The sequence below is a fragment of the Eumetopias jubatus genome, unplaced genomic scaffold (assembly GCF_037043125.1).
Source record: "Eumetopias jubatus isolate StellerSeaLion01/CBP00866 unplaced genomic scaffold, mEumJub1_p1.0 scaffold_16, whole genome shotgun sequence".
NCBI lineage: Eukaryota > Metazoa > Chordata > Mammalia > Carnivora > Otariidae > Eumetopias > Eumetopias jubatus.
The window spans coordinates 64,677,046-64,746,457 of NW_028274822.1; the positions used below are offsets into that span (position 1 = coordinate 64,677,046).

At 56.9% G+C, this 69,412-nt stretch overlaps 2 protein-coding genes and 1 pseudogene across 3 annotated transcripts; 1 reads left to right on the plus strand and 2 right to left on the minus strand.

Annotated features, from left to right (window-relative positions):
* Positions 1-25,419: 25,419 nt before the first annotated feature.
* GP1BB (glycoprotein Ib platelet subunit beta) lies at positions 25,420-26,818 on the minus strand. The gene is made up of 2 exons (XM_028094801.2): positions 26,632-26,818; positions 25,420-26,349 (listed from the first exon to the last, which is right to left on the minus strand). Exons 1-2 carry the CDS (start codon positions 26,639-26,641, stop codon positions 25,733-25,735), a joined length of 627 nt encoding a protein of 208 aa, XP_027950602.1. The 5' UTR covers positions 26,642-26,818; the 3' UTR covers positions 25,420-25,732.
* Positions 26,819-26,902: 84 nt separating this feature from the next.
* Positions 26,903-35,660, minus strand: SEPTIN5 (septin 5). 2 transcript variants are annotated; one of them, XM_028094800.2, is made up of 12 exons: positions 35,605-35,660; positions 35,458-35,468; positions 30,862-30,958; positions 30,667-30,753; positions 30,289-30,412; positions 30,068-30,202; positions 29,754-29,871; positions 29,514-29,615; positions 28,634-28,730; positions 28,413-28,548; positions 28,067-28,169; positions 26,903-27,962 (listed from the first exon to the last, which is right to left on the minus strand). In XM_028094800.2, exons 1-12 carry the CDS (start codon positions 35,645-35,647, stop codon positions 27,906-27,908), a joined length of 1,110 nt encoding a protein of 369 aa, XP_027950601.1. In that variant the 5' UTR covers positions 35,648-35,660; the 3' UTR covers positions 26,903-27,905. The 2 variants fall into 2 exon arrangements, with proteins under 2 accessions (XP_027950601.1, XP_027950600.1); XM_028094799.2 differs by lacking the exons at positions 35,458-35,468; positions 35,605-35,660 and adding an exon at positions 31,616-32,144.
* Positions 35,661-40,342: 4,682 nt separating this feature from the next.
* On the plus strand, positions 40,343-44,805 carry LOC114201875 (RNA-binding protein FXR2-like; annotated as a pseudogene).
* The last annotated feature ends 24,607 nt before the right edge of the window (positions 44,806-69,412 follow it).

Below are 69,412 nucleotides of genomic sequence, written 5' to 3' on the forward strand. Positions count from 1 at the left end.
GGGGCACACACATGCGTGCACTGTTCATACGCACAGACACCGAGTGCCCACACCAGTATGTGCAGAACACACACACAGGTGTGCGTGTGTGCGCAGGTGTATCCTTCACAGGTGGGCACTGTGGTGAGTCTTCAGTGTCCACGACGCTCATTTCACTAACTCAAGTGAAACTCAGACTTCCTTGACTCGGTCGAGGCCCATGGGGAGCTGCATGGGATCCGCTTGGCCAGGCTCACTTGGGCATACCCTCAGCAGGTACCACATGATGAAGGAAGAATAAAATGCGGCGGTCCACTCATGCTGGGTAATTTCCTGAAGGCGACACACTCGGATGATGCCCCAAGGGCGGGGAGGTCTAACAGCCAGGATGATGCCCTGGGGATCGGGGACAGGAAGACTCTCCCAGCAGGGTCACTCAACAGGGATCCTTCTGGGTAGAATCACCTGGGAGGTGGGTCTCCATGCTCAGGCCCCAGCCCTGAATCAGGCTTGGAGGCCAACATGAGCCCGGGGAGGCTCTGGAAAGAAAGAAACCGGGGTTGGGGCCAGAGACAATGAAGAATGGCCACTAAGCCAGTTACGTCAGCACCACTGTTAACAGGTACTAGTGAGGGCATGCTCCCTTTGCGGTCTTTGGATCTATTACGTCTCCCCTCACAGACACTTAGAACATGTAAAAGAGCTGCGTGTATCTAACTTGAAAATTTTGCTAAATGTTTGTTAGCAATTAAATTCAAGTTGTCCACATATTCGCTGTGACAACCAAGTGTGACTCCTTGGAGAAGCTCTGTGTCAAAATCTGGTCCAAGTGCAGTGGAGAATGGGCTCTGCACCTGTGCCCCTCCTCATCCACTCTGCTCCCTGGCTCAGCCCCCAGGGCTGCTGGATTGTCCCCATCAGCCCGGGACCATTGGTGCCGGACCAGGTGCCATAAGCCTGGCAGCTGGAGCCTTTGCGCCTGCTGCCCTCAGCAGGCCCACCCTGGTTCCCTCTGCCCGCTGACCTGGCACTGAAGGCAGGAAGCACGTGGACTGTCCAGCCTGGGGCAGGTGGCAACACTGTGAGGACACGGGCCTGATGGGCAAGGCTCTAGAGGGGGGGCTCCTCTACCAAGGGCCAGCACCCAACGGGTAGATGGGAGACTAAGGCCCCTGAGAGACCAGGGGAGGCAGTTGGACCTCCATGGTGGATGCCACCCCCCAGCAGATCTTCCAGCCCGGCCTGGTCTCCTGCCTTTCTGGAGAAGGCTGTGTGCGTGGGGGGGAACCTGCTAGGGAAAAAGCCAGGGATAACATATTGGAGAATTGACTCCTTTAGGGCAGGGCTCTCTGTCCTCTTGGCCCTTCAGAGCAGGCTGGAACCAGGGGTGGCTCAGTCATGAGCTGGGGCCAGGTGGTGATCCTTGCTCTGTGGTGTTCCATGTCTGGGACACACCTTGGCCTCCCCAAGCTTCAGTGTTCCTGTCTGAGAAATGGGGAGAATGCTCAAGGCCCCACAGTGTGGACGCAGGGAGCTTTGTCAGCTCTTGAACATGGCTCCTCAACTGAGATCACCATTGCAGCTCCCCTGGCCTCCCTGGGCCACCCCCAATCTCAACTAGTCCCCCAGAACTGGGTAGGGCAGCTGTTGGCTCTGTGGTTCTGTGGGGGGGGTCAGTGGCCCAGTGGGGAGTGGTCCTGGCTGTGTCCCCAGGAAGTCCAGTTACAAACACTCTGCCCAGCTTCTACACCTGGCCCAGGGGCCTAGACTCAGCCTCAGTTTCCCCATGTTCATGAGCACGGTTCCGCCCCACCCCAGCCAGACAAATCCCTTCCGTCCTCCAAGACTCCGCTGAACCAGGTTGGAATTTCTCAAAAGCAAACAAACAGGCGAGCTCAGAGTTGCGGTTTTCAGAGCTCAGATTCCGCCCATCTGTCTGAGCCAGCATCAAGCCCGGCCAGCCGCCCCCGGCAGGCTGGACGGGGCCCACAGCTGAGCCCCCCAGGTAGCCGGCTGTTGGTCCAGAGTGGGAGTTCCAGGCTCAGAGCTAACCCGAAGCACTGAGCTGCCCCACTTTCCTCCCGAGACCCCACAAACATGGCGGGAGGCCGCAGACTGCACCAGACAGAAAGGGCACCTGGCCTGCTGGGGACATGGCTGGACGTGAACAGGAATCTGCTGCGGGGACAGTGGCTGGTGACGGTACCCCGCTGAGGTCAGGCAGAGCTGTTGGAGCAGGGCTAATGAGGACTGGAAGGGTCGGGGCCTCGGAGGATCCAGGCACTGGGGGGTTGACCCTAGGCAGCCAGCAGAGCGGGTGGTGATGTGGAGGCTCAGAGGCTGGGCCATGGTGGCCGTGTGGGAATGCGGGGGTGGGGAGGCGGGCCGAGGGCGGGAAGGCACCTCAAGGGGCCGAAGGGGCTAGGAGGGAGGGCTGGGGTGAGGGGAGGGGCGGAGGGGGCTCTCGCCAGGTGGTCTTAATCTCCTCAGTGAAATAGGAGTCCTGGGGGCGGGCGGGGGAGGTGGGAGCCTGAGACAGCTGCGGGGAGGGGACAGCCTGACAGCCCTGAGGCCCCCCAGACTGGGAGCCCCTGCCTGCCAGGCCCACTCCCTGAGTCAGTCCTGGGATGGGTCCCTGGGCCGAGACTTGGAGCCGGTTCTTCTCCCTACTCCCTCCCCTTGGCCTCTTTTGCCTTCATGGCCCAGAGGGTCTGGCCTGTGTCTGTGTTGTGCGTGTAGAGGTGGCCTGGCCTTTCCTGCTGTCTGAACAGCCTTCAGTGCCTGGGCGGGGCAGGGGCTGGGTCACTTTTGCCTCTACTGAAGCCCCCCGCTTGGATCCCCACTAACCCACTAAGCTATCAATGGCCCTGAGGTAATGCCTGTGGAGGGCAGGGAGGAGGAAGTAGGGGCCCCTGGCCAGGCCTGGATCCTCAGTTTCCTCTGGCCGGCCCTCCACAGGGACCAGGACAGAAGGGAGGGACTGGGTGGGTCTTCTCTTTTCCCCACTAAGGGGCCTCCCACAGACAGGGAAACTGAGGCTGAGAGGAAGTGGGTGAAATTGGCCTTGGCCACTAAGCAGTGGGGACAGGAGGGGACGTGGGCAGCATGGAGGCGCCGACTGCCCCTTCCTGCTAAGTGGGTGCTTGGCACTAGTTGTGCTGGGCGGACAGATGGACAGATTCGAGCTTTCACTGGTGTCCCAAGCCAATCCAGCCCCTCCTTCCAGGGTGTTTGCCAGGACCTAATGCACCCAGGCCTGCTGCCGGGGGCCGGTGGGGGGGGAGTATGGGTGGCGCCAAGCTGTCTCAGGCCTCCCTGGGAATGGCCAGGCCCTGGGGCAGATGCAAGTGTCTGAGGTGCCCACTGGAGAAACCGAGGTGGCCCTCCAACAAGGGCGACGTGAAGTGGGAGCAGCTGGGTCTTCCCAGGCCTGGCTCTCCTTCCAATTCCATGGCAGGCCCCTCTCTGAATTGCCCGCCTGCCTGGGTCCTGGCTCCCGTCTGGGCCCCTGGCCATGTGTCCCCTCCTTCTTGGCTCTGTGCCATGGTTCTGCCCCTGGGTGACAATTAAACCCTTCTTAGGACTGTACCCCTTTGCACCTGCTGGGCCCTGCACTCTGTAGGGGGAGGTGCAGGGGAGCGCTCACTCCAGGGCATTGGCCAGTGGTGTCACTGTTCCCTTCCCGGCCGGAAACTGGGGGGCCAAGAGAGGAATCAGGAGACCACTCTGGCCCACATGTGGACAGCAGCAGTGAGCAGCAAGGCAGGCCCATGCTGTTTTGGCGGGTGGCCTCAAATGTTGCCGCAAGAAGGTGGCACATGAATGGGGGCTAAGCCAGCCCTGGTGAGCTGGACCAGGGCTGAGACCTGGGGAGTCAGCCTGCACTGGTGGGGGGAAGGTGGGACTGGTCCCTGAGCTTTCCTCTCCCCAGAGCCCCTTCAACGCTGCACCCAGAGAGTTCCTGACAGGGCCTCAGGGGTCGCTATTCCCCCAAGCACCTCCCATCAGTCTCCAACACCACCGTTCATCACTTTAGAGGAAATTTTTACAGATTCTTTCCTAACATCTGCTAAGCCCAGCCATAGGCTTACTTCAGGGCAGAGCACCTTTCAGTCTGGGAAGATGGAATGTGGCGATACCCTGCAGATGTCTGAAGGGCTATCCTTGGGCAGAGGAAGCAGGTCTCAGGGGAGAAAGTTCTGGAAGGAGGTTTGTTGCTCCCAGATGAAGAGCGGTGAGGTTGTGCAGAGTGTCTGGGAGGCAAGCAAAGGAGGTGGCCATTGGGAAGGGAGGAGGAGAGTTGGGGTGGCACAGGCCACAGGGGGACAGGGAACACGGAGCCACTGGACTGAATCTGAAGGACATTTTCCTGACTCCAGCTCTGGGCTTTTGGCCTTGCTTCCTGGGACACTCAGCGTGAATCTGTTCTCTGCACATCATCTGCCCTGGGAGCAAGGGCTGACATCCTGTGGCCTGGATGCTGAGGCCTTTGGAGCTCACTTTCCTTGTCCACAGGCCCAGTGGGAGCCTGGGACCCTCCTTCCCAGCCCAGGACTGGGGCAGTGAGGACTAACCACGTTATGGATCAGGGGATAAGGGCAGAGGTCTGAGGCTGAAAGACATGTCTCAGGTCAGCCCATGGGGGCCCCAGGGCCTACTGTGAGAAGCAGTCATTGATTGGTGGGTTCCTAGCATTGTGTCAGTAAATTATACCTGTTATGTGCACACTTCACGAAGTAGCAGTGGTCATGGTGTAGGTGCTGAGGACACTGCCCTAGTGTCTGGACACTGCCTTCTTGGTCTAACATGTCACCTCCTCCATTCTACATGTGCTGTCTCTCTTAATGTGGCCCCAAGCGTCCCTGGCTCTGATCTTGAGGCTGGACGTCTCCAAAGAGGTGCCCAGGCCCTTCCCGACGTCCTGGCTGCACCCCCACCCCACCCCACCAGTTGGTCTATGGCCTGGACCTAGTCCCAGAGCAGCTCATCGCAACCATCTGACAGCCAGCATCAAGCATCTTGGATTTCGGGCAAAGGGACCCCCCACCTGGTGGCAGTTGACACCTGAGCCCACCCCACCCAGTGGCAAGGGGCAGAGGTGAGTGACCTGGCTGGAGACAGCTGCTGTGGGAACAGTCAGAATATCCCAATGTCACTTGCCCTCAGTCCAGAGGGGAGACTGAGGCACAGAGCAAAGCAAGACCTCTGGCATCTGTGAGGGGCCTTGCCCAGCCAGGGGTCCTGGCACAAATCCATCCCGGCCCTGCTCTTGCTGCCCTGTATAGCTCTGCTGTCCACCCGCCCGCCCAGGCAGAAAATGGCCATTTCCTCCGGCCCCTGCCCCAGGGAGCGACACGGAGCTGGCAAAACAAACAGGCCGTTCCTCCTGCGGCCGCCGGCTGGTGATGGATGGCCAGAGGGGTTGGCCTTGCTGATGGACGACCGCCCATCATGTGGGGGCCGGAGGCGGGGGCCCAGTGAAGCCTCGGCCACAGGCACAGACATACACTCGTGAGCCGTGGTGCTGGCCTCACTCTACCTTGAGACCTTCCCGGGCCAGAGACCCAGGTGGACCAAGACCTGGGCATACCATTTCCCCTAGCCTCAGTCTCCCCATTGGTGTGTGTGTGGGGGGGTCGTAGTCTAGGCCCCCATCATGGGTAGGGGTTGAGCCAACATACCTGAGGGTGGGGTCCTCCATAGCCCCTCTGAGGCTCCCACCTGTCTCGCAAAGGGCTAGCATCCCTTCCTCGGCCTGTACTCTAGACCTGGCCAGGCTGGGGTCCTTTGAAGCCTTTATCAGCACTTTTGTGGGTATGTTTGGGCTCAAGGGGCCTCCGCAGCCTGGGCCCCCCAGTGGAGCCTGAGCGGGCTGTGCAGGGCATGGCACCTGGTTGAGGTTGGGTCCCTGAGCTCAGGGCAGGGTCAGGCAGGCACGCCAGGAGTGTCTAAGGTGTGAACGAAGGCTGGGCAGTGGGACCCCAGGTCTCGGGGGTATGACAGGGCCTGGGTCCACTGCACTGACCCAGAAGGCCCTGGGGTGCTCTGCCCCAGTTATCCCTGCTCCAGCCTTCACTGGCAACCCTTCTCTCTATCTATGGGTGAACCAAGGCTCAGGAGAATTCTGGCTGGAGGGCACATAGGCCTGGGCTGAGGTGGGCCCCACTGGGTGCTCCTGAGGTCTGCAGCACCCAGCTGATGACGACTCCCACCAGGCAGGACCGGATGTGCTAATGGTACTGACAGCCCCACAGAGGCCATGGCTGACAAGCCTATAGCCCTGGCAGGCTCCGAGAACTTCCGGCCTGACTGTCGGCCACCTGCAGGGCCCGAGGGATACCCAGCTACCCAGCCTGAAGCCGGCAGCAGCACAGTGACAGGCTGGAGAGGAAGGGGCAGCTGTGACCAAGCCTCTGACCCCCACCCCCCCAGCTGCCCAGCCCCACTGGGAGCACGTCTGGCCAAGAGGAAGCTTCTGAGACCCCCACTTCCTGAACCTCAGAGCAGGCTGGGCTGGGGCCGCCCACTTCCCTCCAGAGCCCCCAGCCCTGCCCTCAGCTCCTCCAACCCAGTCCTGTAGCTCCACGACCCCAGCTATGTGTTTTCCGGGGCGGAGGGCAGAGGGGGTGGCCAGGCGACTTGCCCTGATCTAGGGTCAGCAGGGGCAGGAAGCCCCGTTGAATGGGGTGTGAAGAACTGGTGGGTGAGGGGCCTGGGCAGAGGGGGAGGGCTGGGCTGAGGAGGGATGTCTCCTGGAGATGAGGCTGCCCACAGAGCAGAGTGATAGTCTCGGCCAGAGGACCCTTTGGGTGCAGGCTAGCCTACTGGTTCAACCCTGTGGGTGCCAGATGGGCCCGCCTCTGCCATGGCCCCGGTGATGCCCTGATTCAGCCATCAGCTTCTAGAGCTGGGCTGGGGACAGCTGAGGTCATGGTGCCTTGCTGAAATGAACTGTGAGAGCAGCAGGTGATGCTAGAGCTGGAGTGTCCGAAGGAAGGCCTTATGGGCAGGGATCTGGGGTCTCAGGGGGCGGCTCTCAGGCCCTCAGCTCTGGTGAGTTTGGATTGTGCCTGTGGGGCTGGGTCAGGCAGAGACGTCTTGGCCCCTCCGCACTGCTGGGGGCAGGAAGTCTGGGTCTGGCCTGGGCTGGCAGAATTGGGGGCAGGACCAAGGCCCAGGCAGGGCAGGAAGTGGCCCTGGACTCCAGCAGGGATGGGGTGGCCTCTGAGAGGCCGTTTCCTCCCTGGGAACATCCTGCCCAGGCAGCAGCAGGGAAGAGGGCTCCAGTCCGGGAGGGCAGGAAGGGCCTGGGGCTCAGTGTCCCCTCAGGCAGGGCCCTGGGAGGTCCCAGGAGGGAATGACCTCATGGATGTCTGAGCCTCAGGAGCTAAAAGGCCAGTCGGGCCTCCCCTCACCACTGACTTGGAGCTCCTGGGCTCCCCCCTCGGGCTGAGTTCCTGGAGTTTCCAGCAGCCAGCCTTATTCTGCTGTGGGCCAGGTGCTCAGACCCCCACCCAACCTCAGTTTCCCATACGAGCCATGGTCAGAACCCACGCCTCCCAGCCTGCATGCAGCTATGAACGGAGGGCCAGGAGCCGAGGGAAAGGCCCCACAGGCAGCAACCCGCCCCTCAGAGCTCAACCCAAGCCATCGGGCTGGGCCTGGGCAGACGGCCCAGCCCCAGCTGCCCCTGCTCCAGGCCCCGGGAGGGGGTCAGCAACTCAGCAGCCCCCCCATCCCCCCCAACCATGTCCTAAATATAACCGGAGCAGGCGCCTGGCCGGGAATAGAGACCTCTGTCAGCCCCCAGCAGGTGCCAGTGGGAGGAAAATCAGTGTGATTGGCAGGGGTGCCGGCCGGGCAGGCAGCCAGATGTGGGTCATGTGAATGTCCGGTGGCAAGACCCAAGGGTGGGGCAGCGTGTCCTCACAGGACAGCTGGGTGCCCGGCCTGCCCTGTTCAGGGTAACCCTGGACCCTGCCCTCACCCTCGCCCCACTTCTGAGGCTGCTGTCAGGCCCCCAGAAAGGGCAGGCCCTCCCAGCACTAGCCCTGTGCCTGAGCCCTTAGCACCATCCCACCCTGCCACTCTGAGCCCCCGACCTGCAGCCCCCCATGGTGACCGATCATCCATCTGGCCACGTGGGGTCACTAAGCGGATGCTCAGAATGCTGTCCGGCACTGCCCAACATCCCTCTGCCCCTCACCCCTGCAGGGTTCTTCTGTCCTCTCCATGCTTAGGACTCTTCCTACCCTGTATGCTCATCCTGGCACTACCCCCAGACCCTCTACTCCAGACTGTTTTGCGCTTACCGCCAGCCTGGCTGCTGGAGCTAGGGTCCTCCAGAGTCCCCTGCCCTGGACCTCACCTCCTGTCCCAGCATTAAGCTGCTCTTGACTGGACAGTCAGGTGAGGCCTTCTTGAGCCCCACATCACTGGGGTCAGGGCTCTGAGGAAGGCAGGTGGGGCTCAGCTGCCCTCGCATCTCCCTCAGGCAGCATCCTGGGCTCCAGGCCAGGTCCCGCCCTGGCCTGTCTCCCGAGCCCAGCGCTGCATCCCCCTCTGCTGGGCGAGTCCTGGACGCCCTTGGACGTGGCTCTCTCCAGCCAGCTTGCTCTACTGTTCACTTAAAGCAAAGCCTTCTTCCCTACTCCTTCCTGTTGAGAGGAGACTGTCCAGCTAAGAGTCTGTAAATATACTGAAAAATAGCAAGCAGCCTGGGAGATGGACCCTTGCTAGTTTTCCACCGTGGTCATTCCAGTTACTTGAATACAGATCAACAGTTTCTCCCGTGCTTGACTAAAAAGTCACGGGAGTGGCAGGTGCTGGGGTGGGGAGGCCTGTCCGAGGCACCACAGGGGTCCGGTGGTCTGGCCTGACCCTCAGAAGTGACATGGAAGGGCAGGGCTGGTCAAGACATCCAGCTGCCCCTGGACTGCACTGGGGTGTTTGTTGATTGAATAAATGAGTATTTGTCTAGCACCTACAACGTGCCTGGCACTGTGCTGGCCACATGACACGTTGCCATCCTGGAGGTCAGAATGCCGGAACCTGGGGCCCTAGGAGGGAGTCTGGGGTCCAGACACACTTGTCCGAAAAGGCCTTGGGGAAACTGGCCATACCCTCCATCCTGGGCCTACCCTCTATAGCCCCCTGGCTACGGTCTTCACGTGCCCTAGTGCTGAGAACTTCACTCCCCACAAGCAGCCCACTGCACCCAGGACAGTGAGCTTTGCAGTTCTTGCTTTGCAGGTTGTTGAGGAGAAAGCCTATCCTGGGGCAAGTGCAGGGCCAGCACCGGGGGGTGGTGCCCGGTATGGGAGGAGTTGGGTGGGGACGGGGGAGGGGGCAGACTGGGGAGGCTGGGTGCCAGCTGGAGAGTGGGGACTGCGATCTGCACCCCCTGTCCCACCACCCCTCCCGGCCTGACTCTCAGGCCCACAGAAAGGCAAGTCCCACCCCAGCTCCATGGCCCTGCTGTGCTGGACATGGTAGCGGCTGCAGTGTGGGCTTGTTTGTTCTTCATCTAGTTTTTCTGGTTTGGAGCCTGGATGCACCAGCAGGGCTAGGGGCCTGGGAATGGGTGGGGGTGGGGAGCAGGGAGAGGAGGAGGGGGCCCTGGCAGAGGTGTGGCTGAGGGAAGGGATCAAGCCTGAGTGCAAGGCCATCCCTGGACCTGCCTTGCTGTCACCTTCCTGTCCTTACCTGCCCTCACCTGCGGACAGGTGGGGGAGCTCCACCCTGAGCCATGGGGGTCACCCACAATGGGTTTCCAGGAGGAGGTCTGTCCTGAACCCATCTGCCTTCAGCCTCTGGCCTGGCTGCAGGCTAGGGAGGGTACCCGCAGTCCTGGGGTGGGAGAAGGTTCCCAGAGACCACCTAGCTTTGGTTCTTGGCCCCCTCAGCCTTCCTGGGAGAGGCCTGAGTAAGGTACTCTGTGTGTGGGGACAGAGGGGACAATGGGCAGTGGGCAGTGGCTCGAGGCCCTGGAGTGTGGTGCTCCTGGGGGAGGCACTTCCCACCCACATGGCATCCATCTGCCGTCGGTTTAAATCCAGGCTCCTCTGCTTCCGTCGAGTGGGGCCCTAGGCCTCTCTGTACCTCTGGAGGGGACTGCTGGGGGTCTTCCTCCTTCCTCCTGCCTCCTGGCTCCCCATGCCCCATGGTCCACCACATCTTCCTCTAACCGCAGCTGCCCAAAATGCCTGGGATGCCCTCTCCTCTTCCCAATTAAATTCAGCCCGCCTGCCCTTCTCCCAGATGAGTGTGGGGAAACCGAGGCCCAAGGCATGGAAGGAAGTGCTGAGATGCAGCAGTATTGAGTGGTGTGGCCAGAACTCTAATGGGGGCGATGGTGGCAGTGGTTGTCGGGTGCCGGCCAGCACCACCAGAGTCAGTGGCTTCTGGGCAGCCTGGCTTCCGGGGAGGGGCTGCTCTGCAAGCTTCAGCCCCTAGTGGGCACAGCTCGCCAGGCCCTGAGGCTGGCGGGGCCATCATGAGTCAGGTGTCTGCCTGGAGACAGCAGGGACCGGGAGAGAGGGCCCTAACCAGCTGGCCAGACGAGGGAGCTATGGGGAGCACCCGCACCCCACTGTGGCCACCACTGTCAGACACCTCCAGCAGCTGCCCTTCCTCTGGGCAGCCCACCCTGATCTCCCACAGAGCATTCGGTCAGAATACCTGGGGCTCACCACCCACTAGACACTCACCATCTCCACTTCGGAGTTGGGGAAACTGAGGTACCGGGACCTAGTGCATCTGTCCTCAGAGCATGAATCCTGGTCTAGCAATGAGGGTGGCCTGTCCAGTGAGGTGAGGCGGCACGGCCAAGACCGGGACTTCCAAAGAGGGGGACTGGTGGGCTGCCCGTGAGGCATGAGGCACAGAATTCCCCCCTGGGAGGGAGAGTTAGCAGCTGAAGATGGGGCTGGGAGTGTGTGTGCCATTCGGGGCTCATGGTTGAACCCCCCGTGGGTTTTGAGGTTGCATGGGAGTTCACCAGGGCAGAAGGGCAAGTGAGAAGCACAGCATGATGATGCCCACCAAGGCCCTGTGGGGAACTGGGACTCAGGGTGAGCAAGCAGCCCCCAGCTCCCCGAGGCAGGACACTGGGATTTACTCAGGTCTGTCCTTCTGTACACCCAGCTGGCCAGAACTCTGCCCCTCCTATGGGCAGAGATTAAAGAACTTCAGGGGCTGGGACAGACTTAGGGGAAGGAGCTTTCCCTCTGACCCTGGACGGCCTGCACCCTCTCTGGGACTCAGTTTCCCCAACTGTAAAATGGTGAACATGGCCCCTGGGGAGGCTCACAGTTCTGAATCGGCTTGCTGGCTCAGCGGTGGGGGTGTAGCCAAGCCCTACCAACTGAGACCAGATCAGGGACACAGCCATAGGAACTTTGAGGGCTGGGATCCCAGCTGGCTGGGGTTGGTACGATTGCCTCCCCTGGAAGAATCACTAGAACAATGGCTCCTGTGCTCCCCCACATTCCCAGCCAGGCCTGGGCTGGCCCAACCCCCAAACATTTCTTAGAGATTAGGCCCTAATCCTTGTCTGCCCCAGGGGGACCCCAGCCTCTGTTTGCTGTCACTCACCCACCCAGCCCCTCTACCCATGGTGCTCCAGCCCTCAAGGCCCTGGGAAGCTTCCAGAAGGAAGATGGCTCCACTGAGTCCCCAGGTGGGGCCTGGAGCCTGGCCCTCCCCCTGGCCAGCTCTACTCAGCCGGAGGCATGCTTCTGGCCTCTCTATTGTTCAGGTGGTGAGGAGTCCCTTCTGATGTCACGATGAAGAAACTCTGTCCTGCTGCTTTTTTAAGCCAGTTCCAAGGCACAAATCCCCGGCTCTCAGTCCTGCACCCCAGGCAGGCATTGCCAATCCATCCCAGATCTCCTGCTCCATGCTCTGGGAAGCTTCAGGTTTCTAGCCGCCCTGAGCTCCAGGTAGTTCTACCAGTGGGTCTAAAGTAGCACGTCAATTTGCCTGCCAGGCTGGCGGTGGTGAAAGGCAGTCTGGTAGCATTCCCGGGGCGCCCAGATCAGGGAAAGCCAGCCCTAGAGGAGTTCAGGGCTTCTTACAGGCTTCACATGGTGCTGGAAGTCCAAGGGAGAGGGACCCGCAGAGTAGGGAGCTGACACCAGGCCCCCCACCCTTGACACTGACATTGCCCCCGGCTCTGACCCCTCATGGGCATTCCCACATCATCACCAACCCCCCGCCCCCATCACCAGAAACTTTGGTCCAGGGAGGGGCAGGTTAGTTCATGGGTAGGGGTAAGGGGGCTGGCCCTGCCCCCACAAGGCCTGGGCGGGCGCCTTGACAGAGCTTGGGCTCCAGAAACATTTGCTTTAAGTCTTAAAATATCAGGTTCCTGCATCACAGGGCTTCCCTGGGGGCCACCAGGCAGGCGGGAGGGATTTCAGGAGTAAGAAGATTCCCCCACTGGCCCCCACCCCATCAGCCACTCTGCCCGCCCCTTGGCCTCAGCTGAAGCCAGTCTGAGTGTTTGGTGGCGGCCAGCTGGGCCCCTACTCTCCTGCTCTGGGGGAACCCCCAATTGGCCACATCAAAGCCCACCTCTTCAGAGCCTACAACCTCCACAGAGCCCTGGAGTGGGATGGAGGGGCAGGACCCAGCAGCCTATCTTCCCCTAGAGCTCAAATTTGCTCCGGTGGACCCATGCATGCTTTCAGCCAAGGACAGTTCAGATGGGGAAACTGAGGCCCAGGGGAAGCAAAACTTCCTTAAAGCCACAAACGAGCCTCTTACTCATGGCAGTGGATCTGTGTACCCCACCCTAGTGTCCAGCCCTGTGGCAGATGCAGGGTCACTAGAAAGAAGTCCTTTTTTTTTTTAAAGTAATTTATAAGTTTGAGCCATGGGGCTCAAACTCACAACCCTCTGATTAAGAGTTGCATGTTCTACTGGCCCCCCAGGGGAAGTCTTGAAAAGGTGATGACACCACTTGGGTGCTGGGCCCAGCATTCAAGGTGGCTTCCCAGGGGCAGAAGCAGACCCTTTGAGTGGGGTCTTGAAGGGTGAGTAGGAGTTTTATGATGGTCCTGGTAGACAGGCTCCCTGGACTCAAGGGTCAGCTTTAGCAGAAGGACCAGCCTGGAGAGTACAGGCTGGTGCCAGACCCATGGTGTCCACAGAATGAATGGCTCTGAGAGGGCGGGCCCTGAAGGGCCTTGAACGCAGGCCCAGGCATTGGTCAGCCCCGCTGCCAGGTGAGGGTGGGATGGGGACCTGGGCGAGTCTGGTGCTCAGAGGCTTTGGGACCTGTTTCTTGAGGGAACAGAAGAGCCCTCCTGGACGGCCAGTTCTGCCACTCAGCATGAAGGTGGCGCACTCCTACCTCTGCTACCCCTGGGACCAACGCCCCGAGGAAGGCACAGCCCCCAGAGCCCGCCCACTCCCTCCCAGGCAGACCACCGGCCTCGGCCCGGGGGACCAGCCTAGTGCAGAGCGGGAATTGGAGCCAGGCTGCAACAGCTGGCCCCACTCGAGCGTCCCCCGGGGGCCACCGCCTTGTTCCCAGGCCCCCATCCCAGCCCGTTCCCAGGCTGCACCCCACCCCCCAAAACACACTGCTAGGGACGGGGTTGGACGAGGCTGTGAAGGGACCACCGGCTGGGAAATCTCCTACTCCCTCGCTACCAGGATGCAGGACCTCACCATCAGGCTGTGGAGAGGCCCAGCATGGCCCCCACCCCACGGGGTCCCTGTCTCATTCCACTGCTTGTGTTCATGGGCTCAGTCTCCCTGCCGGAATACACGCACTTCAGATGGCTGGAAGACTCCAGGGGGACCTCAACAGCCACAGGGGCCCATGGGGGGAGCAGCGAGACCCCCCCACACCAGCTTTCAAAGCAGATGCACACAGATCTGTGTAGATGCAGAAAGACATCGTTTTGGTGGCTGCCGTCCTTTTTGGTAGCACACGTGGGATGAGCGTCTACTTGCTTCCCTGGGAGTTCCAGGGGGTCTTGGGGAGCTCAGACCTTGTGTTTCTGTCCTCACCTCCACACCCCCCCCCCCCCGCAGCCAGTCCCATGCACACCCTGGGGTGCCGATTTTCATCTGTGGCTGAGGCTTTGAATGCCTGTGCACCATCAGTGCCCTTCAGAAGGTTCCAGACACAGCCACACCCGGGGCGTTCCCCTCTCAGAAGGGTCACCACTGTGCCGTTCCTCGGCTACTGCTGAGTGTCTGACCACCTTGCTGCCCTAGCTGTTCCCAGGGCCTCCCACACCTTGGCTGGGGCAAGTCTTCCATTTTGCGGGTGGGGGAAACTAAGGCCCAAAAAGGCTGTGAGGCTGAGCCCATGGAGGTGGAAGTGTCCTACAGATTGTCAACCGTGGCTGCCAACTGACACGGCGAGGTGTGGGAGGGATTGGAGGCAGAGTCTTGGGGGTGGGGTGGGGGGTGGACCAGGGACAGGTCCCCGATGTCCACACTGTCCTGCTTCATGGCTGGGGCCAGAGGAAGCAGGGGACAGAGCGGCTCCCCCACAACCCTGAGGAACTGGGTGTTGTGTCCCCAAAGGGTGGAGAGTTACAGCCGGGAGGATTAGTAGGTCGTTGGCACCCCTGAAACCCAAGCTGGCTGCCGGCTCTGGGAATGGGTGTCTGACCCCTCTGCGGCCTCCGGGATCCCGGAGAAAATCCTCGAGGCCGAGTTAATACCAAGACCAATTTTTATTTCAACAAAGTTAATTCTCAACAATGTGACACTGAGGGAGAGGGATTTTCCTGCCACAGGGGAAGGGGGGCTGGGGTCCCGACATGGCGCCGCCCCTCCCCCTCCCCCCAGCTGTCCCCACCACATGGGCAGGGACTGAGCTGCCCCGAGGATGAAGTTCTGGGACAGAACAGTTCAGGCTGCTCCTTTCAGGGGGATCCCGCCACCTTCACCTCTTTTTCCTCAGGCCTACAGGCTCTCTGGGCCTGGAATGCCCTCCCCCCATCCCTCTCTGCCCTTCCAGGCCCTTGAGGTGAATGAGGGGACCTCCAAGCCCCCCACCTCCTTTATTGCCTCGAGGAGGGTGGGGTCTAACCCCTGTCTGTGACCTGGGCAGACAGGGCTCTGGAAGGTTCACTGAGCAATTCATAAGCCTCTGTCCCTGGGGTCACACAAACTTTGTGGGCCCTAACCACACCCCATCGAACTGGCCACATGTCCTCCCACTTCCAAGGGTACGACTGGCCCGGACTCAGACCTGGCCCAGGGTACAGGCTGGGAGGGTTATAGGGGAGGAGCAGGGGCTCTGGCAGCGGAGGGTGTCCCCCACCCAGCCCCCCTGCCCACCCCCAGATGCCCCGAGGGGAGAGGGTGGGAGGGGCTGGGACCGAGGGCGCTTGGACTCGACCCCACTGCCCCCCAGCCGAGCCTGGGGCTGGACCCGGAAGCTGCCCTCCGACCAGATAATCGATGGTCTGGGGGCTGCAGCGACTGAAGGAAGGTTGGAGCCCTGTCAGAAATTGCTCCTGACGATGACCACATGCGCTGCCCGAAGGGACAGGCTCAGCCAGGCCCCACGCCGTTGCCCTGCCTTCCGTCTGGAGCGGCCACTCCATCGCTCTCACCCCTGCAGCCTTCCAGGCGAGGCGGCCACAACTCCCCTTCTGTGCAGGGGAAGCGGGCCTGCTTGGGCCATGGCCTCTACACAGACCCCAGCCAGCGGAAGTGTTTGCAGGCCCCGAGTGGGCACAGCCACGGGAGGCCCGTGACGGTGAGGGGACAGTCACTGGGGTGGGGGCAGAGGGACCAGTGTGGTGCCAAGGTCAGATGTACGTCGGGGCTGCCCAGGGCTGTCCACAAGGGCCCCCAGGCTTTACTCTGAGGGTACTGCCCGAGGGCAGGACTAGGGGCCCAAGGGCACCCTACGACAGGCCAAAGTCAAACCAGATGGGCTAGGGGCCCTGTGGGGCAGGCGGGCCATTCGTCACCGTTATCTGCTCCGCCGCCGAAATCACAAACACATTTTTAAGTGAAGGACTAGCTGCCACCGGCCTGAGGGCCCTGATGCCGCCCAGCTGTGGCCGCACTGGGCCAGGGTTGGGGAGGGGGTGTGGGGGGCCAGCAATTGGCCGGCCTGAGGGAGGAGGGCCTGTAACCCCCAACATGCCCCCCGAGGCTGCTCCGGCAGCTGAGCCAGTGTCAAGCCCTCCCTGGTCTGACATCTGCTTGGACCCCTCTGGAACTGGGGTGACGGGCCCAGGGAGCGCCCTCATCTCTGCTCTGGGCATTCCTGCCTCCTGCCTTCCTCCCACAGCCTTGGCATTGCAGAGTCACTCTCCCACTCACACATTGACCTGGCTGTGCATCGGGCTTCTTGTGAGGACAGAGGGGCTCCAGGTCAGGGCCGTGCCTACTGCATGGGGCCGGCGGCTGAGGGGTCATTCCATGGGAGAGGCTAGCTTCAAGACGCAGAGAGACCAAGACAGAAACAGAGGCAAGAGATAGAGACAGAGGTGGGCGAGTGAGCCTGGCGCCTGTCACCAGAGACCCACCCCGTGTGGCACCGCAAAGCCAGCAAGTCTTGGTGGCGTGGCCCAGGCCCGCTCGTGCTGTGGCCTGGCTGTGCAGCGTGGTGGGGCACGTCCTCTAGGGTGTGCAGGCGAGGGTGGGGCTGGGCTTCTGGCCGTCACTCTGGGAGCTGAATGCAGGTCCTGCCCAGCACCCTGGACCCCCGGGCAGGCCCATGGGGTTGGGGGGCGCCGGGAGAAATGGCCTGTGACGGGGGTGGGCGTCCCGGGCGGGAAAGCAAACAGTGTCAGCGGCTAATGAGCGGGAACCGGGCCTGGGGCCGAGGGCCCAGGGAGGGGCATGGCCATCGCTCATCCTGACAGGCGGGCAGCAAGGGGGGGGGGTTGGGGACTAGAAGTGGGGGGGAGCATGAGAGCCGACAGAGGGTACCCTGGAGACCCGACCCCACACACAGACAGACAGACGGACAGAGTGGAGGCGGCCAGGCCCCGCCCATCCCCAGCTGTGGCCCCGATGGCACTTCACTTGCTCCATCATCTCTCCTGTCTGACCCGGCTGGCCGTCTCCCTCCCCCACACATAGTCTTTATGGGACAAAGGAAACCGCCCCAGGAGGGGGTGCTGAACCTGGGACCCCCACATTGCACACTGGGGAGTAAGAACTGGAGTCTTGAGGCCCTGCCCCTCCCTGGGCCTCGGTTTCCCAAGCTTTATGAGGCTGAGGAGGGAAGGCTTGCTCTGAGAGGTCCTCCCTGCCCTGACTTTGCATGGTCACTGCTCCTCCCTCCCTAGGTGCAGCCCCAGCTGTCCTCAAGGTCCCCATCCTTTCACACAGTCTTCCCCCAAACCTCGATGCCTCCAACAGGCCCCATAGCAGTGGGTGCGCTGACTCCATCCAAGGGGAGTGGCCCCTCCAGGCCTGCACATTAAAGCTGCTGTCCCATTTCATAGGTAGGAAGACTGAGGTGCAGAGTAGGAGGGCAAATAGACGGGTCAGAGGTCAGGCCCAGTGCTTGGGCCCCTGCCTCTGGCAGGTTAGAAACCCCTGCACCCCAGCCCTCACCCAGGCCGAATTGACCCAGCCTCTTAGCCTCTCATCTGCCTTGAGCGCCCTAAAATTTCAGGGTCTCTGAGAAGGCAAGACCTCGAGAGCACTCCTGAGTTCCTCCTGGCCCAGCCCTGGCCCTGGTGGCCCCATGACAGCTTGGTTGGCCGAGTGGCCTGTAGGTGCTTGCCTATGGGGGTGTCCAGGCCCCTGTCCTGCCTCAGCTGGGAGGGAGGGGCAGCCATAAATTCACACCGCCAGCCGCCCGAGGGATAAATGTGTCATCGACTGCACGATTTACGAGCACACCCCTGGCCCGCAAGGCAGAGAAAACAAGCCTCTGTGTACACATGGCGCGGCGGGCAGGGATGGGCGGCTGCCGGGGGGCATGTGGGGGCACGGCCGGCTGGCAGGACACGTGCATGCAAGAGGTGTGGGGGCACGGGCGTGGGGCTATGGGGACACAGACATGTGGACGGGTCTGCGGGGACACGAGCACACTCGTACAGGGAGGTGGGCTGTATTATCTCCCATATACCCGCAAACACTTGCACGCACACACACAGCGGTGTGATCACATGCTCACCCATCAGAAGGTGGCACAGCGTGCTCAGGGACACTCAGTGGGCATGTCACCCAGAAGCGTGCATGGTTAGCCCATGTTGAACCCACCCTGGAGGTGTGCTCTCTCCCACGCCCCTGGAGGAGTCAGACCCAAGGAAGGGAAGACAAGGAAGGCTCTCGGGACGCTTGTGTGCACATACATGTGTGTTTGTGCGTCTGTATGTGTATGTGCTTTTTATACTCTGTGTGTGTGTGTGCGTGTGTGCGCGCACGCACACGCGTGCGCAGGGTCTCTCCCATCCCCAGACAGCTCATGAAGGGGGCCATGGTGGAGGGCCACCGCACGACGATGCAAAAGCAGAGCAGGAGACCGGTGGGTCCAAGGAGGACACAGGGCAAGCACGTCGGGGGACGAGGATGCCTGGGAACAAGGGTGGGTGGTGGTGTCTCAGTCCTGGTTGGGTCCCACCTTCTTTGAGGCTTGATTGTCTCAGAGGCCCAGGGGCACCAGGCAGCCCCGGCCTGCTCCTGAGCAGACCCCAGGCAGCAGCCCTAAGGAGTGAGGCCATAACTCAGCCCTGACTCTTCGCAGTCCCACTGCCTGGCCTGCTGACCACATGCCCAGGGCCCACTTTGTCCACAAGGATCCCGTGGGGCAGTTCCAGGCTCGAGGCTCTGCTGGCGCCAACCCAGGTCACCTGCTGGGACCAGTCCCGGTGCAGCAGCAGGCTGCAGGGGTGGGAGGCAGGGACTGCGGGCGTGTTCTGGGAAGCTTCAGGGAGCCCTTGAAGGATTCTGGGAAGACTCAGTGGACCCATAACAGTGTCACTGATGTCTGGCAAGGACTTGGGAGCTTTGTGGAATTGGGGCTGTGGGTCAGCCTTAGCTGTCAACATCCTTCCACGGATGATCTGGGGACACAGTCTAGCCACTCATCCTGCTAGTCTTGCTACAAGAGAGTCAGTAATGTAGCCCCGGGAAGGATTCCTGGGACTGTGGGTCCCCAGTGCAGGGAGAAGGGGCTGACTGGTGTCTGGGAGACCACCGCGGCAGAACCACGGCACCCCAAATGAAGAGAGCATCGCTGACCTCCACACTGGGGACCCCCAGATGCAGAGCAGGCACCTGGAGAGCTGATCAGGGACCTGTAAGACCAGAGACCCACCAAACAGGGACCTCAGACCAGGGATCCACGGAGAAGAAACCTATAGAGCAGGGGCTCCATATAAAGGATCTGCAGCAGAGAGACCCATAAAATAGGGACCCCTCCCACTCGCGACCCCCCAGAGCAAGGGGGATGCAGGTGAGGCATTTTGTGCCAGGAGAGACCCAAGGCTCCCACAAACAAGTCTGCCCCCACTTTTCCCATAAAGAAAACTGATGGTCTCCCCCAAACCCTCCTTTTCATCAATGTCTCAGGATGGTGATCACGTCCATGGGTTCCGGCTCTGCTCTGAGGCTGTGTCGCTGGTGCTGTCCTGGGTGCGGTCCCCCAGGCTGCACTCCTGTAGGAGATGAGGCAACCCGAACACGGTGAGCACCTTCAGTGGGCACACAGGGGTGCGGGCGGGCATGTTTGGACAGGCTGCTGTCAGGGGCGCCTGCCCCTCCCCAGCCCTGCCCAGACAGAAGCCCTTTCCTTGGTATCTGCAAAGACTGGCTGGAATCCCTCAAGAGCATCTTTAAATAAACAAAGCACAGAGAAAAGTGAGCTCCTAAATACAAGTCACATCCACATAGGTTTCCACACAGATATACGGTGGAGCGTGGCCTTTAGGCCTCCCATGGGCACCTCCTCAAAGCCCTGTCCAAGCCTGGGAGCGCTTCAGGGGCCCAGGGGCACAATCACCCCAGTGATGCCCACGCTGCCCTGGGAACTTCAACACCCCCCCCTAGGCCCCCAGCCTCAGGCTGCAGCCTCCCTCTTGGGGATGGGCATGCCAGGCCTATCCACACACCGGGGCAAGAGAAGCGGCTACCACGGGGACCCTCTACTTCTGCTGGGGTCTGTAGCCCCACAACCAAGTGGCTCCACCAGGCATCGTTTGAAGGATCCCCCCCCACCAGCTCCTCGCACTTCTGGAGGTTCTTTTACTTCACTGGGAACACAGTGACCTTGAGGGGATGATCCCAGGGTCCTGTGTGACTGGGACAGAGGCAGAGAGAGCAGCCCTGGGAGGGTGGGGAGAACCAGGAAGGCTGGAGCCCTCCCTTCCCCCACCCCGTGCCAAGTGAGGGTCTGTCTGGGCCAGAGCCCCTCAATTTGTCTGACACATTTCATCAGGGTGAGGTAGGCCCCCCAAGGACACCGGTAGTAGAAGGGGGTGGAGAGAAGGGTGGGGGACTCTCCTGGGTGAAGGTCGGGGACCAAGGGACCTGCACCCTGAAGCTGTCCTCCACGCAGCCAGCGGCCTTCAGGCAGGGCTGCACACGGCTGGGAACAATGCTTGAGAACCCATGAAGGACTAGGCAGCAGCTCCCCCTGCACACTTGGGGGCCCTTCGGCCCTCGCCCACCCACAGGCTGAGCCTAGCGCCCCTCTGGGCCCTGCACCCCCTCGCACCCTCCCCTGACAGCGTCTTCCAGCAGCACAGTGCTGTTCCCTCAGCCTAAACATCCCCAGGAGCCTCCGCCACCAACACACACACACACACACACACACACACACACACACACACACACACACACACACACACCCCGGTCAGTGCTTTTGATATCCCAAGGCTGGGGCATTCAGGCTGGTTCTGAGGGTCAAGAGGATCGTCCACATAACGAGGCCCAGGGCTTCTCAGGCACAGAATTTCAAGAGCTCTGAAGGAAGCCCCTGTCCCTGCTCCCACTGCTCTTTGAGAGATTTCATGGTGGACATTTGTTTCCCTGTGTACAAGTGGCCTTATTTCTGCCACGTGAGCCCTGAGGGGTGGTCTGCTGGACGGACCCCTGGCGCAGGGATTGCTGATGCCAGTGGCTGGAACTGGGGGCCTGGAACACCCCACAGGTCTTGGGAGCACTCCCACAGGCTCTCTCAGGTTTTGACCACTGAATATTGACCCCACCCAGGGGGTGTTCACACCCGTGGAGGGGTCCCCACCTGGTCCATCTCTCAGCACCCTTTGTGCAGCTGGCCCTCAGGACCCTGCAGGGTGGTGGTGACAGGAAAGCAGGACAGAAGGAGGGACGGACAGTGTTTCCTCTGGGGCAGAGCAGACCCCCTGGGAGGGCTTCTCGGGGGAGGACGGCTGACTCCCAGATCCTGCAGGGCCAGCCCAGGGGCTCTCCTGATAGGACAGGATGGCATCCCCTGCGGATGGTTCCTGTCTGTGCACAGAGAAGATGGGCCCACTGAGAGTGCATCCAGTGGAGACAGCACTGGGTGTAGAGGGTTCTGGGCATGTGACTGCGCTGCGGAAATACAGAAGTGGGCCTGGGGGATTCCCCCAGGGGCTGTTTAAGGAGGGAGGGACAAAAGAGCTAAGGCCAGGCCCAGTCACCAGGACCAGTGACCCCAAAGACCCCCCTCAGCCTAGGGGGGGAGTGCTTCCCGAGAGCACCCCGCTGATTTATGGTTCTCCAGGGTGGACAGAGTTATGGCTGCTAAGGCCTTGCTCCCTCCCTCCACCTCCTCCTTGTTGGGGGTCGCCTGGGGTGGGGTGGCTCTCAGCTGGTTTCCAGATGGGACTGGTGGAAGGGGGCACCTGGGGGTGGGAGGCCAGACACCCTGAGCAAAGGGACCTGGCGGGTGTCAAATGGCCAGCCCTAGCTTCCTTTGTCTCTCTCTGTGGTTGTCTCTCTGTCTCTGTCTTAAGCTCTGTCTCTGTCACATGCAGCCCCCCTTCCCGAAGGCAGCCTGGGTGGGTGGGAGTGGGAGCTGGTGATTTATCGCCTGCTGCCTGTCTTCCATCGGAAACGCCGGGGGTGGGCGCAGACGGTGCGGTGAGCTATGGGCCCCCAGGGCCCCGCCACCCACCCCAATGTTGTTGCTCTGTCTGGGCGGCGGGTGCGGCCCCCCCACACACACAACGTGGCCAGAGCTTAGGCCCCTCCAGACCTTCCCAGGGCCTCGTCCACGCGGGCCCCACTCAAGTCTCTGCCCAGTGAGGAGCCGCCCCCCTCCCCAGGCTCCCGCTCATCTCCCTAGGCTGGAGGGGGCCCACGGAGGAGCCGCGCACACACCCCCGCCCCCAGGTTGGTTGGGAGGCGGTGGCGCAGCCTCTGTTCCACTCCCCCGGGGTGGAGGGGAGCGCGCTCTACCGCCACCCGGTATCAGCAGAAGCGGCTGAGGCCAGCTCCTCACAGTTGCCCTCCACGTCCGCCACGCAGCAGCTCCTTCCAGCCTCGCCGCGGTGCACACAGCAGGGGCTCAATAAGTGTTTGAGCAAACAGGCGGCGGGAGGGCGGATGGTGCACCTGGGCTGACACCCCCTCCGCCCGGCGGAAGAGGTCCCTTATCTTCCCCGTTGATGGGCTGTCAGCGATCAGAGGGAGGGGAGGGGACGGGTGGGGGGGTGACGGGAGGGGAGGAGAGGGGAGGGGAGGGATGCAGAAGGAGCGCGCTCACCCCTCGCCGTCTGTTAGCGGCCGCTCGTAGCACCCTTCCCTATTCCCACGGCGGTGGGGGTGCGACCTGTCCGCCGAGTCGGCGACCACCCCCACCAGCCTGGGCAAATCCTCCCACTCCTGGCCTCTGTTTCTCCGGGGACCGTGGCTGCCTGCACATGCGGCGCCCACCTCGGCCGCCCTAGCCCCACGCGGGCGGTTTCCACAGACCGCGCGCGCCCTCTGGTGGCCTGCCGGGGTCGTGGCGAGTGAGGGGACAACTGGATGCCGGTTTGGGGCCGGAGGTTCTCAGCCCAGGCGGCACCCACGCATTTCACAGACAAGGACACGAAGACTACCGGCGGGAGGTCCCGGCTGTGTCTGCCCCTGCTCAGGGGTGGGCAGTGGTGTGGTCAGAGGACCCTTGGGCTTCTGGGCAAAGGGCCCTGAATCAGCCAGCCTGGGGACTGGAGGTGTCGGGGGGATGGGTAGCGCCTTGAGTGATCACCGCCGTGTTCCCATCTGGAAGGAGTCTGAGGCCACAGCGAGGGCCAGACTGTCAGTGGGGAACAGAGCCTGGGGCAGGTATGTTGTCCATTAGATGGAGGACAACGCTGGGGGGAGGGTCCTGATAGGCCGTTGAGCCGGGGTAGAGATGTACACACTCCCCTCCCAGCACCGGGCCATTCAGGGGCGCTGAGCTGGGACCATCCTCTTCTCCACACTCCTTGGAAGCTGAGGCCCCAGGGTCAGTGCATGGAGGGTCAGCTTGGGGTCAGAAGTTGGGCTTGGGCGCTCCCAGGCCGTCTGGAAAAGGTTAGCCAGTGAGGCCAGGCCAGCACCCTCTGTGCTCAGTACCTTGGCAGAAGCCAATCTAAATCATGGAGAATTGGCAAAAGAGAGAGAATCTTGGAGAAACCATGGAATTCATCTGCCCTATCTACCAGGGAGTAAGGAAGTTCTTCCTTAGGTCTGACCACACTGTGATGCCAGCCTCTTTCCTCCATCAGAGAAGCTCCAGCAGCTTCTGCAGCTCCGGGGTCTCAGGGCTGTGTGCCCACCTGCTCAGCTGGACACTGGCCCAGAAGCCCTCAAGCTTGTGGGCAGTGGGCAGTGGACCTGGGCTCCTACTGACCCTTCCCCAGAGTTCCTGCTGGAGCCTCACCTCACAGCCCAGGGGACCGCCTTCTTTTAGCTTGGGGTCACCTAGGATGCCCAGGTCATTTTCTCCTGGGCCCTGCATTTGCCCCCGGAAGACCTCAGTAAGGAGGAAGAGAGAGGGGCCCCAGGGGCCTGGTCTTAGGTCTGCTCCCAGTGCAGCTGTGGAGGTAGTTCCAGCTTTAGCAGGAGGGCCCCTCTCTGGCATCTGGTTTCCTCCTCTGGAAAGTAAGGGGGACACTCTCTCCCTGTACCATGTTGGGACTGAGTTGGGAGGTTGCCTGTGTACCTTGCTGTGACAACGACTGTTACCTCTGACCCCTACCAGGGGCTCTGAGTGTGCTGAGCCACCCTGGGGGTGGGGAGGGGGGCAGTTCATTTGTACAAAAGGGGCCACCATCCCTGATGTGCTGATAAGGCCGGATGGACGATTGGACAGTTGGCCACAGCCCACAATGGGCCGGATGCCCCGCACCTGCCCACAAAGGAGGGGCTGCCTCCTGCCTCATGTCTGACCGGCAGCCCCGAGATAGCATCAGCCCAACCGGAGGGTCATCCATCTTGTCCCACAAAGACTGGGACAAAGGCCATGTCAGCGGCAGCCTCCCGACCTGGTCAGTGGGGGCCAGAGCCTTCCTGTGCCAGGCACCTCAGGCCCAGGCCTGAGGCTTCTTGTCAGGGTCCTGTTTGGGGTCCATAGAGAGCAGCCTTTATTGTTTACAGGGTCAGCCAGGTGGGGGCCCACCCGAGGGTGGGGGGTATGACTCCCAGAGTGAGGAAAGCATCAGGCCCTCATTTGGGCATCCCAGGCCCCTTGTTAGCAGCTTGTGCCCTGCTGGGTCATCCCGGAGGAGTCCCATGCCCTGGCTCCCAGCCTGGGGTTCAGGGACTAAGGCTGGTCTGGGCAGTCAGAGGCACCTTCCCGTAGGAAGTGGCAGCCAAGGGCAGGACATGATTCCAGATACCACGCAACCGCCTGGTACCCACTCACCCCTGCGGGGACCTGCCTCAGAGGCTGAGCTTCTAATTCAGATGCCCAGGGAGTTCCGTGGGCCCTCAGACCATCCTCGCCACCCCCAGTCCAGCCCTGACCGTCCTGAAAGCTGCTCGCATGGCACGGTCACGGCCACTCACACTTGAACAGTCCTCAGAGCCTTTTCACGGCCCCTCACTGGCCCCCAGAGACTGCTACTGCAAACATCCGTTCTCTCTCTCTTTCTCTTAACCACACTGCCCTGCAGTGCCCTCCGTGTCCCTGCGGTCTTCACTGTTCCATGTCCTCACTGTCCCCACAGTGTCCTCGCTGTCCCTGGTGTCCTCATTGTTCACACTGTCTTCATTGTCCCCACAGTGTCTTTGCTCCCTGAAGTGTCCTGACAGTGTCCTCACGTCCCCACACTGTCCTCACTCCCCGCAGTGCCCTCCCCACTCTCCAGTGTGGTCACTGTCCGAGTTCATCTGTGCTTTCCGCTTGAACTTCTGGGAGAGCGAGGGATCCGGGCGAGTTCACTCGCTGACCCCGTGTCTGGCCGGCAGTTACTCTGGGCGAACAAAGATGTGATGCGTCCCCTGGAACCGCCTCCCCGGGCCCTTCCTGCGGTTCGCGGAGGGCAATTTCCGGGTGGCGGGGCGCAGAGACCAGTCAGATAGGGAGAAGGGTTTATTCTGCGCTGGGGTTCGGCGCGGGGGTGTGTGTGGGGGGGGAACCCCCGCAGGGGCTGTGGGCTGCAGCTCCCCCCCCCCCCCGCCCTGGCTCCGCGGGCCCGGGGCTATAGCGGCGGGCACGCAGCAGTGGGGCGCGCTCGGACCCGGGGGCCTGCAGCCGGGGGTTGGGGGGGCGGTGGTGGCTTGGTCTCGGCAGTCGTGCCCAGGCGGAGGACGAGACCCGGTCCCGGTTAGCGCGAGGGCCCCCAGCGGGAGGGTTCCGTCGGGTCGGCGCGCCCGCGTCGCTCAGCGCGTCTCAGGACTCCTCTCGGGACTCGCTGGCTCCGGCCGGCTCTGCCATCAGCGGGGCGGTCAGCGACAACGGGTGTGCGGCGCGGGCGCGGGCGCGCAGGCGGCGCAGGCGGCACAGCAGCAGCGTCAGCAGCAGCGCGTGCAGCAGCCCGAGGCAGAGCAGCAGGAGCTGCGCCGCCAGCGCCCCCCAGCAGAGCGCGCCCGGCGCACAGGCGGCGCGCAGCTCGTCCTCCGCCAGGTAGGGCAGCAGGCGGCCGCGCAGAGCGGGGGGCGCGGCGCACCGCAGGTCGCGGTAGGGCGCGCGCTCCGGCCGGCCGGCCAGCCAGGCGCGCAGCGGCACCAGGTGGCAGTCGCAGCGCCAGGGGTTGGCCCCCAGGTGCGCGGTGCGCAGCACGGGCAGCGCGTCCAGCAGTCCCGGCGGCAGCGCCGTCAGATTGTTGCCCGTCAGCACCAGCTCGGTCGTGTCCGGCGGGAAGGCGGCGGGCAGCGAGGCCCACGTCAGCCCGCGGCGCCCGCAATCCACGCGCGTCCCCGCGCAGTCACACGGCGCCGGGCAGCCCGCGGCGGGGCGGCGGGGCGGTGCGAGCAGCAGGAGCAGCAGGCTCAGCGCCCCGCGCGGCCCTGGAAGGGAAGCGCCGCAGTGAGCCCGGCGGCCTGTGGGGCACCTGAGCGGGTCCCTGTGCACCCGGAACGCTGGGCCCGGCTCCAGCCGCTACCCGCCCCCCACCCCCACCCCCGAGGCCCCGAGCCCCCTATTGCCCGCAAGCCTCTCCATCTCCATCATCTCGCGCGCGCTGGCTAGAAGTTCCCTCGAAGTCCGACCCAAATCTCCCTCCGGCAGCGCCTCCCAACCCGACTCGGCTCAAGGAGCGCAGCCTGGGCCCTGCCTGACCCCAGACTCACCGGAGCCCATGGCGAGAGGATGGTGACCCGGCTTGCTCTGGAGCGCGAAGCCTTGGCTGGAGAGCCAGGCGATAAGGCCGTCCCGCCCCTGCCAGGCCCCAGTGCCCCCGCCAAACCGACCACAGCGCAGCCATCCCCCAGAAATAACCCGGAGGCGGCCGAGGGGACAGGCCCTGCGGTCCCAGATAGAGCCCTATCACCAGGGCCCGCAGGCCGCCACGGCTTCCGCCCCCACAAACTCCCAGGGGCGCACGGATCACTCTGACACCGCTGCGACTTCACCAACATTGTTCTCCTGTCACCAGGACAGGAGGCAGCATTCACAACTGAACAAAACTGGAGAATGGGGTTTGGGGGAAGGTATCATGCTGGGGGTAGGGGGTGGGAGTTGGATAGGCTAGGGAATTCAGGGCAACAGTGCTGCTGGGGAGAAGGAACCTCCAGCCACAGGCAGGGAATGGCAGTCTAGGGATAGGCGGTTGCCAGGCTGCCCACCACCCACTGCTCCTGGAGCCCTCAGGCCAGGCCACAGCCACAGGTGACGAGTATGCGCGATCACAGGCGTCCCAGCCCACCAGCCCCATGAAATCCTTGCCTGTGGCCAGCTGCCCTCCTTCGGTCTGGAGGGATCATGAGCGCTTCTGTTGCCCAACCCGCCCACTGAGCTACCCAGGAAGGGGGTGTGGAGGTAAGGAAGGACCTGGCCCACCTCGGCACAAGGTGAGGTCTCAGCATAAGCTGGGTGGCCCAAGGGAGTGGGCACATGAGGACTCCCACGTCCACTCTGCGGCACTGGGGTGGGGAAATAGGTCCGGGATGCTTGGCATCTGCTCCCCTATTCTGCCTTGTTTTACCCACCCGCCTGAGTAGGGCCTGGAGTTGGGAGTTCATGACCTTCTAGGCCAGGGGTAAATCTTAAAAGTCATGCCCCAACCTAGCTGCTGCTCTCCCAAGGGCAAAGGGGGCCAGCTGTGGGGGGGCTGCTCTCTAGGCCTCTTGGAAGCAGATACAAATGAGGGGAGGGACCGATGCTGAGAATAAATTAGGGCTGGCTGGGGGCCGTGACCCCGCGTCTCTGGGTCAGGTCAGGAAAAGTTGGGAACAGTCCTGGTCTAGGTCACTCTGGGACTGGGGTTGTGCCCAGGCCTGTTGGAGATCCAGATGATTCCAGGGTTGAGTCCAGGCCAGTTGGGGTCCAGGGATGGGAAGGGCCAGCCTGGAAACTGGCAGTCTATCCATGGCAATGTGGGGCTGGTCACAGTGACCCAGTGGGGTCACTGGTCCTGCATTTGCTGCTTCATCTTCTGCAGCATCTCCTGCATGCGCCTTAGCTGGAGGTGAGGCAAGAAGAGTGGAGGGTGGAGTGAGAAACGTGACGGCAGGGGCCTGACCCCTCCCCCCCCAGCCCCTGCTCCTCCCCTGTGGCCCTACTAACCTCCTCATCCTTCATCCTGATGAGCTTTTCTGTCTCAGCGTCAGGGGTAGGCAGGGGCAGAATGGGGATGGGGCTCTCTATGCGGCTGTCCTGGGTCAGTTTGCTGTGGGCCAGACAAGAGGAACAGAGAGTTTGTCTGACACCCACCACGACTGAGGCCCTCCCCCTCTGAGCTCCCACGCCGCTGGGTTGGCTCTGGGAAGACAAGGTGCATGGTGGGGGGGGCTTTTCTGGCGAGTTGGGGCAAAGTGCAGGTCTGGGTGGGCAGCAAGGACCAGTCCTCTGTTAGGGAGCCGCGGCTGGGGCCACGAGGCACATGATCCAGGTCTGGGTCAGGGCTGCGCACCTGGTCATCTGCTGGATGCAGTGTGCCCGATAGTTCTCATAGTGCACGTCGCATGTCACGTCCTTGAGGTCATGCATGTGTGTGCGGATGAGCATGTTGCGCAGCTTCACGAAGTCGCAATGTGCCTGGTTCTCCACTGTGGGGCAGGAGTGGGTGGTGGGTGGATGCAGGCCCAGGGGAGCCTTCCCACCCACTAGGCGATGCCCCATGTCTGAACTCACCCTCCACGATCCCCCAGGGGTACAGTCGCCCCCGGACCCGCTGCCCCTTGGCCTCCACCACTGTGTTGCTGCCGATAACTGCGAACGGCGCACTCTCCTGGGGAGGGCAGGTACAAGGGCTCATGTCCACTTAGCATGAGTATGGGGTTAGTGGCTGAACAGGGGCATGGGCACTCCACACTTGGTTGGCCCCTCCAGCATTATCAACCGCCTCTCCCCAAAGAGATCCTGGGGTTGCCCAACTCTTTTGGCCTCTCTGAAGCCACAGCTACAGCACAGCTTATACCCTAGGGGCCTTTGCTAGGCGGTGCCCACCAGGCACATCCTCCCCTTCTGACACCACCCCCATCAGGAATGGCTCCATCTAGCTACCTTCGCCATCCCTCCCCAGAGCTGAGCCTGTGCCTCCTGTTAGTGATGCTGACTTTGGCTGGGGCCAAGGGCCCCATGCTGCTCCAGGCCCAGTGGCCGCCTATCCCATGTCGGGCTTGGTTATTGCCACTCTAGATCCTGGGGCACCCAAAGCCACAGCCACCCACTGGAGCTCAGAATTCTGAGAGCCAGGCTTGTGGCCACGGGGCCCTGGGCCAGACCCTTCTGCTGGCGACCCCTTGGAAGAAGACTGAGGAGTAGGGTTAGAGTGGAGGCCTGGCCAGCAACTATGCCTTTGGGTCCTGGCGAGTGCTCTGTGACACATGAACAATATGGGGCCAAACTGCACAAGCCAGTGGGGACCTGGGGGACTGTACCCCCCCAGCCCCACGTGAAGGGGCTCTACTGGCCAGACAAAAGACTCCTGTCCCCACTGGATTGGACCTGGATGCTTGGCCCCATGTAAACTGACCTCCAGTTCCCTCCTATGCCACACCAGGCTGCTCACCTTCAGTTCCCGATCTTGCTGCTTAAAGTCCTCGTCCTCATCGGAGTCACACTCGGGGAACTGGTACACGTGGATGCCGAACTTGTCAATCTCCTCCCGGATCTGTGGCAGGGCAAGGGCTGTCAGATTTGAGGCTGGCCAGGTACCCAGGGCCGGCCGCGTTGGCACCCAGGACCCGCACGCCTGGTGGTCTCCGTCCCAGAGCCCTAGCCCACGCCCCGCCTGCCAGAGCAGGCTTACCCGCTCCTTCAGCTTCCGGATCTCGCCGGGGACGAGACAGTCAGCTTTGGCAATGAGGGGCACGATGTTCACCTTCTCGTGCAGGGCCTTCATGAAACCCACATCCACGGGCCGCAGCCTGCAGAGAGCAGCCAGGGGTGGCAAGGGGCAGACTGGGGGTGGCAGGGGCCCAGGGACAGGTGGGGACGGGCTCAGGGAGGGCATGCTTGGGGGCACACGGGCAGGGGATAGGCCGTGGCCGGTACAGCCTTGGGGATCCATGGCAGCGGGTGCCCCCACCCCCCCCCGAGCCTGTTCCCGGGCCGTTCACACACCCGTGCCCAAAAGGGGAGATGAAGTACAGGCAGCAGTGCACACGGTTGTCTTGGATGTTCTTGCGGTTGAGCCCGCTCTCATCGCGGAAATACTGCTCGAACTGCTGGTCCACATAGTCCGTGATGGGCTTCCAGCTGCAGGGGGACAGGAGGGTCCGTGAGGCCAGAGGGGAGGCTGGGCCAGCCTAGGCAGAGACCGTCCCCAGCAGGGCTTTGCTCACCACTCCGAGTTGTTGACAGCATCCCCGAAACCTGGCGTGTCTACAATGGTGAGCTTCAGCTTCACCCCCTTCTCCTCAATGTCCACCGTGTGCTTCAGGATCTCTACAGTCTGGCTGATGCGCTCTGTGGGGGTGGGGGCATTGTCTGGAGGGGGGTCTCTCCAACTCTTAGCCCCCACCCCCACTGGGCAGCCAGGACCCTTGCTTTCATTCCTTCTAGTGTCTTGGCCCTGGCCTGATTATGATCTGGGCCGCTCCTCCTGGACCCTGAACAGGAGATCCATGCTGTGGGAAGAGAGGAGCAGGGTCTGGACCTTTTGAGGAGTCACAGAGCAGGGGATGGGGAACCAGGACCAGGGCTGCCTGGGGCCCACTCACCCTCAGCACTGAGCAGCTTCCGGTCCTTGTACAGGTCGGTCAGGAAGAGGCTGTGGACCAGTGTGGACTTCCCCAGGCCCGACTCACCTGCCAGCAGGTATAGTTGGAAGAGTCAGGTTAAGTCTGAGGCCTCTGTGACAGAGCCTGGCTGGCTAATGGCCCAAGCCACCCTACCTGGGAGTCCAGCCCACTCACCGGCCACCATGAGCGTGAAATCGAAGCCCTTCTTCACAGACTTCCGGTGCACCTGATTGGGCAGTGTGGCGAAGCCCACGTACTGCTTGTCGATATCCTGGGGGCCGGGGCGGGGCAAGTCAGGGGCATGCTGGGGTTCCTGGGGCAGTCTGATTCCCTGGTCCCTCCCCGGCTCATACATGCAGGCAGCGGAGGGCGGAGTCCCCTGGGTGGGGAGTTTCAGTGGCACAAATGGGGTGAGGGCCTGTGGGCAAAGGCCTGGCGGTGGAAAGGCAGGTAAGGGGGTGGCAGGCATCCTTGCCCCAGGCTCAGTGAGGGGGCTTTGCAGAGACCTGACAATGTGTCTGTGTGTGTAGAGTTTGGGATGTCCCGCTGCAGCAGGCACAGGCTGCCCTCTCTTGGGTGATGGGAAGAGGGCGCCGGGACCAAGACCCCTCCCCAGGCAGGAGAAGCCCCCTGGGGGCTCTCAATACTCCCCCCTCCCCCCCAGTGTACCAGGGGGTGGCAGGCCCCATCTGGCCGTAATCCAGCAGCGGGGGTGGCTGGCCGCTGCTACAGAGGCGGAGCAGGGGCTATTTATAGACAGCGGCACCGAGCCTCCCCCGCCCGCGGGGCCCCACTGCCCACCCCTGCAGACCCTGGCCCTGCCGGTCCTTGGCACGTCCCAGAGCCCCTCGGGACCGAGCCCCTCGGTACCGGGCCCTGGCGGGCGCACACACACTGACCCACATTCCACTCCCCGCTGCAGACACACCTTGAGCCGCCTCTGGGCCTGGGTCCGCGGCGACAGCAGCTGCTCCACCAGGCGGTCCTGGGGCGCTGCCAGCGAGTCCATCGCTGCGTTCACACCCCTGACCCGGTCAGGCCCACAGCGGCTGGGCTTACGGGAGGAACTTACGCGCGGTACTGCCCCGAAGCCCGGTTCTCGCCCCCGTTTTACGGACGCGGGAACTGAGGCCGGGAGAAGGGACGTCGCCCACCCGGGGTGCCGCCGACCCCGGAGGCCGTGCGTGCCATGCCTCTGCCTCTGCCGACCCGCCCAGAGCCGCCCGCGGCGTCGCAGCCACAGGCAGGCCCCGCTCCCGCACCCGAACCAGAGGCGGGGCCTCTCCGGCGCTGACGGGGGTAGGGGGGGGGTTGGGACGAGACCGCCCCACCCGTGCGGTCGCTGGGAAACAGTCGCCTGGAAATTGGGCCGCGGGCGGAGCCACCGGAAAGCTGCTGCGGACGGCAGGGCCGAGCCTAGGAGCGCGTAGGCGCGGGGGCGGAGTCCCGCTGCCGGACCTGCCGCCTCTGTCCGGGCGTCGCGGCCCCCCGGGGGGCGGGGGGGGAAGCCGGGGCCCACCCAAGGGCCCTGGGGGGCGGGGTTGTCGCCGTCCTCCGTCCCGTCCCCCCCCAGGTGCGGCGCGGCTTCCGCCCGCCAGAGGGCGCCGGGGGACCGCTCCTGGCGCACCCACGCGGGTACCGGCCCCGCTCAGAATTCTCTCCTCTCAGAATTGGCCCGGAAACCTCCCGGCGGTGTCACGGCGTCCCAACTGCCCACGGCCACACCCCTCCCTGCAATGCTCCCTCCCCCTCGTGTGTGTGTGTGTGTGTGTGTGTGTGTGTGTGTGTGTGTGTGTGCGCGCGCGCGCGCGCGCATGCGGGGGATCAGGGGTGTTTTTGGCTGGCGTGGCCTCCCCAGACGCGTGGGAACTGGGAGGGAGCAGAGCCCACCTCCCCAGCCTGGACCCGCTCCCCCTTCCCGCGGGTTTGCAGAAGCTTAAAGCGGGGGAGGGGGGTTAGTTATAGCACTAGAGGCCTACCCACCCTACCTCTGGAAACTTGGAAGCTGCAGCCAGCACTGGCCACAACTGCCCCCAGACCACTCCTGCGAGCAAAGGTGGGGGGGGGGTATGTGGAGTGAACTTACCCCCTCCCCAGTATGGGGCTCCCTCTGAGCTTCCTTGCCTTCTCTGACCCACAGGACTGGGCCTAGGGGGACTGGAGAGCTCCATCCAGTGTAGTTCTCACCTTCTGTGACCACCCCAGGGACCACAGGCATCTCCTGGGCCACCAAACCCTTCCTCGTCCTTTCCTGCAGGACCCCACCAGAATCTGAACCAGCCAGTACCAGCTGGGTAGAGGGAGGCTTGAAAAGGAGCTGCAACATGAAGAGACATACTCCTTGGACTGTGCATCAGTGGGGAGAAGCCACCCCCCAGCCCTTCCCCACCCTGGTCCTCCCTTCTTGGCTCCCCTGGTTGAGGGGCCTCTGTCTATCTGTCCAGGCTCATGATGCTGCCGTGGGGCCGGGAGGCCACTGGCACCTGGGGAGGAGGGGTGGGCCCACAACTGGGAACAGGAGAGTCTTTCATCCAGAAGAGAGCGGGGGAAGCCACGGGGCACCTCCCTCAGCTCTCCCTGATGGGCCCTCAGTCCTTGACCTGAGAAAGCCTCCATACTGGCCCCAGCCCTCTGCCATGCTAACCTGGACCAAGTTCCACCCAACCTCTACCTGGAGGCCCACTGTAGACACAGCCCCTCAGCCTAGCCCCCACCCAGACAGGCTGGCATCTCAGGCTCAAGGCATCTCCAAGGTAGGCACCCCTGGGTCTGGGCCTCAGGCTGAGAAGGAGCCTCAGCACTGCACAGCCCGGTGGCTAATGGAACTTGTCGCTTCCAGATTGCCTCAATTTCCCCATTGGTAAGGCACAGCCTCTGGGGAGGCCCAAGTCAGGAGGGCAAGAGTCTCACTCCCAGCTCCCAACCCGCCAGCCCCATCACCCGAACTCACCCAGACAGGGCCTGTGGATTCCCTGGGGGAGCTCCAAGGGAGGGACCCTGCCACCCTCTCTCTCTGGCCCATGAAATACAACAAATATTCCTCAGGGCTTCCTGAGCCATAGACACAGCTGCGCCCACCTCCTCCTGGTGCCTGAGACTCTCGAGGCATTTCCATTCTTAGAATCACCAGAGTCAGCTCTGGAAGCAGCCGCCAGAGCCAATAGAGCCCCATCGCTGCCTGAGACGGGTGGGGGTCAGAGGATGGGGGCCAGGGCCACCAGAGCTCCCCCCGGTCCTCTTTCACAGCGACTAAAGCTCAGTAACACCAACAATGCTAACAGTGAAGCTGCCACATGCTTCCAGCTTCCCCCAGATCCTCGGGGAGCCTGCCCCAAACACCTGGCTCCCTGGCTTTGTTCCCAGGGCTCCCCCCCCTCCAGCTGCATGGTGCCCTCTCTCTCTCTCGTCCTAGGGGCAGAGGATGGGTGAGGCTGCCTCCTAACCGACCACAAAGGATGGGCAGACACAGGCCTGAAGGAATTCCTACCTCTGCAGGAGGGGGTCCCTGTGTGGTACTGGGCAGCTGCTGCCGGGCCCAGTGACTCCAAGTGCCTGCAGGCCCAGGAGAAGCTGTGGGGGCTGGTCTCCCGGGCCTTCTCTCTCTCTCTCTCTCTCCCTCAAACAATAGCCTGGCAGCATGTGTCCCTGCATCTCAGGCATTGTCTGACCTGCCTTGATAGGAAGGCAGCTCCTGGCTCAGGCTCCCTGAAGCAGCCCTTGCCAGCAGGGGGAGGTTGAGGGGCCCCTCCCTAAGAGCCTCACCTGTCCCAGGGTTGGGTGTGTCCCTGCCAGAAGACTGGCACCTAGGAGCCAGTGACTCCAGGCCCCCACCCCACCTGCTGGGTCGCTCCTGGGGCTGCCACCGCACCCTGGGCCAGGACTTCAGGGTTCCACCCAGCATCTACCCACTGTGTAAATTCCTATCCCTGAAAAGGGCTGCCAAGGCTACCTTGGTGCCAGAGTTGGGTCCAGAAAATCCCCCAAACGTGACTGAGCTCAAGCCAGAGAGGCCACCAGCAGGGCTGCCCCAGAGCCCCCTGTCCACCTGGTTACCCACCCCTACTCCACTCTCAGGGTCTCCCAGCTCTGTTTAACCCCAGCCTCAGCTGGGTTCCACAGTGGGTGCCCAGGTCAGCCTCCTGTCCCGTCCTGCTTTCCCGGAGGGTAGGGACCAGGCCAGCCCCTTTGGAAAGCCACAAGCCTCTTTGTACCCATTAGGCTGGAAGACCCGCACTGGGCACCGGCATGACTCAGACCCAGACCAGGCCCTGGAGGCTCCCAGTCTGGGGAAGAGGCCTGGCCACAGATCAGCCCACTCAAATCGGTGTGTGTGGAAGAAGAGGCAGAAGATGCACAAGAGTGGGGTGGGGCTGCTCAGGTTCTAGGCGCTGGCTGGTGGACACAGACCCCTCCCCAGCCTGTGGCCTGCCAGTGTCTGTGCCCCCACTCAGGACCCCCAGCAACGAGGCCCAAGGCCAGGTCAGGGAGGATATGCTGGAGCTGGATCAGTGGGAGAGGGACACCCGGCCCATCCCCCCAGCCTGGGAGGGGCGCCTGTGCTGTAAGGGTCAAGGGCCAGGCCCCCAGCGCCCTGGCGCCCATAGCTCCCCTTCGCAGCCCCAGGCGCGGCGGCACTGCCCCAGCTGACAATCGGTTATCGCGACAGGGAGGGATGACGGCCGGCGGGGGCGGGGTCGCGCCTGGGCGCCGGCAGCGTTGGTGCCACAATGGGTGACAGCAGGCCCGGGGGGAGCGGCGGCGCGCACGTACCTGCTTGTCCTCTGCAGGGTCGGGGTCGGGTCAGGGTCCGCGTCCGGGCCGGCGGGCGGGGGAGAGAGGAAAGACACGGTGAGAGGCAGGCGGGCGGGCGGCGGGGACAAAGGCGCGCGCGGGCGCGCGGGCAGGCGCCGGGCTCACCTGGGGTCGCCAGCTTGCTCTTGTACCGCAGGCCTGTGCTCATGGTGGCCGCCGGCGGGGAGGGGGGGGGTGGGGGGGCCGGGCGGCGGCGGGCGCGCGGGCGGGGCGAGGCGACGAGCGGCGGAGGCCGAGGCCAGGCTGCGGGGTGACCGGCCCCTCCGCGCCGCCGCCGCCGCCCGCCCGCCCCGCCCGCGCGCCCGCCAGCCAATCGGCGCCCGCCGCGCCCACGCGCGACCCGGCGCGGCCGGCGGGGGCGGGGACCCAGGCGCCCCCCAACGGCCCCGCGCCCTCTGCCTCCGGGCGACGCCCTCGCCTCCAGCCGCCCGCCAGCGCCCTGGGGAACCCGGCGACGCCCGCGCTGCCCCCGCCCACCGCGTGGCGGCTGCCCGTCTCCCGCCCCACCTCGCGTCTCCGTGCACGGGCCCCGACGCCGCCTGCCTCGCTCTCGAGGGACCCCGGTCCATGCCTCGGCCTCTGACCTTCCCTCCCTGTGGCCCTTCCATAATACTTGCCCTCGCCCACCCCCACCCCGGGGCCTGGCGGCCTCCTTCCAGCCCCTCCTCACCTCTCCATGGACGTGGGAGGTGCTGGCCCCGGGGAGTCCTGCTTCTGGCCACAGCAGGAAAGGTGATGGTCACCGCACGGAAGGTCGGATGCCTGGCGCAGGGCCAGCGCCAAAGCTGTCCTCCACAGCCTATTCAGGGCTGTGCACACCTGCTCTGGAAGAAGATACACCTGGGCAAGCCGCAAAGGCCAAGCCCTTGGACAATTGTCCCTCCTCTCTCTTCCTGGCTTATTTTCTGGGATCATTACTGAAGAGTAACTCAGCTGACATCTGGGACAGGACATGGCCTGACCTCAAGCGTGCCTGCCCTCCCACTCCCCTCTGCAGCCCGTCACCCTCTGCTCTGCAGATGCACAGCCAGACCTGCTACCACCCCGAGAAGGGGGCAGGGAGATCCCAGCCTTCTGTGCTAGAGGGCAGTCAGTGGCACTGAAGGCAGAATCAGGGCCAGCACCCCATTTACAGAGGAGGAAGCTGAGGCCCCAGACCTTCAATGACTTGGCAGGATTCACAAGCATGAGTGCCTCCTGTCTTCTGGTACTATCACACTCCCAAGTACCTTTGGCTTCCCTGGAATGCAGTTCCCAGGTGGCACATCTAGAGTCTTGAGTCCCACAGAAAGGGACAGGCCAGTAGGTCACCAGCTCCCTAGGCGAGGCCCCCCTTAAAAAGAGATGGCTGCTGTACCTTCCACACGCAAGAAATCCTCCTCTCTCCCAGCCCCTTGCGTGCCCCTTGGTCCCTCTGCTGGTCCGTGGGGTCCTCCGTCTCTGAATCACCAGCACCTAGCACAGTGTTGTTTGCTCAGTAAATGAAAAGCCATCATTGCTCTGCCAAATTCGGTGGCAAAAGCCCATTTCCCCTCTACTGGGAACTCCACCTGCTCCAGAAGTGTGACCAGTGTGGAGACACTCCACCGATCCAACCCCTCATCCAAAGCCTCGAGGCCAGATGTGTTTGGAATTCAGAATTTGTCACATATCTCGTACATTACGTGATACCTCATTGGAACCTGCGGCTGCACCTCATAATCAAATACATTAAGGTGTTTGTAGTGAAACGTGGCTATTCACACAAACTGGAATAAATAAAGGCCATAATACAGGGCTGCACATCAGCTCAAGGCTGGCTTTGTTACAGAGTTTTGAACACCTTTAAGTTTCAGAGCTTTGGGGGAATTTGGAGTTGTGGATAAAGGAATGGGGCAGGGAGGGGGCACTCGAAGTGATAGACAGGACTCCTGAGGCTTCATCAGTTCTGACAGGCTCGGTGGGAACCCCATCTCAGGGGCCGGGTGCTTTGCAAAAATGATTCAATTGGTGAAAACTGACACAGACATTTAGCATGAACTGACCTGTACAAGCCTGTGCTTGTGGGGACAAAGGAGGAGGCAGGAACCTGTCCTCGATAAGGCAGATATGTTCCTGCAAAGGGCCCCCTCGGGGCTCCAGACAGCCCTGGGTCAGGCCTTGAGGGGAGTGGGCTGCAGGTCAAGGGCATAGCTCAGGCTGAGGGTGGGAAGTGCACATGTACAGGAATCATAGGCTTTAAAACAATTCTGGAGACAGGAGACAACAAGAACAAGGTGTACCGCACAAACACGTCTTAAGGTAAGTGCACTCCAAAAGATTATGTACAGAAATGCTATGGGATTAGGGACCAGCGTTTTAAGTCTGGAGTGGAGGCACGGAGCAGTGTGGAGCTGATGGAAAGAAGACCAGAGCCACTCCCTGGAAGAAGGTGTCAAGGGCAGGCCTGGGTCAATGCCTTCTGTGAAATCCTAAGCGTCACCAGAGGCTGCTGGCCTCGAAGGGGGAAGGGGACTTCACTCCTTGCTCTGGGGCTGTGGTCACTCAGGACCGAGTCCAGGGGATAGACCCAAATAGTCCCACCACAGACACACCAGACCTGTCCCCTGTCTGGTTGAGAGACCCTCGGGGTGGCAGTAACCATTGACCGGCAGGCCAAATATCTGCCTGGGACATTTCAGAAATCAGGACTGGGAGGTGCTGGTGGGTTGTGCCTCCAGTTCCCCTAGATGGGACAGCATAAGACCTCCTTCCCTTGGGAGGGAGCCAGCGTGGCAGGGCCTTGCCTGGACACACTGCATTAACCTAGGTAAGGGGCTGTGGCCTCCCCGAGTGAGTCTGCTTCCCCAACAGGCGGAAAAAATGCTGGCTGTGGTTCAAAGAGAAGTAAATAAGACACTCCTGGGTGGAAAAAAAATGCTACTTTTTAATTCACAAGGAAAAGAAGTTAATGAGTGAAAAAATAAGTTACACCCAGAAAAATCTGTTCAACCAACTTGGGCTACAAATAGCTCGATGCTTTCCAGAAAAAAAAAAAATTCTTTTAGTTAAGAAATTCTCAAGATGCTGCATTCAGCCCATGCTGTGTTTCCCTCCCGCTTTCCACAAACTCGTGGACATCAGTGTGGTCACACAGGAGGGGAGATGGCCTCACAGTAAACCACGATGATGGTGACGGAAGGACAAGTGGGTGGCAAGTGAGGCAGGTGCCAGGGTTCAGAGGTTTGCTTCAGGTGACACACTCCTAAGTCACTCCCAGGAATTTGTCGCTGAGTATGGGAGCAGTGTGCAGAGCAGGCCAAGATCACGTTAAGTAAGAACCGAGGAAAGGACCTACTGCTCTGGCCAACGGATGGTGCTCCGCTCAGGGTTCTGCTCTCTCCACCTTGATGCTGCCCCTTCTCCCACCTGCTCTACCAGCTTCCACATCCAGCCCTGCCCACTCCCTTCCCTCGTGCCACACTGTCCTGGACACTTGTGTGCAGCGTCCTCCAGCTTCTGGCTTGGGGGACTGTACCCCAGTGTCCCATGTCCCCTTCCTGAGGTGCCCACTCCTCAGTATGCAATGCTGGGGCTGTGCACCGGGCTTTGGGCCAGGGTCAAGTGGTTCCTCCACTCCTGCTGATGGTCTGAGCTCCCTGGTCTCAGACGGTGGTTTGCTGGTCTGCTGGAAGGTGAGTTCATTCTCTCTACCCCCACTCTGCCCACCCTCCCCCTACCTACATGGTCGTCTCTGGGGCAGCCCCGATGCCTGCTGGGGATGGGTGTCTCGGCCCGCGCACAGACCAGAAGCAGAGGTTCACAATGTGGTGAGACCACACAGCTGGACGCAGGACCTCCTGGCCCAGGCCTCACTCCAGCAAAGAGGTGTGAGCTGCCCCCGGCCCTGCCCCCTGACCAGGCCCCAGCCAGGCAGTCCTGTCTGACCCTGAACTCCATCAGCTCAGTGACCAGACGCCCTCCTGTCCCCTGCCTCTGTCCGCTGGCTGGCATTGCTTCCACACCCGGTCCTAGTGGCGGTGTTGCTCTGGCTCAGGCAGCCCCGGGAGAAGACCGGAAACTACCCCTTGCCCCTGCGACTCCCCGTCAGAAGGGCCACCCTGCTCTCATGCGTGTATCCTGCGGCTTGGTGCCCCCGTGCGTCTGCTGCTTGGACAGCTCATCCCCACCTGCCTGAGTGGGGTGCATGGGTCCCGGGAGCTCTGGGGGCGGCTGTCTCACAGGGAAATGTGTATGCAGTGAGGAGCTGTTGGAGAAGGCCTTTCTTGATCTCCTTGTTAGAAAAACGTAAGAGGGTCACGACACACGCCTGTCTTCCTCACCGATCAGTCAGAGCAGAATCCACAGCAGCTGCCCCTGCCGTAAAAGCGGCCTGTGTGTTGCAGGGGACAGAGCAGGGTTCCAAGTGGGGCAGAGCCACGGTCCACACCGAGTCCCCCATTCACTGGGCAGCTGTCGGAGGGCTACAAAGGGCGCCTGTACTCCGAGGCGGTGAGCCCGCATGGGGACCTGGGGACCCGGAGCAGCGGGCAATGGGCTCTCTCCCTGGCAGGGGTCAGTGGGGGGCGGCATGGACCTCCAGCCACATCCGATGAGACCCAGTCCCCTGAAGTATTCTGGGAGAGGATGCAGAGAGCAGCTCAGGGCAGGAGCAGGAACGACAGGGACCCAGAGTGCAGTGTGACTCAGTACAGAAGAGATGCCTGACCATCGTCGTCCCCAGGGGCCCTCCAGAGGTATACAAGCGGGGATCAACAGGAGACAAAACCTCCTCCGAAGTGTCTTAGCACCTCTGAGGCTCGGTCCTTGCTACAGCCCCGCAATCTCGGGAGAAGCCTAAGGTAGAGACACGAAATGTGCCAACATGGAGACCCTCCCAGAGGCATCCCTTGTGAAACGCAGAGTGTGCGGCTGGATCACGGCTATGTGGAGCAATCTGCAAAGTAGGGAAGCTTCCTGCCCTCTCCCTGTGACCTGCCTCTCCTGCCAGAGAAGGCCGAGGGTTGGGATTCCGAAGGCTGGCTCCAGCTCCCCACTGCACCCCAGCTCCTGGGTCTTCCATGTGAGCATCAGGCCCAGACAGATCAGGAAATCCCCCCAGAATAAACAGGATGCAGGGAGGACTTTGGCCCCTGCCATCCAGCCAAGCAAGCCATGTCCCTCACTGGCTGGGCCCTCAGAGTGGGCGTCAGTCACCTGGTTTCCAAGGTCTCTGGTGACTGGCCACAGCTAGGCAAAGGCAAGGACTCGGGTTTTCCTCCCCATCCACTGTGCTGGCTGCGGGCTGCGGAGGATCCCTCTGCCTACGCTGGGCACACAGCTAAGGTGGGAGCCAGGGTTGGGGGTTGGTAGAGGGTTAAAGGAGCTGTCATCCCTGAGGCCTGGGTGGGCATCTGCTCCTTCCTCCAGGGGGAGGACAAGGGCTCTCCCTGCCTCCTCTCTGCTCCCAGGTGGCCAATCCCCACTGGGTGTTCTTTGCACACCGACAGCAGACTAGAGAGAGCCTTGTACTGCCCTCAAGGGGGGCTCCCAGTTGGTGGGAGACAGACCAGCCGCCATACACCAGGAGACCTCCATACTCCTTCCACTGGACGAGGCCAAATGTTTAAGGTCTGTGGCCAGCTAGAGCCAGCCTTGATAATGTGTGCAGGAAGGTCTGTGTGCCCCAGCAGTTTGCTCTGTGCTGAAGTTGGTAACTGCCTCTTCCCCAGTCCAAAGATTCTTCCTTTTTTTTTTTTTAAGATTTTATTTATTTATTTGACAGAAAGAGATAGTGAGAGAGAGAGAGAGAGCACACGAGCAGTAGGGAGGGGCAGGAGCAGGCTCGAAGAAGCCCGACACGGGGCTCGATCCCAGGACTCTGGGATCATGACCTGAGCCGAAGGCAGATGCTTAACTGACTGAGCCACCCAGGAGCCCCTCCAAATGTTCTTTAAAGTGAAGCCTGGGGAGTTCCTCTGAGGCGGACGGGAACCACCATCAGGGTCTTCTTGAGATGGAAGAGCAGTGGGAGATGGAGCCCCCGAGCCTGGGCAACTTTTGCAGGAAAGAAGAGCCACTCAACATCACCAGTGGCTCTGAATGGCACTCAGGAAGCATGGGGTTTGGCCACCAAGCATCAGTGCTTCTGGCTAGGGTTCAGACCAAAGAAGCATCACCAGGGTGCCATTTGGGTGCTGGATCTGGGAAGTGGGACCCCTAGGAAAAAGGAATCACTCAGACTCACTCCCCTCCTTCAAGCTCTTGCCAAAGGCTCATTTCTACAGTCACGACACTTCCCAACCACTCACAGTTACCGGCGTGTCCTAGAGTGAGTCCTGCCTCATGCTCTCGCCTGGTGAGAAGCCACACGTGGCCTCCTTGGCAGGACACACAGGTAATGTGTTAACCTGGTCCTCCCTCTGGAATTTCCCAGGCAGCTGTGGGCCTCAGGCGGAGGGTGCCTCTTGCCTCCACAGCAGCCATCAGCCCTGCCCAGCTGTATGGCACAGGTAGGACAAAGTGGTGGCTTTCAGCCTCCTACCCCAGGGTTTCACACTGCAGGGGTCAACATGCCACAGGCCCCCAGAGGATGCTGCCCACAGGCCAGGGGGGAGGGCATGGGCCACAAGCGTTGGGCACAAAGGCCCGAGGAGCCACCTGGAGCAGGGCAGAGGGGTCCTGGGCGGATGCTGGCCAAATCAGGGCCCAGAAGAGCAGGGAACCCTATAGTCTGTAGAGCTGAGGATGACGACATGCATCTGTTGGGTGTTGCTGGGCTGGTCTCCCCACTTGCATGCTGCTGGGAGCAGGACCAGCATGCCGGGTGTGGGCCTTGTGGCCAAGACAGCATCAAAAGTTCTGCCAGAACCCCAGCAGACCCAGGGTGGGGGTCCATGACTCCCAGAACAGACACTGCTCTAACTAGGGGTCCAGCCGGAGCACCTCTGAGGACTCAGATGCCCTGCCCCAGGCCAAGGGACCAGCCGTCCTGCTGTCTGGAGCAGGCCTGCCTCAACCTCCCCATCCATACCCAGGGGGTCTGTTTGGGCTGCATCTGGTATTCCGGATAATTCTGAGGATCAAAAACAGAGACTGTTCAGACGCCGGGGGCCTGGCCCAGCTGGGACTCACACCACTGCAGCTGCCCCCGGGCATCCTGGCCTTCCCGGAGGGGACGTGCAGCCCGGACTGCCCATCGAGGTGCATGGCTCCAAGGGGGCGTTTACAAGGATGTGAAGGATGTCTGGGAAGACTCTGAAAACAACTGACAGAGTGAGAGACATGTTCCTTTGGGGGGATGAATGGCTACCACCTCCAGCTGATTCTAATAAAGAGATCACAGGGATGGGGTGGAAGTTCATTCTCGAGTCACTGAGCAGGACCCCTGAGGCTGGTGGCTTGCCCGGGTGCAGGTAATGAAGGGAGATTTCTATGTCATCGAATATGCTGCATGTGATGCCACTTACAATGGGCTTGTCACCCTGGAAGGGCCCCGGCCAGTGAATCCCAATCCCCTGGCAACCAAAGGCAGCTTCTTCAAGGTTACCATGGCTGTGCCTGAGAATCTGAGAGAGGCCCGCTCCAATGAAAATGGCCATAAAGAGTTCAAGAAAGCGTTGGGAGCAAACTGCATCTTTCTCAACATCACAAATAGGCAGCTCTTCATTGTCAGCCACAGAAGCTCCTGGGAAGCGTGTACCCCTGCCTGGTGATGTGCATTTCTGAAGCCTGCGCACCAAACTGCTACTGTCCCGCAGTGAAGAAGCCACGAAGCACTTAGAGACAGGTAAGCAACGGGGGCGGCCTGCCAGGAGGGGTTCACAGTGCCAGAGGGCCAGGTGGGACTGGCAGTTGGGACTCACGGTGCCACCATCCAGCAGGACCCGAAAAGTACCTGGGGTGACTGCAGTTGAGTTGGGTGAAGAGACCTGCACTTTCCGCATCTATGGGGAGGGCGGTGAGGTGTGCCCACAGGCTTGAGCCACCTGGCGTTTTCTTTCTTTTCTTTTCTCTTTCTTTCTTTCTTTCTTTTCTTTTCTCTTTCTTTCTTTCTTTCTTTTTCTTTCTTTCTTTCTTTCTTTCTTTCTTTCTTTCTTGTTTTTTTCTTTCTTTCTTTTCTTTCTTTTTTTAAAGATTTTATGTATTTATTTGACAGAGAGAGACAGCAAGAGAGGGAACACAAGCAGAGGGGTGGGAGAGGGAGAAGCAGGCTTCCTGCCGAGCAGGGAGCCCGATGCGGGGCTCGATCCCAGGACCCTGGGATCATGGCCTGAGCCAAAGGCAGACACCCTACGACTGAGCCACCCAGGTGCCCCCACCTGGCGTTTTCTGAGGACTCTGACCATGCAAGTGCCCAGGAACCTTGCTGGCAAAGTGATTGGAAAGAACAGGAAAGTTTGTGGACAAATCTGCTGTGGTGAGCCTTCCTATAGTGGGTGATAATGACAAGAAGAACCCCGGGGAGGAGGGGATGGTTCCTTTCATATTCACGGGCACCCCAGAGAATATCAGCCACCCGCTTAGAGAGGCTGCAGATTTGAGGACCAGCTTTGGCAGACTGGGCGGGGCTTTGGCCCTCCTGGGCGTGGGCGGGGCTTCTCTGCCTCTCTCCACACTAGCGGAAGCTATGCGGGCAGCTACCAACTTGGTGGGGGCGGTCAGGGCAGGGCGGCCTGTCCTGCCTATGGCCCCAGCTCAGACCCATCCACAGCTTCTGAGACCAAATCAGAGAAGAGGGAGGAGCCCAGATCCCAACCTGGGGGGAAGAAAGCCGGAGGCAGCCGACTGGGAGCGGGGGTAAGGGACCCCCACCAGCCCTCCCGGCCCACCACAAGATACAATGCCTCACCTATCAGCTCAGAGCTGAAAGATCCAGACAGTAATCCCTACAGCTTACTGGACACATCTGAGCTAGAGCCCCCGGTTGATTCAGAGCCTGGGGAACGCCTCCCCCGCGGCAAGTGCCAGGTGCCGCCCTGATGAGGACAGGACTGTCATGGATGGAGGCCTGGAATCTGATGGGCCCAGCATGACAGAGAATGGCCTGGAAGAGGAGTCGAGACCCCAGTGTCAGAAACCAGAGCCGCTGCAGCTGGAACTGTGGGAACTGGACGGATGGTTCCATCGGCGGAGACCGTCAGCCGCTGACTGTGGCTGACTGTATCTTCCAAGCAGAGTCTCAGAGCTGCCAGAAGGCCCCCCTCCTTGGAACGCACCAAACCCTCAGAGGACTGTCTTTCAGGACAGAAGGGCGACTCTGTCAGCAAGCTTCCTAAGGGCCCCTCAGAGAATGGGGAGCTCTCCGCCTCCCTGGGGTTGGGTAGTTTGGTGAATGGGGTTTCATAAAACCTCTAGCCCATGTCCTTCCCTTCATCTTGCTTGCTGCCCAACATCATGGCCCTCACAGGCCAGACTGAGCTGCGCTTATCTAGGGGGGAGGGGGGTGGCACAGCAGCCTGGGTCCCCCCTCAACCTGGGGAGGTAGTGGAGGGGTGTGTAACGGGGTCATACCCCCTCCCTCTTGCCCGCCCTACCCCCAGGGTGAGGGGAGCCTCTCTCCTTCCCATCAGACTGGATGTGATTTTATCCTCTAATGCCCTGATCTCTCTGAACAACCCCATCCTCCGCCTGCTGGTGCGGGGTGCTCTTGACCCACCCAGGTTTGACAGTTCAGGGGGGCTCCCTTGCTATCCCTCATCCCATCCTGTACCCCCCATTTCTGGGGCCTCATCACTGTGGAAGATGGGGATAGTAAGGGTATAAGTGGGTAAGAGGCCCGGGGAAGGTTTTGGAGTAGAACCAGGGGTGTGTATGGGGGGGTGACAAGGTCCCCCAGGGGAGGGGGGCCAGCTTTGTCTGGCAGATGAGAAGGTGTATTTACTTTTCACTGTACAATATTTTAAAAGATAATTAAAACATCCAAATGGCAACAAAACAAAACAAAAAAACCCAGAGACTGTCAACAGCAAAAAGACAACCTAATTTCAAAATGGGCAAAGAACCAAATTGATGTTTCTCCCAAGAGGAACCAGCCGGAGACGGGGGCTGGGGATTCCTGAGACCCACCTCATCCCAGACTTGCCACCCTGGCCCGCACACCCAGCCTTCTAGTGGGCCTTCCTTCCTGTGTCCAGCCTGGGCCTCGGGCCATCTTCAAAGACCTTTTTGAGGACCATCACAACCTACCCATCCTGGCTTCTATCCATACAGCCTAATGTCAGGCCACACACCTCCTGCCATGATGAGCCCAGGCACTGCCCCCGGCCTTCCTCTTCTCCCCTTGCTTGGCAAGAGCCCTTCCATGCCTCCTCCCTTGAGATTCATCTTGGCACCCCCAGTCTTGACTGGGAGCCCCTTCCATGCTCCCTCCTGGCATCCTGGCACTCCCAGGAGTTGGCACACAGCAAATGCTCTCAGCGAGGTCTGAGTGGGAGAGTCAAGGAAAGGGGCGTTCACAGACAGAAAGGCCTGGGCTCCGGGCTTTGTCGGACACCAGGATGTGACAAGGGACCCTGTTTGGGGGATGGAAGCAGGCAGGGCCTCCTGGAACCCCAGGGAGGAGACGACTGTGACAAGGAGTGGGGGGACGCCAAAAATGGAGAGGGGCCAACAGTAGTGGTCTTGGTGCCAGAGTGGTGACAGACGGCATTCTAGGTTTTTCCATATACTGCCTATGGCTCAAGGCGATTCCAGAGGGGAGATGGGCGCAGAGAATGGGACAGTGGTACCAGCTCACCCACAGGACTCTAGCTGCCTGGCTGCCCGGCCTTGTCCCTGGCATAGAGAACGTCCTTGATAGCTGATGCTTTTTGAGACTCAGGTGGAAGAGGCACACAGATGCTGCGGATGTGGGGTATGGGACAGACAAAGGCTGCCTGCAGGATGTCACAGCCTTGGGTGGTGAGGCCCCGCAGGGAGGGGCCCAAGGGCACACAGTGGGCCCAGGGAAGCCTCGGGCAGCACTGGCCACGTGTACGTCCTCACGGATTTGCTCCGCTCTCACCTGCCTCCCAGGATGGCCATATGAGCAAGCTGGTCATCAGAGTTTACATGTTGTTGTTGTTGTTGTTTTAATTAAGCTTGTTACTTTGAGATGGAGTTGGAAGAAATAATACAGCGAGATCTCATTTACCCAGTTTCCCCAATTGTAATATCTTGCAAAACAATATTATGTATCACAGTGCACCCCCTTTAATCCCTGGGAACCTCCATCTGTATAATGTTGTCATTTTATGAATGTCACATTAGTGGGATCATAAAATATATAGCATTTGGGCATTGGCTTTTTTCACTAGGCATAATTATCTGGAGATTCATCCAGGTCGTTGTGTGTGTAGGTAGCTCCTTCCTTTTGTCACTGCTGAGTAGTATTCCATGGTATGGACATATCCAGGTTTGTTGAGCCATTCACCTGTCGAAAGATGTCTGAGTTGGTGTCGGTTTCTAGCTATTACAAATATAGCTGCTATGAACATTCTTGTGTAGGTCTTTGTGTGAATATAGTTTTCATTTCTCTGGGAGAAATGCCCAGGGGTGCGGTCCTATGATAATTACATGTTTAGGTTTTTAAGAAACTGACAAACTCTTTTCTAGAGTTTCCATTTCCACCAGCCATGTACGAATGATTCAGTTTCTCTGCCTTCTCACCACCAGTTGGACTTTAACTTTTTCCCCCTGTTCTTAGATGTGTAATGATATCTCACTGTGGTTTTAATTTGCATTTCCCTCATGGCTAATGCGTTTCATGGGCTTATTTGCCATTTGTATATCCTCCTTAGTGAAATGTCTATTCATGTCTTTTGCCCATGTTCTAATTAGATTGGTTATTTTTTGTTTGTTTTTTACTGTTGAGTTTTGAGAGTTCTTTATATATTCTAGATACTGGTCCTTTGTTGGGTATGTCATTTGTGACATCTGTAGCTTGTCTTTTCATCCTTTAACAGGGGCCTTTTGCAGAACAAAAGTTTTTAATTTTTATGGAGTCCAATTAATAATTTTTTTTTTTATGGCTTGTCCTTTTGGGGTCAAGTCTAAGAATTTTTTGCCTAGTCATAGATCCCAAAGATTTTCTCCTGTTTTATTTTTTCTAGCAATTTTATAGTTTCAATTTTAAATTGAAGTCCACAACTTTATTTTGAAGTATTTTTTATATAAGGTGCAAGATTCAGGTTGAGTGTCTTATTTGCCTATGGATGTCCAATTTCTCCAACAGGGTTTGCTTCATCCTTTCTTCACTGAATTGCTTTTGAACTTTTGTTCAAAATCAGTTTGGCATGTTTATGTGGATCTATTTCTGGGGGGCACTCTACCCTGTTTCACTGATCTATGTCTCTATCCCTCTGTTAAGACCATATAGTTTTAATAACTGTAGCCATAGAATACACACACACACATTATATTTTATTATTAATAAGCTAGACTGTTTGTTCTCATTTCAGCAAGGTTGCAGAGTACAAGATCAATGTATAAAAGTCAATTGTATTTCTATATTCCAGCAATGAACACATGGAAACCAAAATTATAAATATAATACCATTTACAATCTTCCAAAAAATGAAATACTTAGGTATAAATCTAACAAAACACATGCAGGATTTACACGCAGAGACAACAAAATGTAGATGAAAGAAATTAAAGAGGATCTAAATAAAAGGAGTGACAAACCTTGTTCATGGATTGGAGGACTCAACATTGTAAAGATGTCAGTTCTCCTCATCTTGATATATGGTTGCTATTCCTATCAATATATATAAAAATATCAAAATATCAAAATTCCTGCAAAATATCAAAATACCAAAATATTACAATTTTTTTGTAGATACGGACAAGGTTATTCTAAAATTTATGTGGAAAAGCAAAGGAACTAGAATAGCAAGCATTGTTATTTTAATCCTCTTAACACAGACAAAACACATTTTTTTGTTTTGTTTTGTTCTAAATTATTTTATTGCGGTGAAATGCACAGATCTTAAACACTCAGTTAATAAATGTTGTCAAATGTATAGAACCATGTAACCAAAACCCCAATCAAGATCCCATTTTCATTATCCCATAAAGTTTCCTGTGCCTCTTCCCAGTTAATTCCCACCACCATCATACATGGCCCACCCCCACACAACCACTGATCTGCTTTCTATCACTGCAGAATAATTTTGCCTATTTTAGAGCTTCATATAAAGGGAATTATACAATATGTACTTTCAAAAACTCTGGCTTTTAACTCAGCATAATTATTTTGAGATTCATCCATGTTCCTAAGTGTATCAATAGGTCATTGTTTTTTTTTTTTTTTACTACTGAGTAAAATTCCCACAACTTGTTTATCCATTCACTGTTGATGGACATTTGGGTTCTTTCCTGTTTTAGGCTATTACAAATACAGCTGCTGTGAACATATATGTTTGGACATATATTTCCCTTCCTCTTGGGTACATAGTTAGGAGTAGAATGGCTGAATCACATAGGTGTATGTTTAGTGTTATAAGAAACTGTCAACTGCTTCCACAAGGTTGGTACCGTTTTACTCCCACCAGCAGTGTATGAGAGTTCCAGTTGTTCTGTATCCTAGTCAACACTTATTAGGGTCAGTCTTTTATTTCAGCTGTTCTAATGGTAGTGTAGGGATATCTCATTGCAGTTTTGATTTGTATTTCCTTGATGCCTAATGATTCTGAGTGTTTCTTCAGTGCTTGTTGGCCACTTTTGTGAAGTGTCTATTCAAATCTTTTGCCCATTTTAAAATTGGATTATCTTTTTATTATTGATTTGCAGGTGTTTTTTAAATATATCTGGGTACAAGTTTAGTGTCAGGTTCACTGCAAATATTTTTTCCCAGACAATGGCTTGATTTTCATCCTCTTAATAGTGTCTTTTGAGAAATAAATGTTTATAATTTTAATAAATTTTAATTTATCAATTTTTAAATATTTCATGCTTTTTTTTTGTTCTCTCCAAGAAATCTTTGCCTACTTATTCCAAGGTCATGAATATATTCTCCCCTGTTTCTTCTAGAAACTTTATAATTTCACTGTTACGTGTAAGACTATGATCCATCCTGAATTAATTTTAGTGTATAGTGTTAGCAGAGGTCAAAGTTCATTCTGTACCCTCCCCCTCAGCTTATCCAATAGTCCTAGCACCGTTTATCGAAAAACTTTGGCTTTCCCTATTGAATTGTCGTGGCACCATTGATGAAAATCAAGATTTTGGACATACATGTTGGATCTCTTTCTGGATTCTTGATTCTGCTCTGAAACGATTATCTGTAACTGCATAAGAATTCAAAACTTAGTGACTTAAAACATCAGTTTAGACATTTTATTATCTATCATGGATTCTATGGGTCAGAAATTCAGGAGGGCTCAGCTGGGTAGTTCCTATGATTTCAGGCAGAGAAGGTCTGGAGTTAGAGCTTCTCGCCGGACATCTCCCTTTCCAGGAAATCTCAGGGCTTCTTTATATCGTTTCTGCAGGTGGGATAGCCTGACAATCAATCTCTGCAGGGGGGCTAGCCTGACAATTGGCTCTGCAGGTGGGCTAGCCTAGACCCTGAAAGCATGGTGGCTTCAAGGCTCTAAGCACGAGTACTCCAGCACCAGGGCAGATGCTGCCGTGTCTTTTATGAACCAGCCTCAGAAGCTGTGGAGCATCACTTTTGTTGTAATCTATTGTTTATAAGACAGTATAAGATCACTTACATTCAAGGGGGGAGTCTCAAGGGTCTAGAAACACATGTAGAATGGAAGACATTGTCGTGGCCATCTTTGAAAAATACAATCAGTAAAAACTCATCCTGTTTTGGGATCAATCTATTATCTCTCCGTTCTGCAGACTGGATAATCTATATTGATCTGTCTCTGGCCAGCAGTGTGGGGGTGGCCTGGAGTGGGTGGTAGGGAGACGCCTCCATGGAGGTGAGTTACAACAGAGGCCTGCAGGACAAGGGCAGGATGGTGGAGCGTAGTGGCCCATCCCAGCCGTGCCGTCAGGGACGACTGCCGCAGACGTGGTGGGAGAAAGTGTGCCCTGAGACAGCGTGCTGAGTACAGGAGTCCAGACCCCACGAGGGATGTGTTCCGGGAGCCGAGGGCTGCGGGGTGGGTGGGACGTAGGGCTCAGGGACAGCAGGAGAGCTGGGGCGGCCTCGGGGCGGTGCTGAAAGCCCAGCCTGCTGCCACACGGCCCTGACTCAGGCAGAAACCCCACACAGGCATGTTTGAGTTGGCCAGGGTTCACGTGGAGGACGGCAGAGCTGAATGCCGCTGGCTCAGGCTCCAGGGGAGGTGCTGAGTGAGAGGGCGCATTCCGTGCTGGCGGCCGCCTGCTCGATGACCACCGAGGACAGGCCTGGCGCTGTCCTGGCTGGCCAGGGGGAGGACACCGGGCTGTGTTCCGTGGGCTCTCTCTAAGGCGTCGACACCCCCGGGGCCCACAGAGTCTCAGACCCTCTCAGTGTTTTTCCTGCATAGACAAGCCCCTTACCCAGCTCACAGATCCAAGGGGATCCCTAAGAAACCACAGTTGACAGAAGTTCAAGCAGCTGTAACCCTGCCCCAAAGTGGCTGAGCTGCCTTCTGCAAAAGCCCCGGCTTCTTGGGTCTAATCCAGGGGCAAGGGGGACGGTCTGGGGACCACCCCGGACCCTCCCCCTCAGGCTGTCTTCCTGGCTCCACCATTTCCCCCTCTTTCCTCAGGCTGAATTCCATCCCACCTCAGGGCCTTTGCTCGTCCTTGTCTCCTGGAAGCTGGCTCCTGCTTGCTGCCAGCTCAGCCCACTGGCCCCGCCGGATGGACTGCTCCGCCTCGGCATACCACTGCATCTCCCCGGCACACGTGTTTTTTCATTTACATGTCAGTGTGCCTCTCACCTGAATCAAACCCCCGAGAGCAGGCCCCTGGCCCATCTGGTTCACCGGCTTCCCTGTGACATGTAACAGGCACAGTGCACAGAACTGCATGGTCGGGGGAGGGATCCATCTCTCTGTCTCTCACAGACACCCGCCCAAGGGTGCCTCTTGGTTTTTGTTTTCGTCTGTCGCGGTGTAGGCAGGTGAGGGGACCTGGCTGAGTGCTACCCGCAGGAAAGCTGCCTATGGAAGAGGCTACGGACGCTGAGTTTGGGTGAGGGCTGGTGCCCCTGGGCCCTGGGCCCAGAACTCCAGCCCCCCAGGCCGGCTGCTCCCGGCCTGGATGGCAGCACGTAAAGCCTCACGGCATGGCACAGTCGACGGACCCACAGGGGACTGTACCTTCTCCTGGCCCGGGCTTTCCCGTCTGACCCGCACACCACTCCCCACCAGGTGCTCAAAGAAGAATCTCAAAGGCGCATCACTTGTTCCTTTCTCTCATCCTCCCCACGGGTCAGCAAGTCCCAAACACATTCAGATGTGCTGTCTTCGCCCCATCGCCACCGGTACTGGCCTGCTTGGGCTCCTGGGACAAAGACCACGGAGCCGGCAGCGTAAACCACAGAATGGGTTTCCTCACTGTTCTGGGGGCTGGAAGTCTGAGCTCAAGTGTTGGCAGGGTTGGGCTCTCCTGAGGCCTCTGTCCTTGGCTGGTCGACGGCCTGTCATTTTCCTGTGTCCTTCCATGGTGTTCCCTCCGTGAGGGTGTGTGTCCTAACCCCCTCTTCTTGTGAAGACACCACGCATAGGACCGCACTGAACCTTGAAGACCCTATCTCTAAATACAGTCGCATTGGGAGGCGCCGGGGCTAGGGGTTCAACATGTGAACTTAGGGGGACACAGTTCAGCCCATCACACCACCCAGTTCCACCCTCATCTTCACTTCCTTGACTTGAGCCTTGGACACTCCATTCTGCAGTGGGGACCCTTGAGAATTGCACTTTTAGGTCTCAGGCCCCCCCACCTCACCAAGCACAGAGGCCCACATGAGAAGCCCAGCCCACTCTCCAATGCCTGCCTCCCTTTCTCCATTTACCTTGGGGGCTCTGGCCAACAGGCCTCATCACCTGCCTTCAAACACATCAAGCTCATTGCAGTCCCACAGGGCCTTCGCTCTACCTGGAGTCAAGGATGAGGGCCACCCAAGACTTCCCGTACAGCTCTGGTCATGCATCTGTATTAATTAATTAATTAATTTGTAAAAAGATTTTATTTATTTATTTGAGACAGAGAGAGAGAGAGAGAGAGAGAGAGCATGAGTGGGGGGAGGGGCAGAGGCAGAGGGAGAGAGAGAAGCAGACTCCTCACTGAGCAGAGAGCCTAATGAGGGCCTCGATCCCAGGACCCCGAGATCATGACCTGAGTCAAAGACAGACGCTTAACCGACTGAGCCACCCAGGAGCCCCTGTATTTATTTTATAATGACAAATAAGCTTTATTGAGACAATTCACATACCATACAATTCACCCATTTAAAATGTGTCATTTGAAAGTTTGTAGTATATTCAGAGTTGTGCAACCATCCCCCAAATTAAATTTAGAACTTTTTATTGAAATACAGTTTGCATACCATAAAATCCACCCTTGTAAGATGGGTAATTCAGTGGACTTTAGTTCATTCACAAAGTTGTGCATCAGGTCCCACCCTCTAATGCTAGAACATTTCCATCACCCAAAAAGAAACCGCCTAGCAGTCTGTGCTCCTCCCCCAGCCGCCGGCGGCCACTAATCTACTTTCACCCCGCACAGACTTGCCTATTCTGGACATTTCGTATAAATGTAATCGGACAAAGGTGGCCTTCTGTGTTTGGCTCATTTCGCTTAGCACCACGTTTCAAGATTCATCCATGTGGTAGCGTGGGTCAGAACTTCATTCCTGTTTATGGCCAAATAATATTCTACTGTGTGGCTGGAACTCATCTGGTTATCCATTCATTCACGGATAGACACTCGAGTTGTTTGCACTTGTTGTCTGTCAGGAATATAAACATTTGTGAACAAGTCTTTGTGTGGACATGTTTTCGTCTCTGTTGGGCAGATCAAAAGGAGTTACTGAATCCTAAGGTCATAAGGTCCCATGTTTTCCTGATTGCCTGGATTTACTGTCCATTTCCTCCGTGTGGGATGAAGGAGGCACAGGGGCAGGGCCTGTGTCCACTGTGTGTGGAATGTGCATCATGCCCCGAGCTGCCAGGGGCCGGCTGGAGCAGGGAGAGGTCGGTTGAGGCCTAACCCTGTGCCACCAAGATTCTGTCCTTTAGTTCTTGCTGCCCTCAGGCTGCTCCCCTCCTGATTTCATAAGGCCTCCTCTCCCTGCTCCCTCTTCCATTCCCCCCTGCATTCCTGCCAGGAAGAGTTCATCGAATCCAAGTGGGCGCTAAATTGTCCCAGAGAACAGAGGGGCTACCATGTGGGCTCTCCTGGGGTCTCCCCCGAGGCCCCAGTTCTGTTGTCACGGGTGTCCCAGGGACTACTGTGTTGGAAGGAGGCAAGACAGAGAAGGTAGGGACACACACCCCTTAGGGCCCAGTGCACCCTAGCCTGCCATCAGGGGTCTTTGTGCTAAGTTGCCATGTATGTGCAGGACTTTAGCTTTTCTAGAAAGTCTGAATGGGCCACCACCTGGAACATGAGTGTCACCCACACTTGCCTTGTTGGCAATAACTGTTGGATCCCACCTGGAGACTTTTCCCATCAGAGAGCCATAGGACTAAGATTCAGGGTCTGGGTCTGGAGTACCTGGGCTGGGATCTGGGGTCTGGGGCCAGAGACTGGAGGCTGGATTCTGGGCTGGGTCTGGGGGCTGGGTCTGGGGGCTAGCTAGAGTCTAGACCTGGGCTTGGGTTCTGGGTCAGGGGATGGAATCTGGGGCTGGATCTGAGGGCTGAGTTTGGGTCTGGGGTCTGGGTCTGGAGTCTGGGTCTGGAGTCAGTCTGGAGTCTGGGTCTAGGCCTGGGGTCTGGGGCTGGACCTGGGTCTGGAGTCAGTCTGGAGTCTGGGTCTGGGTCTGGGTCTGAGTCTGGGGTCTGGGTCTGAGTCTGGGGCCTGGGGCTGGAGTCTGGGTCTGAGGCTGGGATTGGGTCTAGGGTCTGGGGCTGGGGTCTGGGGCTGGGGCTGGTGTCTAGGATCTGGGGTTGAGGCTGGGGTCTGGCTCCGGCTCTGGGATCGGGGTCTAGGTCTGGGGTCTGGTTCTGTCTCTGGGGTCTGGGTCTAGGGGCTGGGTCTAGGTCTGGGGCATCTGAGGCCAGAGCTCCTTTCCTGATACCCAGCTAAGGACAGCCAGTTCTGTATGCCGTCCATGACCCCTCACTTGGGTGCAGCCCCCGGCCCTGCTGCCCTGGGCTTCCGAGGCTGGGGTTGGAAGTGTGTGCTGCACAGTGGGTTGCGGCCCACAGGGGCAGGTTCAGTTCTAGAAAGGACACAGCCGCCACCGCAGACTTGCAAGGACCGTCTTCATGTGTGCTTGTTGGGAAAATCCTGAGATTCACTCCTCGAATGCATCTGTGTGTGTGGTAAAATCTGCATAACAAAATTGGCCATTTTACATGTCCAACTTCGTAGCAGTTAAGCACATCTACATTGTGTGCAACCTTTACCACCATCCATCTCCAGAAGTTCATCATCTTCCCAAACAGAAATTCTGCCCCCCCTTAAACACCTCCCCATTCCCCCTCCCTGGTGCCCGGCAACCTTTGTTCTACTTTCTGTCTCTAGAAATCTGACCACTCCAGGTACTTCATGTAAGGGGAATCCTACAGTATTTCTCCTTTTACGTCTGGCTTAATTCACTTAGCATGATGTCCTCAGGGTTCATCGACGTTGTAGCCTGTGTCAGGATTTCCTGCCTTTCTTAGGGCTGAATGATGTTCCAGGGTGTGTACCTACCACATTTGTTCGTCCATTCATGGTTGAATGGTGCTGTTAGAATCCTGGCACTGAGTGAGTTTCTGTGGAACAAAAGTGAGCGCCCCCCCCAGACAGAAATTCTGCCTTTCATGGGACTTATTCTCTGAGTGGGGCAGAACGTAAATAATCAAAATAAAGTGAGTATGCACTACAGTGTGGAGTGGAGTAAGAAGAGGGACAGCACTAGGAGGAAGGCAGAGGAGTGTGGCCTGGGCAGGTGACCGAGGGGGGCACTGTGGAGAGCAGAGCACCGGCAGGGGCTGGGTGCGGGGCGGCTGGCTTGGGCTGCGTCCCAGAAAGGGGATGGGTGTGTGGGGGGCAGTCTCGGGGCTGTGAAGGGGGTGAGAACTCCAGTTTTTGCTCTGGCCGAACCACTGGGGCATTCTGAGCAGAGAAGGGGCTGTGTTCTTCATTCTTAGCAGGAATATTACTCAGGCGTAAAGAGGAAGGAAATCCCGACGAGTGCCACAACGTGAATAAACCTTGAAGACAGTGGGTTAGCTGAAACAAGTCAGACACGACAGGACACATACTGTATAGTCCCAGGGACGTGAGTGAGGTCCCCAGAAGAGTCAAATCCATAGAGGCAGAAAGGACAATGGCAGTTCCCAGGGGTTGGGGAAGAAAATGGGAGTTAGTGTTTACTGGGGACCAGAGTGTCCGTTGGGGATCATGGAAAGTTCTGGAGACAGATGGTGGGGATGGTTGCACAGCAATGTGAATGCGCTTAATACCACTGAACTGGACACTTAAAAGTGGTTAAAATGGCAAACTTTGTCATGTATATTTTACTACAATTTAAAAAAGTAAATAATAAAACCCAATTCGATGGGTATAGAGTTTCAGCGGTGCAAGATGATGATGCTCAAGGGGCGCCTGGGTGGCTCAGTTGTTAAGCATCTGCCTTCGGCTCAGGTCGTGATCCCGGGGTCCTAGGATCGAGCCCCACATCGGGCTCCCGGCTCCGTGGGAAGCCTGCTTCTCCCTCTCCCACTTCCCCTGCTTGTGTTCCCTCTCTCGCTGTCTCTCTCTCTCTGTCAAATAAATAAATAAAATCTAAAAAGAAAAAAAAAAAGGATGATGATACTCTAGAGGTCTGCTGCACAACACCGTGCCTATGGTTAATACCATAAAAGAATCCATTAAGAGGGTAGATCTCATGATAAAGGTTCTTACCACAATAAAAAAACAAACAAAAAGTTGCAGGCCAGTGGGCGTAGTGTGCTGCCCTGTGTATGAGAAAGGGAGCGGGAGAAAAGATATCTGCTCGCACGTGCATCAGCACCCTGGAAGGATACCAAGAAGTGGCCCCAGCAGTGGGCGACAGGAAGGGCGTTGGTGGACAGGCGGGAGCAGCAGGCAGAATTCTCCATGTGTGCATCTTTTTATGGTTCTGGAATCTTGAATATTAAGACTCTGGTACCTACTGGAGAAAAGGTAAAAAATAGATTGCCGAAGGAGGCCAAGCAGAGGAAAACAGGCAGAGCCCCAGGACCAGGCCGCCCCACCCCACCGCACTGTGGGGCACTTGCTTGGCAAGGAGGAGCCAGCCAGCCCTGGAAGCAAACTGGCTGCTTCTGCAGACACAGCAACCCTGCCCTGCACATAGTTCTCTGGATGAAAACTTGAAGCTCCCGTTCCGTAAGGAGCTGAGTAATGGTGACGAGTGTCTGCATACCAAGCCGGGTCAGTGGGGAAGGAGGCGATCTTGTGTACCATCCCCACGGCTGACCTCGCACGTCTTCCGCTCAGAGGTCCAGCGGTGTGGTCGGGCTGGCCCCAGTGGCTAGAGCGAAGAGACCAAACATATTTGCTTAGGCTGTGGAATTCTGAGTAGCAGCCTGGGCAGGAAGAACTCGGGCGTTCCCCAAGGCGATGCTCAAACCCAGAGCACAAACTCCCAGCAGAAAGTGGCCTCTGGACCTCCACTGGGCGAGAACCTTACACAGGCAAGGATTAACCACGGCGGAAAGAGTGAAAGGGAAGAAACAGAAAAAGCCAAGGTTTGCGGAAAGGCAAGTAAAATCTACTTAGTGTAAAGTCAGGGATGTTAGCACAGACAGATGTCTTAAAAAACAAAAAAAACCCCCAGACAACCAGAGTCCATTTTATTCAGAATTATATCCCGGCAGCCCAAGACGTCAGGCACTTACCTACTTAAGGAACAATAATAAGGTATATAATAAGGCTTCTATTTTTATTTTCACATTTCAGAAAATTTCCAAATAAGTTATTACATAGCTGGTTTGAGGTTTGAGAATCGGAAGAAAATTCAGTGTTCAAATTAAGGAGTCATTTTACAGTATCCAACAGACGAACAGCACTCCATTAGCAAAATGAAGGAGAGACACATTTTCCTAGCCTGAGAGAAAGTTCTCATGCTTTCTTACCAAAATGTCAGCTGCCCCTGATGCTTCGAGAAGACAAGTCCTCCTGGAGAATGAGAATATTCTCTGGGGGAGAGAGGCACCAGGATTGAGCAAAGTCAGCCTCCAGTGGAAAGAACAAGGGCCCTTGGGGACTAGCAAGCACCCCCTACCCGCTTCTAACTACCACAGGAGAGGGCTGTCCCCGAACAGACAGGCAGGAGGCACAGGCCAGTACAGCCCTGCTTGGTCACGAGTGGCCAACAAGCCCCTGGGATGTGGCTGGTCCTGATGGAGATGAGCTGCAAGAGCAACACAGACAACCTTGTGAGCAAAAAACTTCAGGCTACCTCATCAACCATTTGCTTATGTTGACTGCATGTTGAAATGACATTCTGGCTACATTAAGTGAGAAAATATTAAAATTTATCTCACCTGTTTCTTGTTATTTTTTTAATGTGGCTCCTAGACAATTTAAAATCATACATGTGTCTGGTATTCTATTTCTATCGGACGGCACTGGTATAGAAAATTCAGGAACATTTGGAGATTCGGTATATGACAAAGGAAGGGGAAAGATGGACTTATTAAAAGCAAATGACACTAGAGACATTTAGAAAAAGGCAAAATTGGGTGCATACCTCACACCTTCACAAAGTTAAACTGGGAACAGTCGAAAGTTCTAAGTGTTAACAATGAAACCATACAAGGACCTAGGGAAAACATGGCCGAATTCCTTTGCACACAGACTCAAAATGCCACAGGATAGAAGAAAAGATTAAAGTTCAACGATGTGGAAAAAAATCGCTGTCCCATGGTGAAAGGTGCGGGCATAAGTGGAGATGGATGAAACGTGACAAATGGAGAATCCTTGCAGGTTAGGTGCCAATATCCCTCATAGATAAAGAACTCCTAACAATCAAGGATGGAGACAGAAAGGAAAATGGGCAAAAGATACACACAGCACAAAACACACCATATAAACATGGTCTTAAACACCCAACGAGATGCTCAAGTTTATTTATAAAGAGGAAGTGCTCATTGACCCCCCCTGAGACAGCTCACCTGCAGACGGGCAGCTCAGTGCAGGGTAGGTACACCTCACAAGCCTAGGCAGCAAAATGTCTCAATGCCAAAGGGAATCGGGGGGTATCTAATGAGACTGCACATGCCTTTACCCATGGATTCGTGACCCTACTTCTGTGACCCTACTTTACCCTTGGATTTGTGACCCTAATTCACCCTGAAGATACACCTCCAACAGTGTGAAGTGCTTGGGAACAGATGGACTCATTAGTGGCCATTACAAGTATGGGGACAATCTAGAACCACAGAGTAGCAGCCATGCAGGGGAATGCCTTGTGGAGTGACCTCCTGCACCATAAGGAGTAGTTCCAGGCTACATTTATAAGCACAACTAATATGCTACCTTTTGTTGAGAAAGAAAAATAAGAACACATGTGAATATACGTATCTCCTGATATGAGCAAAAGAAACCATATCTACAGCTCCAGTTTTGGACCTTGTTAATGTTTGCTTACAATCATCAATAAAATTCAGTCCAGAACAATGGATGGGGAACCCTAAAACTGAATACAAACAGAAGAAAACAAAAGCAAACCCAATTAATTTCTGAACACAAAAGCTCTTACTATGGGGCGCCTGGGTGGCTCAGTTGTTAAGTGTCTGCCTTCAGCTCAGGTCATGGTCCCAGGGTCCTGGGATCGAGTCCCACTTCGGGCTCCCTGGTCAGTGGGAAGCCTGTTTCTCCCTCTCCCACTCCCCCTGCTTGTGTTCCCTCTCTCGCTGTGTGTCTCTCTCTGTCAAATAAATAAATAGAATCTTAAAAAAAAAAACTCTTACTATAGATTCAGTCTAAAGACAAGAAGTGCAGACAAATCTTTGTAGGTTTGCCATTTGTGGTGGTGGGTACAGCAATTCTGGAACAGTCTTGTATGTTCAGAGGACAAACTAGACAAGAAATCCAGCGATGCTGTCAACAGTTAGGAGGGGGGTGCAGATGTGAGCTGGTGGGCACAAGGAGCAACCTGCGGGGCTGGAGGGGGAGCTGGAAGTAACAGCATGAACTCATGATGTTATTTATTATACTTTTTTCCAGCACCCAGATGACCCCTGGTGCAAAGGAGCACCTAGCTCCTAGATCTTGGTGTTGAAGAAACATCCCGCTCTAAAGGAACCCAGGAGAAGCGACAGCCTCCGGGGCTGGGACAGGGGAAGCGTAAGCTGGGTTTGGAGCAAGTTGTAGTGGTAGAGAGCAAGGAAGTGCTCAAAGCGGATGGGGACATGTCGGAGGATGGGGGAGCCAGCCTGACAGCATCAGTGTGAGCAATGACAGTAACGGATTGTAACTTCCTGAATAAAGCAAAAACCTGCAAGCCCACACTCGCAATGGACAAACGAGACCAGAAACCGACAGTTCTTCCTTGCAGTAGAATGCCAACCAATAAGTGAAGAGCAAGTAAGGGAGCTCGAGGATCATTATCTTGCAACCACCGTAGTAATAACTGACTCAGGCAAGAATTGCCAACAGGTGCTAGAAAACGGTTGGGGGAGAGGTCCTGGGGAGATGTTTACTCAGCCTCAGAGGTTCTCCTGTGGGCTCCCTTATCACTGACACAGGTGAGAACACCTGGAATGTAGTAGTACCTTCGCCAGGGAGTGTTACGGGCCTTTGGAGAAGGACCCAGTGTCAACTCATAGTGTGTGGCCATGAACATGTGATCTGGAAGAAATGGTCAGTCATGCCAAGCAAGGGACATGCTGCAGACAGGTGCCCTGTGCCAAGGTCAGGGACACAGGTAGGGCCAGGGAGCCACTCCAGACACCTGACAGCAAAATTCAGGGCATGGTCCTGGATGGGAGAACATAGGTGGAGAGAATATTATTGGTACAACTAGCGAGATTTGAGTATGGACTGTGTATTCGTAACAGTGTTGCATCAGCATTAAATTTCCTGAATCAAATACTTGACAAAACACAATGAGATATCACCTCACACGTGTTAGAATGCTGTTATCAAAAAAAAAAAAGACAAGAACCCACAGGTGTTGCTGAGGCTGTGGGGAGGAGGAAACCCTTCTGCACCGTTGGTGGGAGTGTAAATTGGTTCAGTTCTATGGAAAACAGCATGGAAGTTTCTCAAAAAATTAAAATAACTACCATAGGTTCCAGCCAGCCCACTTTTGGGTATTTATCTGAAGAAAATGAAAACACTAACTCAAAAAGATATCTACACCCTCATGTTCATTGCAGCATTACTTACAATATCCAAGATATGGAAGCAACATAAGTGTCCACTGATGGATGAATGGATTAAAAAAATTGTGGAATACGTCACAATGGAATATTATTCAGCCACGAGAAAGAAGGAAATCCTGCCATTTGAGACAACACGGATGGAGCTTGAGAGTATTAATTATGCGAAGGGAAATAAGTCAGACAGGGAAAGAAAAATACCATATGAGCTCTCTTAAATGTGGAATGTAAAACAAAAAATAATGGACCTATCAATACAGAGAACAGAGGGGTGGTTACCCAGAGGCAGGGGGGAAGGGAGGGCAGTGGGTGAAATGGGGGGGGAATATTTGAGCTGAGTGTTCTTGCTCTTAAGTGAAATACGCCATGGTTTTAGGGCTAAAAGGCCAGACCTCCCCAATTGTCCAGGAATAATATTCATCATAGCAGTGTGCAGTGATGGGCCATGCATATTTATATAGAAGGAGAAAGAAAATGAGACAAAACAGAAACAGCTGATAAATGTGGTGCAGGGTTAAGGAGCTCATCATACTTTCCTTTTCTGTACATTCTGGAACACCCCAGAGAGAGACTGTGGCCACTAGGGGTGTCTGGCCACTCAGAGGGGAGGCTGTGGCCCCGTAGATCCATCACGCCATCTGAGGTCTTTCACAGGAGACAGCCAGCCCCTCCACACATAGGTACAGATCAAGAAGAAGCTGACCTGACCGTACAGGACCCCAGGCTCAGGGAGGGATCAGGGATGAGACTCTCTGGCCAGAGCTCAGCTCCACACTGCTTGGCAGAGGCCGCCCTGCCCCAGGTGCCAGTCCCCTGGTCCCTTGCGTGCAGCACAGCAGGATCAGTTTCCCACCCTGGCCTGTGAAGACTCAGTGTCTCAGGCTCTAAAAACATTGCACTTGATTAAGGAGTGGGCTGTGGTTTGGCCTCGCCGGACAGCATTGACTGCAACAAGCTTCCAGGCACACATGGTGGGCTGTGCTCAGTTGGAAAAGTGTGATTAAGCAGGAACAGCCCCTGTGACAGGGCAAGGGGGTCCCATCAGAATATGAGCTGCATCAGCACCATCACCTCCTGCATCTGGAGAAGCTAGGGAGGGGAGGGGAGCACATGCAAGGCATGTGACTGTGGGATTTTTCCCCTAACCCAGGGAGACAGGACCCCATCTGATGTCACATACTGCTACGGAGACCCGTGACCCGCCCACAATGGAGTAACACTGACCACTTTCAGCACCTGGTGCTTCCTCTTTCTGCAAGCCGGTCCCTGGCTCCCTGTGAGCAGAGGGTGGCCAGATGAAGACAAGCTGGCAAAGGAGGCCACAGAGAACCCAGAGGGCACAGAGACAAAAATCAATGTGTGGGCCACTCCTGGGAGGTCTAGAGATAGGCAGTTCTGGGGAGCTGGGAGGGAGGAGAGCCTGTGGCCCAGGGGCTGAGGGCAGGCCTCCCAAACCCCAACCCAGCACATCCACCCTGCCTCTGACCTTAAAGGCTTTAGTTCTGGGGGTAAGATACACCATCAAGCACCCTACAACAACCACAAGTCCCAGGAGCCCAGCAAACCCTGTTTCAGAGATAGCAGATTGCTCAGGGAAGGGCTCTGCGTTCAGCACTTGAGCCTGGAAGAGTGGAGGTTTGAGAAGCAGCTGCTGAGACCAGGGCCAGCGGGGCTGGAGGCGCCAGGGCAGTGTGTGGGGCCTGGGCCAAGGGGGTCAAGCGCCCAGGGCTGTAACGTGGCGAGAGGGGGTGGCATGAGCAGACCAAGGTCTTAGGGGGAGTAAGATGGTTGTGGCAAGAGCTCCCCATATCCCTGGGAGGCAGGGTGATGTCTCGTGCTGGCAGGCTGCAGATGGCTGAGGCTGAGGGGCCGGTTAGAGAGAGAGCAAGGGTGGGAGGGGGAGCCACGAGCCTGGAAGAGGGCAGGGCAGGGCAGGGATGGCTAGTGAGACACAGAGTGAGGACACAGTGTGAAGCAACCCCAGCAGCTGGCTCCACAGAAGCTGGTCGTGCTGTGGTTTCCACACACGCTGGCTGTGACCACAAATTGACAAGCCAACTGCAGACTCAAGGGCTCTGTAGCCATGGCACTCCGTTCCTTCTGATCTCCTGCCAGATGTGGGTCTGCCCAGCCCACCCAGCTCCATGGGCAGGTGGCAGGCAGGGTCACTCTGTGATTCCAGCACAGCCATGGGGAGGGGAGCCCAGAGAGGCAAGCGGGCTGCAATGTGTGCAGGACTGGGATGCAAAGAGGCACCTTCCAGCCTCCCCAACAGGTTCCTGTGGCTGAAGGCCAGCCCCCTCCCCAGACATGTGAAAACATGCAGGGCTATGTTGCAACCCATCTCTTTAGCAAGTATGACCCAAGGGGGAGCCTGGCCTGAATAGACGGCAGAAGATAAAGGGGTTCCTTGACTAGGATGTCCTTGTCACAGGGAGAGGGAGATGCACCGCCTTACCCCCTGGTGCAAAGTGAGGAGCCTCTGCGGGGAACCCATGTGCCATGCCATTGCTTAGGGTGCTGGGGGCCCCAAGGAGAAGGGCCTCAGGCCCTTTCTCCTTGAGGGGAAACTGAGGGAGGAGGAAATGCAAGCTTTGCAGGGGCATGGAGGTCACAGTGAGGAGGAGGCAGAGAGCAGAGCCCTGAGGGCGCAACAGTGGGGTGGTGACAGGGAAAGAGGAACAAGGACTAAAAGCACAAAGGAATACAAACCTATGGCCCCTTCCCCAAAGTGAGGCTTAAAAGCTTTAAAAATACAACATCTGGGTTCTGTGCTAGAGCTCCTGATGGGGTCTCCAAAGGGAACCCCCAGATTCTAATTTTCATACCAGTTTATTGCTGGGCATGCAGTTAAGTGAACCCCAGCCTTACAGTGTGCATGCTTGGGATTTGTTCCGCATGATCCAAATTACACATTATTACCTGTTCTGTACTTAAAAAAAACACTTTAATTGAACATTTTATTTTTTTGACACAATTATAGATTCACATTGAGTTGTAAGAAATAATATAGAGAGGTCCCTTGCCCCCTTTCCCCAGTTCCTCCCAATGGTAATATCTTGCAAAACCGTAGTACCTCATAGCCTGGATACATCATGGTCAGGTCACAGGACATCTCTGTCACCATAGGCTCCCTCCTGTGGCCCTTTTATACCCGCACCTACCCTCCTTCTGCCCCTAACTCCTGGCAACCACTAATCCATTCTCCATTCTTGTGATTTTGCCATTTCAACAATGTCATAGCAATGGAAATGAAATGAGCTAGTATGTGACTTTTCAGGATTGGGTTTCTTCACTAGGCATAATTCTCTGGAGATTGTCCAGGTTGTTGTGCATACCAACAGCTTGGTTCTTTTTTCTCTCAGTGTTGTGCACTCTTCTGTGTCCACATTCTGTATATGTTTTATTAGATTTGCAGCTAAGTTTTCACTTTTTGAGCATTTGAAATGGTATAGTATTTTAATTTTAGCGTCTATGTATTTATTGCCAGCATATAGAAATATAATTAATTTTTTGGATGTTTACGTTGGGTGACCTTGGTAAATTCATTTATTAGTTCTTGGAGGGGTTTTTGGTAGATTCTTTAGGAATTTCCCTATAGACAATTATGTCATTTGCAAATTGGGGCACTTTTATTTCTTTCTTTCATATATTAATGACTTTTATTTTCTTTTCTTGCCTTATTGCACTGGCCAGAACTTCTGGCACTATGTTGAATAAGATTGGTGAGGGCAGACATCCTTGCTTTATTCCTGACCTTGGAGGAAGAATGTTTAGTCTTAATGTTAACTGTAGGTATTCCATAGATGCTCTTTATCAAGCTGAGGAAGTTTCCCATTTTTTCCTATTTTTAGAATTTTTATCATTAATGAGAGTTAAATTTTTTCAAATGCTTTTTCTGATCAGTTGATAGGATCATGTGAGTTTTTTTCTTTAGCATGTCAATATGGTAGGATACTTTGATTGCTTTTTGAATGCTGAACCAGCATGGTACCCCAGGAATAAACCCCACTTGTGCCTTGGCCTACTCTGGCTCTCTCCCCATTAGCAGACAACTCAGAGGTCCCCAGTTGCTTAGACAACCGCTTCTAGATCTGAGCTAGAAGTGTCTGCCAGGGCCTTGGGGATGGTCTGCCTAACGGGGCTTGTCCTGGACTGGAACCAGAAGCTCTGGGAACGGTAGCTCCCTATAGGCTACACTGCCCCCTGGTGGCAGGGCCTGACCAGAAATGAGCTGGGGCCTGAGCTAGAGCTCTGGATCCCCAGGGCCAACAGGTACTAGAGATGGGGATATGTATGGAGAAAGTGCATGTACTTTCTAGAAACCCTCTCCAAGGTTTTGTGATGCACAGGGGACCCACACCTGTCTTAGAGATTAGTTGTCCACGTGGTAAGCCTCCAGATGGCCCAGATCTCAGAACATAGGGAGTAAGACCCGAGAGCAACTTGCTGGGCATTCAGTCCAGCTGGGGTCCGGAGAGGAGCATCTTGACCCTCAGAGGCCAGACACCTGGGTCCTATGAACACCTTCTGGGAGCCAGGGCCCCTCTCAGAGAAGGGCTTCTCCTTCTCATCCTGCCTCCAGCCCACTGGATTGTGACGCTGAGCCTGAGGAAGCCCGCTTCCTCCAGAGGGCTCCTCCCTCCTGACACTGCCCAGGAGCCTCTTCTATTCCTGCACAGTCCTCCCCTTCACTCCTTCACTGACCTCCTGGGACCCCGCACAGGGACCTGAAGAAGGCCCGGTCAGGCCACTGCTCAGGATTGCCGAGATGACCCCTCCACTCATCCAGATGACTGGGAACTTAGGCATAAGTGAACATGAAGAGAAAACTCATAAAAAAGGAAATAGAGTTGGTTAATTGATATTGAAAGAAAGGTTCCTCTCACTGATTTTTCTTTAGTGTGGTAAAATATACAGAAGATTTACAATCTTAGCCATTTTTTTTTAAAGATTTTATTTATTTATTTGACAGAGAGAGAGACAGCAAGAGAGGGAACACAAGCAGGGGGAGTGGGAGAGGGAGAAGCAGGCTTCCGGCTGAGCAGGGAGCCCGATGCGGGGCTCGATCCCAGGACCCCGGGACCATGACCCGAGCCGAAGGCAGACGCTTAACGACTAAGCCACCCAGTCTCAGCCATTTTTAAGTGTCTAGTTCAGTGGCATTAAATACACTCACATTGTTGTGCACCCATTCCCCCACCACCCATCTCCAGAACCCTGTCCATCTGGTAAAACCGAAACTCTGTCCCTATTAAACAACATCCTCCCCTCCACCTTCCTCCCAGCTCCTGGCACCCACCATCCCACTTTCTGTCTCTATGAATTTGACCACTCCAGGGACCTCATGCAATTGGAATCATACAGTATTGGTCCTTTGGGACTGGCTTATTTCACTTAGCATAGTGTCCTCAAAGTTCACCCACCTGGTAGCATGTCAGGACTGCCTTTGTTCTAAGGCTAAATAACATTCCATTGTATGGATATATATTTGGCTTATCCATTCATCTGTCAGTGGACATTTGGGTTGTTTCTGCCTTTTGACGATTGAGAATAATGTTGCTATGAACACGGTTGTACAAGTATCTGTCCCAGTCCTTCCTCTCAGTTCCTTCGTGCGAATACTCAGAAGTAAGATTGCTGGACCAAATGGCAACTTTATGTTTAACTTTTTAAGGAACCGCCATGTTGTTCTCCACAGCGGCTACACCATTTTACATTCCTACCGGCAAAGCACAGGGTTCCGATTTCTCCATATTCTTATCAACACTTGTTATTATTGCCATCCTAATGGGTATGAAGTGGCCTCTCACCGATTTTTACAGATATACAAATTTAAACATTAGAAACTTTTTAAAAAATTAGAATACCCAAGGATGGATCCTCTCCTCCCGCATGGGTATAGCCTTTTTGGAAATAGTTGGCATGCCCAGGAACCTCCAAAGTCTCATGCCTTTGACCCTGTAATTCCAGTTCAGGAACTCTAAGCCCAGAAAATGGGCTCCCGTGAACAAAGATAAACCCATGCTTGAGATTCTCCGAAGTGTTATTCATATGAGCAGAAAAATGGTCACACTAAGTCAATAAAATTGGGACAACTAGCTAGCCATTTGGAAAAAATAAAGATTTGAGTCATATATCCTACAGAAAAATGAATTACAAACTGAAGAGCTCCAGAGACACAGCAAAACTGTTCAACTAGTAGAAGAAACAATTGGAACTTCAGGTTTTAACATAGTCGGCTTTATCCTGGCTCCATCCTTAACCCTCGCTAGCATGATAGCAAGAGACTGAAGGAAGCAGATTTGGGCCACAGAGAGTTGGGGGGCGGGGGGGATTGACGTGGCACCCAGAGCAAGTGGGGACCTTGGCCCTGGACATAGTGAGGGGCAGCAGGATTCAGAGGGGAGGCTGGGGCAAAGTGGGGAGGCTGGGCACTTTTCTGGGATGGGTTCCTCACCTGCCAGAAGACCATGCCTTAAACAGTGTCAGCACTGGTGGAGGCGTGAGGAGGCCTTAGGAGAACAGGTGTGTGTGTGTGAGAAATATACCAAAATATTATGTTATTCTCTGTGCCTTAACATTATATTAAATTTTTTAAAGGCCTTTTTTTTTTTTTTTAAAGCTTAGGAACATCTGGGTGGCTCAGTCATTAAGCGTCTGCCTTCGGCTCAGGTCATGATCCCAGGGTTCTGGGATCGAGCCCCACATCGGGCTTGCCACTCATCAGGAAGCCTGCTTCTCCCTCTCCCACTCCCCCTGCTTGTGTTCCCTCTCTTGCTGTCTCTCTCTCTGTCAAATAAATAAATACAATCATAAACAAATAAATAATAAAGCTTAAAGATCCCTGTAACATTATCATTTATTGCTGTTTTTAAAATATTATATATTACAATTTCTTGCTTTAAGCAAATATATATTCTCTGACAACACTTTTTTTTTTTTTAAAGATTTTATTTACTTATTTGACAGAGAGAAACACAGAGAGAGGGAACACAAGCCAGGGGAGTGGGAGAGGGAGAAGCAGGCTTTCCACCGAGCAGGGAGCCCGATGTGGGGCTTGCTCCCAGGACTCCGGGATCATGACCTGAGCTGAAGGCAGCTGCTTAATGACTGAGCCACCAGGTGCCCCTCTGACAACACTTTTTGACATTGTCATTCTCAAATGCAGAGCAAAAATATGAATGTCTTTTTTTTTTTTTTTTGCCTAAACTATAATTGGATTTCCTGGAATGGCCACTGCCTAAAACAAAGACCTGTTCCTTCATTTCATTAAAACAAGGATACTATTAACAATTTGATCTGTTTGTGACCCTCTAAATTTAAATTTATTCAAATCTATTGTCAGAGTTCTGTTGTTTACTAAGTTCAGGGTGAAAAAAGAAGAAAAAATTGTCCAGTCAAAAGAGAATTTTGTCATGCCTAGGTGAAAAATGAGTACATCGTGTATATTTCAATCATTGTGTATCTTCCAGGTTAAAAAATATTCCTATTCGTGCCCAAAGATTGACATAACAACTGTCTACAAAAATATTTTGTGTCTGGGCTTAGGTATGCTTGTCAATTGCGGCTATTTGTAATTCATTTAAGGGAATAAATCAAAGACCTAGAGATTTCCTTCTTTCTGGATAATGCCTAAATGACTCACTAGTTGCGCAATGCTTCACTTGGGGATTCTCTATTCTGATAAAGTGAGGAATAACAATAAATGAATCCAGGCCACTTAGTCTCACTGTTGACAGGGGTTTCTGCTTGTTACTTACATTCACCTTGAGGCTCCCGTTGTACATGAAGGTCAGGAATTGACCCTATGGAAGAGATGTCATAAAAAACTGTCCATGGGGTCCATGAGCAAAGGATGACACGAAGAACACTCCCACCTCCTGCCATGGGCTTCTCTGCGTATTTCTGTTTTTTTTAAGATTTTATTTATTTGACAGAGAGAGACACAGAGGGAGAGAGGGAACACAAGCAGGGGGAGAGGGAGAGGGAGAAGCAGACTTCCCACTGAGCGGGGAGCCTGATGCGGGGCTTGATCCCAGGACCCTGGGATCACCTGAGCTGAAGGCGGACGCTTAACGACTGAGCCACCCGGGCACCCGCGTTTCTTTTCTTTTTCTTGGCCATTTCCCCTTCTCCCTCTCTGCTGATTCAGGTAAGACATTGCTAGTGGACACCCCTGTTCTTTAGTAATGGTGCTTCTAGGACCCTGATCCTTGACCGTCACCAGGGACAGAACGAATTCTTCAAACTCAAACAAAGCTGAACAAACTATATCCAGATCAAAGGGTCTTCTAAAAAAGATCCAAATCCATCACAGAACACTGGAGACATGTTTCATGCATTAATAAAAACCCCTGTCTTGGTGTTTATCCATGTAGCTGTTGCCAGGTGTGTAAGCCAGGTTCTGGAACGCTGCCGTGCATCTGCCAGCTCCCCCAAACGATCCAACAAGAGAAACAATGGGGGTGGATGTGGCAGGCATCCGAACGACTCCC

What these genes read in the sequence shown, in the direction of transcription:
- SEPTIN5 (XM_028094799.2), bottom strand. Translation starts at nt 31,696, where the DNA reads ATGGACTCGCTGGCAGCGCCCCAGGACCGCCTGGTGGAGCAGCTGCTG. An exon ending in AGGCCCAGAGGCGGCTCAAG is followed by an intron (nt 30,959 to 31,615) that starts GTGTGTCTGCAG and finishes CCCGGCCCCCAG; the next exon opens with GATATCGACAAGCAGTACGT. An exon ending in TCAGGATGAAGGATGAGGAG is followed by an intron (nt 27,963 to 28,066) that starts GTTAGTAGGGCC and finishes CCTCACCTCCAG; the next exon opens with CTAAGGCGCATGCAGGAGAT.